Raw genomic sequence first — 72,089 nt, forward strand, 5'->3', positions numbered from 1 at the left:
GTGTATCGGTAGAACAAATCTTGTAAGTATATTAGTTTACATATAAATACAAATTATATTTTCACAATTTCACATTTATAATTTTCATTTTAATCATATTGATACGTTTTATATTTTGTCAATGTGAACTTACTAATTTGGATCTAAAATAAAGTAAATATGCAGCTACAAAATACAAAAACATATTCTCATGATTATCTGTATTATATTACAATTAACTAATATAACTTATTACTAATAGAATGTTCTACTCAATTAAAGTTCAAACCTAACAAAATTGACACAGTTTTATAATTACGAAGTATGATCAACCAAGACAAATTAACATTACATTTGTATTAATAACTAACAACAATTCAAGTTACTGTAAATAAGAAACAAACTTTCAGGATGCATACATATACATATTCATAATATTTATTCACCCAAAACATACATAGTACATATTTTGAAAACATAAGTCGTAGATTATTTAAACGTACATATCCCAAAACAACAACATCAAATATTTTTACAAGTTCATGAAAACCAACCAACATTACAAATTACGTAAATTCTCAAAACTTTCACATCTAACTCCTCATGTTAATGAGGTATGTAATTCAGTCTCTCTAAAAGATAATAGTGTACCTATCCACTAACACCTGTTGGAAAAGCCGTTGAGAATTTAGACTTAGTGAGAACACGCCCATCCTATCTTGAATTCTATAAGCAAAGAACTCCCTCATAATACAGTTTTGTTGTTTGGTTAATGTAGATGAACCAACACCTCTACGAGGTATATCAACTCTATAGCAATCTTCACCATAAGGAAATAACAATGGATACTGAAGAGCAAGGTAAGATGGATGCAGATCGCTAATATATATTAAAGATCTTTCTTTGGTTTTTACAAAAATATCTCTATATTCTATAAAGACATGGTACCTTTTTTTAAAAGTCATTATCTCGTCAATGGCATTGTTGATGTACAAGGTACTACCAGCTTGGAAGGAATAAGAAACATATGTGCGTCCTGGGAAAGTAAAATAAAGAGTAATCAAAACTATCAAAACGCAAGTATGATGAATGAATAATGTATAAATAATAAAAATTAATACCGTTCGAATAACTGAATCTTCCAAATTGCAAAGCAGTAACATGTCCGGATTTTGTGACATGAAATCACTCATCTTCTCAGCATAGCTTTCTCACAATGTAACAAAAATAGTACGTGACCTACATAATTAAATATAAAATAAAATTTCACAATACATTTTATATGCAATTTAAGTAACATAATTTAATATATTACAAATAAGGGAATTTAAAATAACGTACCTTAAGTCACAAACTTGAAGATTCATTTTCTTTTTCATACAATTTATTGTTTTATGATCAACCATGTCAAAATATGTATAAAAATACCCGATGATAACTACAAGGTAAAGAAAAAATAGTATGTTAGTGTAAAATAATGTAATAACATACATGACAATAATGAAAATTACATATAAGTTATAGTACTAATTACCAACTACATAATTATAAGTTAAAGAACTGTTTCGAAGCATGTCAAAGTCGATGAATGAGAAGCCATGTAAAGATTCAATAGGATCATTGCACCTCTTAACAACATAATCGTAATTCAAAAACAGTGTATGAATATGACTTGTCAATCGGTAGCTTGAAAGGTTGTCACCCATGACAATCTTCTAAATGGAAACACATTCTTTCTCAACAAAAAATCTTTCATTCTTGCATGAGTAATCATTAATAACAGTTGCTTGAATCTTGGTATCCTAAAAAGGAATGAAATTGTAAGTTGTAAAGGATAAAAATTCATTAAATAATTAAATACTTGAATGAACATTTAACAATTTAAAAATTACCTCCTCATCCATAAGGATCGATTATATTGCGTGAGTAGTAACAGGACGCTTGAATGAAGGTAGATTCCACAACTTGACAATTCGAACCTTAATAGTAGCATCAAGGGTTACATCAACTACACTCAGCTTCGCAATGTCAGAATTGTCAAGTAACCTGTATTTATTTTCCAAAGTTATGTATCAAAATTGAATGAATTTGTGTAAAGAAAGGAAATATGATATAATAAGTATAATATACCTGGAACTCATTTTTGGAGTAACATTGCCATCAATATTCGCCATATAGAAACCAGATGAGGATGAGTATGTTTGTGTGAGGGTTCATATTTATAGGTATTCTAGTCATCTGCAAAATTAGATCGTGCAAAACCAACTTAAGTCAGTTAAGCTAAAAATGTGCAAAGAAACTGCATAAAAGAAGTTTCAACCATTTATGTAATACTAAAATGCCATAAAGCAGTGTTAAACAGTTATATATATATATATATTAATTTGAATTACAACCTTAAGGATAACAAATTATTAACTTAAACACAATTAATGAATATGAAAAAAATTGTTTAGCTAAAATACCATCTATAATATCAATTAGAATAAAACATATTACAATATCTATTTAGGTATTGTTCTTGGATTAGTTGATTTATAAAATGATTAGATAAATATAGTAAAATAAGTATACACATTATGATTCGAAAAATGAAACACCATCAATAATATCAATTAGAATAAAAAATAGTATAACTGTAAATGTAAACTGAATTGTAAAACATGCATCTAAATTCTCCATGTGATTAATTTGAAGAAAACATAACTTACAAAAAAATAAATTAAATTAATAAGAAGTGCTGAATGTGTGTTCAAGGCTATAGATCCACTAATATGTAGATCTATAATCTATATTCTGTAACAATAATATAAGCAAAACATTAAAAGGATTTGATTAGAGATTTTTGACAAAACCCAAAATGCCTAAAACAAAGAGAACCGATTTTCAATTTAAACAAAATTAGAAAACGGTATCCGATGATTTATCTATAAACGCCTGAATTAGGGATTAGGGCTTACCAGAATTGTATCTCGAAAGCAATTGATTGGGAGAAAGGACGAGATGGGCCAGTCGGCTATTGGAGGAAACAAAGAAATTAGGGATTAGGGTTTGACGAAGGTGAATGGTTTTTGACATTTGCTATGTTTTATTTGAGAAAACTTTATTTTTTTTAATAAATGATATTTGTTTTCTTTAACTCTATAACCAATAATATTTGAAGAATATTGGAGAATATGCCACTTGTCAAAATTTAAGGGAGGGGCTTTCTATGTTTATAAATGGCTTTCTATTATTACTATCGAGATTTTCTATTCAGTTAAGCGTGCTCCACCTGTCCATGTGACTTACACGTGTGTGATTCAAAATCAATTAAGCTGTTCGGTTCCTTTCAAAGTGCAGAGCTACAAGAAATCCCAAGTTCAATTATGACCATCATAAGGATCATTTCCCTAACGCAGATTCCGCTATAATTTCCGTTCGAGCGCAACCTTTAATTCTACGTTTCCGGCTACCACCACTGTCTTCATATGGTGGTGGTTGTCTGTTTGGAGGTTTTTCCGGTCAATGGTTATTGCCCTGCTGTTGCCGGCGGTCATGGCGGCGGCGGATGGCGACGGTCATTGGTGTTGTGAGGGGTTTTCACTCTTTCTTTTTAGATACTTCTTTACAAGTAACTCCTGGCGATATCTTTTGTTTGCCTGCGATTGTTTGTTTAGACGGTGCAAGGTAACAGTTTGTTTATGAAATGTTTTGTTATCCGTCTAATTTGGGCTACGATTGAGACACCGATGATCTCCTGAGCTTCTTTGTTATGTCTCTACTTTGAATGACGATTATGGCCTCCGTTTGGCTGCAGTGGAAGCAATGCCGGTTTTTTAATTTTCAACCGACATGTAGTGTTATTGATTGAATCTCGGCTCTTTGTGGCTTTATTCACAGCGTTCACAGGGTTTGTGATCAGAGGCCAATTGGTGAAAAACCTAATTTGAAACGCGTTCTTTGTTGCTCTGTTCACCGGAACTTTTATAAGATGCTAATGGGCGAAAACCCTAATTTTTGTTATGGATCCGTTATCTGCTAAAAAGCCTACTTTGTAGATGATGCTAGCGGCGGCCACTTCTAGCGTTTTCGGATCTACAAAACATAGATTGGGGGCAATCTGGTATGATAAGTTGGTATATGGCTGCGATGATGATTTGGTTTTTTGGTTTGGCAAGTTTTGTTCCAGCCATGATACGGGTCTGAGCCTATTATGATTACACCTTTTAAGAAAAACTACTGTTTAAACAAAATAAAGTTCTGTGTAATCAATCATTCATTCATCTATGCTGATGCTGGAGATGGTAATTAGTGGTGTATGGTATCAGTATGTATTTCATTTTGAAATTATATAGAGAGAGTGAGACAAAGGGATGGGCGTTACCGTGCTTTGATGAATCTCTCATTTGTTTTGCTTCTTTATGTATTCAGTTAGTTTATTGTGTGATATTACAAACAGCTTTGATGAACTTTGTCTGTGTTAACTGTATAAGCCAGCGAATTTGAATTCCCAGTTATAATATTTTGATATTTGCAACATAGGAAGCTTGGGAAAGGATAATAGTACAAGAAATTAAGAATAGTCTCAAAAGTAGTTCTGAAGATAAACATTATAATAAGGCACTACTATTACCCTCTGAGTTAAGGCTTGGCAAGTACTTTCCTTAAACCACAAAATCAAACAACTCACTTTTGTAACAAAACACATTTGTGTGTGCTTTTTGATTTGTTGTGGATCTTGTTTGGAGTTGATATTTGAGTTAATTTCATTTCATATTCAATTTTATTTTTGGATGAGTGATCTTTGATTTGCGCCCTGCTTGCGGTGCGTACATATAATGTATATATGTGTGAACCATTGGGTGGGCAAAAGTAAAATTGCACTAATTTTGACGTTATTTTACTAATCACGTGAAAATAACGTTAAAAGTGGCGGAAGGTTAATCAGGCATCATGTGGTGGCGTTGATAGCCGAAAGACAAGGGCACATGCACCAATCAGCCGGTGTCCCGATGATTGAGTGTTAGGTGTCTTATGTCCAAGGCTTGATTCAAAACTACTATCGAGCCGGGGGTCTCACCGGAACCAGCCTCTCTATCCCTATGGGATAGAGGTAAGGCTGTCTACATCTTACCCTCCTCAGACCCTACTATAGCATTGCTATTGGTGGGATATATAAAGTACGATGATGATGATGATCTTTGATTCAGTTTTAAGTTTTGTTTATATTTCTTCTTTCATTTATGTTTTGAGTATCATTAGTATTTTTAAACTTTTATGAGATTTCTGTCTTTGTCGCATCTTTGTGCACTTCATGTGTTCAATGAAATACCATTTTTTTTTATTTTTCAATTTTGGTTTTACAACCCCGCAATGCAAAGGGTCGAAATACTAGTTATTATTTCTTTAAAGAAGTTGTGTGATATGATATGAAGAATTCCACAAGAAACTTTACAGAAATAACATGGAAAAAAATGTAGGAGATGACTAATCAATATCTTTAAAAAAAGTCGAAATCTAATACTTTATTAGCCTTTTTATTTTCATGTAGCTCTTGACTGGTTCCATTATTTTGGAAACATTCTTTATCAACCTTATTTAAATTGTCTTTTACTTGAAGATTTATAGGTAGGGGGGGGGGGGGGCACTTTAGGGTTGACTTCAGAAAGCAAGTCTACCTCTATAATATTTATCAACTTTATTTTGGTATTTCCTACGACCATCCCTCAAAGGTTACCTCTTTTCCTCAAACATTCCAAGAAACTTCAAGCCTCTCTTTTTCTATATCACCTTTTCTTAACCTTTAAATTCTCATTCTCTCCTAACACTAGTATGCGTAATTGTCCAAAACCTTTTGGCTTCCGATTAGTGTTTTAGATATCAAAATGACCGGTAAAAGGTTTTCAGACCAACGAGACTCCGAACAATGTTGGCAAAACCAAAGACACCAGCGAGCTAGACCGTCTTTGGCCTCGTAAGTCTTGCAATTCATTTATTCATTGCATATGATTTCAGTGACCTGATTAATTTTTTCTATCTATTGTAAATTTGTAATGATATTATACTCATCTTATCAACTAGTAAAAATGTAAAAATTATTAGTTAATTAAATAAAAAGTATTGTGACGATCAAATCTGTTATTATATTGCGACTTTTTAATTTGTGACAAAATTGTTTATGCTAATTCTTGGTAAGGAATTTGTGACGAATACAAATTGTGGTGATCTACAGAATACTAGCCAACAATATTAGCGACAGACTTGAAAACAAGAAAAACTAGAATATAAGAACTACTTTATTAAATATATAGTAGAACATATAATAAAGGCGAAAGTTCATTGCAAACAATTTTATACCAAATATATCCCAAATTTCGTCGATAACAAATGAGGTTGCAAACTAGCTTGCAACATATCAGTTGCAAATGTCCAGTTTTTCAGTACGTAGAAAATAACCATCAACCCAAATATGTTGCTAATTTCCTTCGCAATATTAGGTTACTAATATGATATGCCATCAACAATTTTAGTATTCTCAGTATGTGCATGCATTAAAATTCAAATATTAACTGAGTTTTTAATTTTGGACAGTGCAATAGGGGAAGTTGTTAAGTTGAATTTCGTACAAATTTTTTGCACAGTGTTAAAGCCGATGCTTCGAAGAGTGGTATGATCAGTATACTATGAACTCGTCGTTGATTATAGTTTCATATTGTTTCCCTTTTCATGTTTAATCTTATAATAGGTGCATGAGGAGGTTGAGAATGGTCTAAGAAGAACATTATCTTATGCTAACTCGAATGCCTTGCGCTACAAATCACTCGAACCCTCAACCATGCAGCTCAAGTTTAGAAAGCATCTTACACTCCCAATATTCACAGGAACCAAAATTCTAGATGAAGAAGGCAACCCTCTTGAAATATATCTTGCTGACATTAACAACGGTCAAGAATCGATTATTGTTGGTACTCTAAAGTTACAAATTGTCGTGTTAGATGGGGATTTCCCTTCTGCTGATGGTAACATATGGACAAGTGATGAGTTTGAAAAGAATATTGTGAAGGAAAGAAGAGGTAAAAGACCATTGCTTGCGGGTGATGTAAGTGTTACCATGAAGGATGGTGTTGTTACCCTTGGAGATATTGAGTTAACCGATAACTCAAGCTGGATTCGATGTAGAAAGTTCAGAATTGCAGCCCGAGTTGTTCAAGGTTCGAGTCATGAAGTTGTTATACGGGAAGCAATGACGGAAGCCTTTGTGGTTAAAGATCATCGTGGCGAATGTATGTCTTCAATCTCTAGATCTTATAGTACATGAAAAGTTGAAAACACACTATTTAATGTTTGGTCGTAATTATGGATATTATTTTACCAAATGTAGATTTGAAACAATTCATTGGTAAATAGTTTTCTATGATTCAACAAATAATGTTTTCTATGTACTAAATAACTAAAAACGGATCTCTTTACACATATAAATTATAAGGATAAAACAATGATAAATCTAACCAACTAATTATGAAGATAAGACATTAATAGTATTATAAATCAAGTAATATATTATCAAACAAATCATGATATTATGTTGTAACAATATATATATTTTTTATATATTTATTTATATGGCAATTATCATATATATAATAATAGGTCAAAAATAATTAATTATACCTTATTATATATTAGCTTAGTAATTGTTGATGGGCCATATAACTCTTAATAGCTAATAAAGGTTTCCCCTTGGGTGTATATATAGAGAGAATAAATTAACATCATAACCTAATTACACACATAACAATATTGTGTGCCTCCTCTCTCCTAAACTGGGTTCCTCTCAAGAACTCTAACATCATTCTTAACTATATATCTTAAAGGGGAACTCGACCAAGCTGACAATCATGTCGTCTACATCCTTCTCTGTTGCGATTACTACTCTCCATGCTGTAACAGGTCCATAGGTTTTATATTTATCATGTTTTCTATTGCTTACATGAAGAACTGATCAACATGTGGTATCAGAGCGATGTTGATTAATCAGTTCTTCATGTTTTCCCTAAATCTGGAATTAAACCGGAAGACATTGACCAAAATCTAATAAACCCGAATTATTATGTTTTTCTTTATTATTATTATTATTATTATTATTATTATTATTATTATTTTAAACTTTAATCAATTCGGATGAAGAGAATTGCAACCTCAATAAAAATAATGTTTTTTTTGGAACACTTTATTCTGATTAAAGTCCATATGAATTTTTGACAAACATAATGATTAATTTTTTTAATCAATATTCTTCGTACGACAAATTTATGCATAATACGTCTCAATTTTGTGTGCTGAAGTCAAAACATAAATTTATGCATGTTATTTTGGTTTAAAAATTGGATTAAGGATTGTTTTATTTTATTCTAATTTTGACTAAACTTTATCTCCATGTTATTTCAAAATCTGATTAATTAATAAAAGATATAATTTGAAAATAACTAAATTTTGGAGATAAAGTTAACTTCTTAGAATTTTGGACTAAAATCTTATCTATAATAGTTTTCAAATTTTATTTTTTTAATGTTCACCGAGAACTCATTATTTTTGAGATTTCATAAAATTGTGAACTAACAATACCGAAAACACAAAAATTACCGGGAACTAATATTTTCTGAAAACCAAGTTTTCCGAAAACTCTTAAATCTCGTAAACAATTTACTAATTATATGTTTTGTAAATACTTAAAATGTATATTTTTTTTTTACAAAACTAAAAAGGCTTAACTTGAATGAACTTTTTATGTATCACTTCTGCCCAAAGGTGATGAGTTACATTTACCATATCATTCAAGTCTAACTGAAAGCTTTTTTTGTCTAACATGATATAAATGTCTCAGTTCTGCCCAAAGGTGATGTATTACATTTTTATCAAGCAAAACTAGCATGTGCATAATTAAAATAATTGTCTCACTTCTGCCCAAAGGTGATGTGTCACAACTGTTTTCCACACATACTTAAATAAAATTTAATTCTGCCCAAAGGTGATTTACTTTTTGTTTAAGTATAACTTTTAATTATAGTCTATTAGTTTGATGTTAATAATAGACATATCACATCTTCAATAAAATATAATGATCCTCACATTAATGATCATTCATTAATCTAATGATCATAAATTTTAATCTGTATTATTTTAATATCCCATAATGTTACTCGCTATAACATTCTTCTTTAATTAACGATCTCATCCAAATCATCCACTCTAACGCAACTGAATTTGTCTCATAAAGAGTTTCAATAATATTTAGCCCTTCTCAGTTTTAATTATCCATTAAGACATGATATGAATATCCTACTGCTCTTTCTAATAACAATCATTCTATTGAAAACTGGAGCATAACAAATAAATGAGTCAATCATAATGTATTTTAAGATAATGATAATCAAGAACTTATATAAATAAATGCTATCACTAGAGTTATTCTAGATTTAGTTTTTCCTAAGACTAATCAAAATAACTCCTAAGATTCATGCACTTCTTAAAAGTTCTAACTATAAGGTTAAATGGCATTACTGAATACATCATAATGTACAATACCATGACCCATAAAGTTAAGGGCTCACACATAGAAATAAGTACACATTTCTAATGCATTACATACTAAAATTTTCTATTAGTACAATTTGTTGCCTTAAGTATCAACTATAACACTCATAAGTACAAAAGGAAAATGAGTATGTTGATTAGCAACACATGTAAAAGAAAAGAATATGGTAGTGAAACATAAGATGTTATTCAACTCACCACCATTAAAACCTTAAAGAGGATAATTCTAAGGTTCATAGACAAAATACAAGTATTACTTCCAGCTTTAAGTTCTCTAAGGAGAAGTCTCGTTGTAAAAATATGTCATTAAATTAGGAATAAGTAACAAGGCTATCCATAATTCAAAAGAATATCTGGCTAAAACAGTAGTCGTATATTAATGATATTTAAGTCTACTAATCCTAATATTTCAATTAACACATGATAGGTTGAGTCTAGTTCTATAAGTTTCTTTACTGATATCAACAAATAACTAACATAAGTGTTGGCGACAAAATTTAAATGTTAAGGCTATTATAACCATAAAAAACTGTCATCTAATTACGTTTTATGATACCTTAAATATTATGGAGATTAGTCAGAATTTTAGTATCAATACTTAAGCTACATTATGACAGTTGTGAGGTTTGCATAGCCAACATAAAGTCACTCTTACCTTAAGCTCTCATATTATTTGTTATCAATATCTTGATTGAAACATTTATAAAATAGAATTAGATGATACTACATACTTTCACAACTTTTGTTATCATGCAAATAAGAATTTAACAAAAGTCAAATGAGACTTATAAAATCCATCCAGTAAAACCAAATTTCATGAGAAATCATGACATGGTTTATGAGGGTGATTTTTCATCTAATCTCATTCTTAGTAATTTTAATCATGTGCTAGATGCCCTAAACATTACTTGGCTTAATGAATAAGTATGGGTCCACCATAAGTTATATTTTATTGACATTTGTGGAACTTATTCAAAACGGAATATTTAGACATAATTCTTTTATCATTTAAAAGGCTATTTACTTGTATCTAATCTTGTAACATCCGGCCCCTCGCACCACCAATATTGTCCGCTCTGCCCACGAAGAGCTCACGGATTTGTTTTTGGTTGCCCAAAACGCGTTGGTGATTGAAGAGGCAGGACATTTACTTATGAACCAAGGATCTCTCTTGTCCACGGCCGATGTGGGATAGCCTAAGAGTGGGATGATGTTGTGTTTGCCAAGGGTGTTACAAACAACCCCCCTTTGGACTCATCGTCCTCGATGAGGCATGTCCCATCATCCCGAACGGCACAAGAGTGACTTTGATACCACCTGTAACACCCCGGCCTCTCGCACCACCAATATTGTCCGCTCTGCCCACGAAGAGCTCACGGATTTGTTTTTGGTTGCCCAAAACGCGTTGGTGATTGAAGAGGCATGACATTTACTTATGAACCAAGGATCTCTCTTGTCCACGTTCGATGTGGGATAGCCTAAGAGTGGGACGATGTTGTGTTTGCCAAGGGTGTTACAAATCTGACTTCTATGGTCCATGGTTTTAAAGAGATCCATTCATATATACCTAATACGATTTCTTCTAAATATGTCCCTAAGTTTATTATGACATCTGGACGTTAATGAAATCAAATCAAGTCTAACATATATATGAGAAATTACCACATCACGTACATCATTGAAACTCCTTATGTAGTTTTTCTAGAGATATTAAAGATCAGTGGGAGCCTTAAGTGTCTCAATCATAACTTACAAGATTTGCAAGAGGTGGGGGAGTGAAAACTTGATATTATCTCAACTACACCTCTTGTACAAGACACTGCTCCATCACAACACTATTTCATCAAACTTATTCTTTAGAATTTACTACTACTACTACTACTACTACTACTACTACTACTACTACTACTACTACTACTACTACTACTACTACTACTACTACCACTACCACTACCACTACCACTACCACTACCACTACCACTACCACTACCACTACCACACCACCACCACCACCACCACCACCACCACCACCACCACCACCACCACTACTACTACTACTCTTACAAAAGTTTCATTGTTGCTTAAACGTGGGCAAATTCAGATTTCTTACTAAACTAATCCTCACCAAGAGAAACTGCAACAACTTATATTATTAACTTGTTTCTCTGTTAGAATCTATTGGTATTTAAATATTTATCCTAAGCACGCTAATTTCCTAAAGGTTTCTAAGGTCAGTTGGAGTAGTAAAAGTCCTTATAATGACTTGTTAAAAGTACAAGAGGCGGGGGAAAGAGAGTCATTAAATTTTACTCCAAATTTAACTCCAGTTACACCTCTGTACACCATACTGCACCAACTCTTACACACTTAGAATACTGAAAAAGATAGCAACCTAACCAAGAGCTAATCCATAAACCCAAGACTTTTATAATTACCCAATAATCACCTTAGGAGGCAATCTAGGTTTTAAAACCTACTGACATCGATAATTATGTAACCTCCCTAACTAAAGTTGTAATGGATGTTGGAAAGTTTAATGATCATACCCTTCTAATTAAATCATTAGCATCAATCATCTTCAGAATGGAATAAGCTATTATTAGCAAATTAAACTAAACTTCATAAGTCAGAATAGCGTTTGAGATTTTGTTGAAACACCTAAGGGTGTTCATAACTAATTTAAATCCTAACACAAACGTTAAGACACAAAGAAGTATGATTGATTGTTAAAGGTTATATGCAAAAGGGAATAAATCATCAAAGAATCTTATAACCTATATTACAAAAGTTTTCTTTGAGGATCATCATTGTTCAAGTAGCTTATAATAGTTAAAGAGCTATGTTAGAAGAACATTAAAACAGCTTTCCCTAACAACTGACTTATATATTTACATGTTCATAAAATAACCTGAAAGTTCTAAACTGAAGGTCAAAGAACACTTAATATGTAAGTCAATAAAATCCATGTATGGGTTAATGCAGACATCATAATGTGATGAAATATTTATACAATTATTTTTATCAAAAACCAAGTGGATTAATGTACCTACCTCAAGATGAGTGGGAGCAACTAAAAACAAACTTGTCATTATATAGATGACATTCTTCTGACAAGTATATGTTACATAAGTCAAAACATTGTTCGTACATACTTTGATATAATAGACCTCAGAGATATCTCTTACGTAATAGATATCATAACATTCTGAGATAGACCCAAAGGGACGTTAGTTTTGTTCTATAAGTTTTACCTTAAATGGGTCCTTACACATGTAACAAACAATATTGCTCTACTTAGAGGATAATATGATTATTGAGATTATTACCTTATGCTTCATTAAATAGAAGCCTTATGTAGGTTCAAGTTTATACTCGTTCAGATATTACTCAAAATTTCAACACATTAGATATGTCTAGATTAATGTGAAGCATCTAAAAGAGTATTAAAATATCTTTAAAAGAAACGAAAGACTATAATTTAGAAGATAAAGTGAGAATTCAAACCGCTAGATTACTCTAAACTTTTTTATATTCAAAGATAACATAATGTAATTTTCGGGATATATTCTCATGTCAGTTGATAAATCTATCTCATAGAGGAGTCATAAAGAACTGATAACAACAATATAAGCTATAATGACATAATATTTTGATTAATCACAATGCAATTAGTAATAAATGATGTTGAAAATTTATCAGTGGACTCATAAGTTTATTAACTCCATAATTATTATATATTGAAGACTTACTGTGATAAAGTCAGCTACCATGTTTTCTCAAACAGTAACAGTTCGAGAGGTGCTGCATTAAATTTCGATATGAAACTAATTATTCGTTTATGAGCGAATTGAGGAATCTAAATTTTCGTATCGAATACATTCACGTTATGCTTAAGGATCCTATAACTAAAGGTCTACCCGTAAGTATTATGAAAGCGCTTATAATCATGAGGGGTTTATTGATGACCATGTACAACTGCATATCGTACTATGAATGACTAACTATTAATATTTCCTCACTAGTTTTGATTTTGTATGTTTCTTAATATGTTCAGCATGCATAATGACATATAGACAAATTATTATACAAATCAAACGTTCTGAAGGGCTTAGTTGAAAATTTTGATCATAACTACTTAGGTTTTAAATAAGGACTGCAGTATGATTAATGGGGGTCTTGAGCTGATGTTCAATTCAATGACTGTATTTCTCTGCTCCAGTTTAAGTTTAAAACTAAAATGAGTGTTAACTCCTGATCAGGCTTATCTAATACTCATAATAAATGATTACTCGGCCAAGTGGGAGAATGTAAGAATATATATATTTTATATATTTATTTATATGGCCATCATTATCATTTATATAATAATAGGTCAAAAATAATTAATTATACCTTATTATATATTAGCTTAGTAATTGTTGATGGTAATAGCTAATAAAAGTTTCCCCTTGGGTGTATATATAGAGAGAATAAATTAACATCATAACCTAATCAAACACACATAACAATATTGTGTGCCTCCTCTCTCTTAAACCGGGTTCCTCTCAAGAACCCTAACACCATCCTTAACTATACATTCTAAAGGGGAACTCGACCAAGCTGACAACCATGTCGTCTACATCTTTCTCTGTTGCGATTACTACCCTCCATGCTGTAACAGGTCCATAGGTTTTATATTTATCATGTTTTCTATTGCTTACATGAAGAACTGATCAACATATGTATGCCCGATGTGCACTATTATGTACATGATCTTCGACAATTATATGTAGTGTACAAGAAGCATCACCCGCCAATGCTTGAGGATGATGTGTGGCGTTTGGAGAAGATCGGAAAAGATGGAGCATTCCATAAGAAGCTCGCAGCCAATGATATCAAAACCGTGCAAGATTTTTTAAGGCTTTCAGTTGTCAATGAGCCTAAGCTTAGAAGGGTATGTTCATTTCAACTTAAGGGTTATGTATACTGTATATTGGAAATGTTGGGAAATCAGTAAAATGATGAAAATTTACAATTCTAGAAATAATTCAATTATTAGATAACTATATATAAGACATATGATTAATAACTTATGATTTGTAATAATTTAATTAAGTTTTCTTTTGTTATCATAACTAGAAGATATAATTGTAGTGTTATATACTGTTTATCAAGAGCGTTTTGTCTTCGTACAGTGAAAGCCTACTGTAACGATTCCGGCAAATCCAGGTATACCCTAGCCGGTATATACTATTTACGTGTCATTTAAATATTGATTATATGAGTTATAGTACGTATATACGAGTATATATGATTCATAGTACGAATCATACTCGATTATATAGTGAATCGTATTGGAATTACAATTAACCAATGAACGATTATTGAAACCCGAACGAATCGGGAATTACATTATAGACGAAGTATATAATGTTTAGTGATATTTACGAAGTATTAATGCTTCGGGATAAGTAAATTATAGCACAGAAAAAGGATTTCGATTTAATGGTACGTCGGTACGCTAAACGAAACCTTTAACACCAAACCAAGCAAGAGACGATCAATCAAGCCGAAAAAGATGCGTAATTATTAATAATATGATGTTTTAATGTCATGGGTTAAGTTTTTAAAGTTTTTAAATCAGTTTTATGTAAATTTTATTTTAACCCGAAAAACGACCATTTTAGGCTCGTTTTAAGCCGAATTACGAGTTTAAACGAGAAACGAACTGAGCCAGATTATCCAAAACATTATCCGGATTACGGATATCCGAGTGTGTGGCTAATATTGAACTTGTGGGGCCCACCCCCACCTCCACTTGGACCAACCGGTCCTATATGCACACACACACATTTCATTTGTTATTTTTTTAGATCAAAAAACTCTCTCAATCTCTCAATCCTTTCAACATCCATTCAAAACCCTTGATTCTAACAAGATTTTGAAGGTAAAAACATGGTTTAGTTGGTTAAATCATAGTATTGATTTCTTTATTTTGAGTTGTTTTGCAAGAACAAGAGGTTCCAAGTGAAATATGGGTGAAAACCCGAGATGGAACCGGTTCTCGTATGATCAAGGGATGTATACAAGTTATACAAAGGATCTTGATCCAAGTAATGAGTTAAAAGTGTTTAGAATAAAATTTTACGGTTAAAATCTTGTTTGTTAAAATGAGTTTCCAAGTGAAAGATGGGTGAAAACCCGAGATGGAACCGACTCTTGCATGATCAAGAGATGTATACATGTTATACAAAGGATCTTGGTCCAAGAAATGAGTAAAAAGAGTCGAGAACGGATTTTTACGGTTAAAACCTTTGTTTTTACATAAAAACCGACACTTTGAAAGAAATGGTTTGATTGTTGGTATAGTTTGCTTGGTATAGTGTTATTGTGTTTGTAAGTGTTGTATCTAGCGGCTAGCAAAGGCTAGAAACCGAGATCCTTGCGATCTAAAGCTAGAAAACACAAGATAGTTCGGTTTTCGTGTGGTTATGAAATTTGGACAGATTGTAGCACGCTTAGAGTCGGGTCATGAAATTTCACAGAGATGATCTACACATGAAAATAAGAGATCTGTGAATTTTTGGTAATTTTTGGATAAAAGATGAATATTTGGTGAATTTAATGCTCGGTTTTGGCCAAAAATAGTGAAAAATAGCTAAACATGATGAAAAATTCTGGAAAATTTAAGATAAGCTTTCTGTAACATATAAAAGTCACCCACAAAATTTGAGCTCAGTTGGAAAAGTCTAAGTAGGCTTTTCGGTGAAACGAGTTCTAGGACTTTCTAGCTCGGTTTTGGGTGAAAATGGCTTGAAAAATGAGTTTTAAATTCTGGAAAAATTCCAGGGAGTTATGAGGATGGCAAGGATCATCCCAGAAAAATTTGGGATTTTTCTAAAGTGTTTTGGTATTTTTGACATATTTAGTGTATTAAAAAGGTTTAAAAAAAGATAAATAAATGTAAATATAGGAAAATAAATCTGGAAAATTTTGTAAAATTTTCTTTCTGTCAAAATAAGTTTTGTGCAAAATTTCAAGACCCGAGACTAAACGAGTAATTATTTGTGCTAAAATGAACATAAAAACAAATATTTAAAGCTTAAAACGTGTAAACCGGCAAAACTCGCATAAGCGAGCTGACTGGTATATAAAAACCTAAAAATGGACTATTTTCATAAATCTAAGTAAATTAAGTAAAAATAAATCATCCGAAAATAATTCGGATGATTTGGGTAATTTTACCCGATTTTACTGTTTCCGGCACCTAAATGACGGAAACGGGCCCCGCGGCCAAACGGGGTGTCAAACCGAGCTCTAATTTCATCACTTTAACTAAAATAACAGTCAAACATCATTTTTGGGTTAAGTGTGAATAAACTCATTTTTTAAACTAAAAACGGACGACCTTGCTAGGCACGCAAATCAAGGAAAACATAAAAATGATGATTTTGACCGTCCGACTCTAAGTAATGGCACAATCTGAGTCCTTAGGAGTGTCACGGGGTTAACATTGTCCCCGGATCGAGTACAGTACTGGGTTAACAATGTCCCCAGATGTACCGATTAATACAGATTTAGTTTATGGGAATTATATAGTAACGACTAGATATTATATTACAGATCCCGGCACGTAGCTGTTCATTGTAGTACCCACCGACTCACAAAAAGGTGAGTTTTCACGAGCCCCTTTTAATGAACTGTTTTAAATATTTTCCCGGGGCGGAAAGCATGATTGTGTTAAATTATCTAAGTACATACCGATCGTATGGAAACACTTGTATATTTTTATATATATATATGGTATGATGCATAGATTAGATAATTTGTTTATCGGGTGGAATTGTTCTGGGGTAACTTAGTTCCCAGAGGGTTATTGGATATATTTCTAGGTTAACAGTGTTCCCAGAGGGTATTGGATATGTTTCTGGGTTAACAGTGTCCCCAGAGGTTATTGGATATGTTTCTGGGTTAACAGTGTCCCCAGAGGTTACTGGATATGGTTCTGGGTTAACAGTGTCCCCAGAGGTTATTGGATATGGTTCTGGGTTAACAGTGTCCCCAGAGGGTATTTGATATGCGCTGGGTTAACAGTGTCCCCAGGGGTTATTTGATATGTACTGGGTTAACAGTGTCCCCAGGGGTTATTGGATATGTTCTGGGTTAACAGTGTCCCCAGGGGTCATTTAATGTGTTTTTGGGTTAATAGAGTTTTCATTAACGGGCTTAGCATAATTTCATCATTAACATATGATTTTTATACTGATCTATGGTTTATTTAAATTAGTGAAACTCACCAACTATTCGTAGTTGACCCGTTTTCTTTACATGCTTTCTAGGTATGCCCAGGTTGGAATGATTGATATGTGCTTAACTATCTGTGCTACCTGTTGGAAGCTTGCTGCTCTGTATTTTGTAATGAATATATATTAATGTCTTATTGGTAATATATGTGTGTAACACCTAGACAGTAACGCAACTCGCAACAATGTAATATGTTATAAATTAATGTAGTGGTATTTTCTTTATAAGCAATGCTGTTGATATCAGATGTGTCTGTTGCATCCCGTGTACGTTTCCGCTGCGGTTACGGGGTGTTACAGAACTTGGTATCAGAGCCATTGGTTATAAAGATTTAGGATGTCTTTAAAAGATACCTAAAATATAACCAGTAGCTCAAGTATTATAGGATCTGTATATCAACTAATAATATATTGTGACGAGATCGGGATGAACTTGGATGGACAAGTGGGTTATTATGGTCCGGAACATAATAACAGACTTGTCTGCACGAGGGAATTCAGGGGAAGTCACGGGGGACTTAAATAGGTAAAATTGGCAACATATGTGTAAATATATGATAATATATTATGTGGTAAAGTTGTATAAATAAGTATGTATTAATTTGATTATGAATTACACTATGAAAAGAACTATATGCTTGTTAACTTGTGTGCAGGTAAAAAAAAAAATGTCAAGCCCGCATAGCTTATCTGTAGAGGAGGATCCGGAGGAGGTTAGCCCCGGAAACTCCGGGAGCTTACACGTGTCATCCGACTCCGAGCCTAGCGAGGCGAGTCACAGGAGCTCGAGTCAGTCCTCCCCGGCCCGGATCGTCAGATCCCCTACTCCCCTCGCACCGCAGGCCACCTCTGTCCCTCCGGGATTTGGTCCCCGCCTTACGGCGCGGATCAGCATTCCGCGTGTCCCACCGACCTCTCCCCCACCACGACCTGCTACTCGTCGGGGAGAGTCCTCATCCCAGCCCGAGCCGATGGCTCTACCTGTCTGGGGCCTTCCCAGACAGGAGCGGGATTCGGTAGCCTGGCTACGAGTGCTCACAGAGCAAGTAAATGAGCACTCAGCCGCCCTGACCGTGGGGGTACAGAGACGAGTGTACCTTGGTGACCGCATACTGGATTGCCAGTATGCAATCGACCGGTTGACCAGGGAGAGCTCGTACTCCCTAATGATGGTTCAGCGGTTAGAGGCGTGGCTCCGGGGGGTGGTGGCAGTAGTGGTGGCGTTGGTGGCAGTGATGATGTGGTGGGCATACCACCGTGTTTAGTAGTTATGTTTGGATGGGGTTAGTCAGGGACCATTTTCTTTTTGATACTCTGTGTAAGTAGTTAGTGGTGATACTAACACGGAGTGAATCTTGGTTAGTTATGATACAACCACTGGCCCCTAGGGTGGGTCTCTTGTAGGGCATATCACTATAGATACTTTTGGGTATCATTCAAGCACTGACCCCTTTGCGGGTTATGTCGAGATGATACCGACATAGGGCCCTTGTAATAAAACTAGTTATGTAATGTTGACTGAAAGTATGTAAACTGATGTTGTGTAATATGAATCAATGTTTACTAAGGAATGAAATATGTATTGTGTTTTATGTTTTGAGATGGTATTGATTATATATATTTCTTTGATGATTGTGTAGAATGGCACCGAAACGATCCACGAAAATATCGGAAGTAGATGTGAGCCGTTTGATTGCTCAACAGTTGGAGGCGGCGATACCGGATATAGTATCGCGCATCGCCGCCAGTATTAATAACTCAACCAATCCAACCCCTCCGAGCAATCAAACGCCCATAAATAATGGCGGGGAACATAATGCTAATCCTCCACCTACTGATAACACGATTCCGAGTAATGACGCACCGCCTACGGTGGTCGCTACAGACAGTAATGGCCCTATACCTACCGTAGAGACCAACCGCACTGGACCATCCAGGGGTTGTTCAATCAAGGACTTTATGTTATGCAAGCCTTTAGAGTTTAACGGGTCGGAAGGACCGAATGGGTTAGTGAAATGGATAGAGAAAATAGAATCAGTGGTGAATATCAGCAACTGTCCCGAGGATTGTGTCGTTAAGTACGCCACCTGTACGTTCACAGACCATGCCTTGACATGGTGGAACACCATAGTACAGACTCGAGGTCAGGCGGCGACAAACCGCATGACCTGGGCAGAGATTAAGGATCTTGTTTTGAAACATTTCTGCCCAAAGAATGAATTGCAGAAACTGGAACATGAGTTGTGGAACCTAGAGATGCAGGGGGCGGACCACTTGGGATATACCAACCGGTTTAATGAACTGTCACGATTAGTGCCGTGGTTGGTCACCCCAGAGTCAAAGAGGGTGGAACGTTATATTTGGGGACTTACTCCAGTAGTGAGGAGTATAGTTAACGCGGGAGGACACCAGACGTATGAGGGTGCAGTGACACAGGCTGGTATTGTCACGTACGATTTCTTAAGGAGTGGATCGCTAAAAGAGACAGGAGAGTCGGCTGGAGGAAAGCGAGGTACGTATGACAATAGGATCCGGGAGAAACAGCAAGGTAAACGTGCTAGACCCACTGCCCAGAACTACGCCATGACTAGTTCGGGCGGAAGGCAAGAACCGCAGAGGGGAACGTTTCCTAAATGTGGGAAATGTGGTTACCACCATGGTGGCGTGTGCAAAGAGGTGGTGTGCCACCGGTGTGGCAGGTTTGGGCACTACGCACTCAGTTGTAGGACAAACTTGAACAACCTGAACCGTCAACCGCAACCTATCCGTGCGCAATCATTTAGGAACCAACCAACCCAACAGCAAAACCCCCAAGGAAACCAATTGGTGACCACCAGCCGTGCTTGCTACGAATGCGGTAGCACAGATCACTTCAAGAAAAACTGTCCGAAGCTGAATCAAGGAAGAAATGGGCGGCAACCCGCGGGTCAGGCATCGTCGTCCAACCCGGCGAGAAGCCGAGCTTTCGTGATAGGGGCGAGCGAAGCACGTCAGGACCCCAGCGTAGTGACAGGTACATTCCTTGTTTCTGACCATTACGCTTCTGTATTATTTGATACGGGTGCTGATAGAAGTTTCGTCTCCGTTAAATTCCTGTCATTAGCAAACATGCCGGTTAGTGAATCCATAGAACCCTATACCGTAGAAGTTGCTAACGGTAAGACCATGATAGTCAATCAAATTGTTCGGAATTGTCCTTTTATTCTAAACGAACAATCCTTCCTGATTGACTTGTTACCTGTAGAACTGGGTAGTTTTGATGTGATAGTGGGAATGGATTGGTTAGCACGCAACAAGGTAGAGATAAATTGTGAAAAGAAACTCGTCAAAATCCGGGTGTCGGATGACGAAGAAGTATTAGTGCAGGGTGATAAATCGGGCAATATGATGCCATTTATATCTCACCTCAAGGCGCTAAAATATATGCGTCAGGGATGTGTGGCGTATCTAGCGAGTCTGACGGCCACTGATTCTGAGGAAAAATGAGTGGACGATATTCCCGTGGTACGCGAATTTCCACAAGTTTTCCCAGAAGAACTTCCTGGATTACCGCCAACCCGACAAGTCGAATTCAGAATCGACTTATTACCTCAAGCCGGCCCTGTTGCTAAGGCCCCTTACAGACTTGCACCGTCCGAGATGCAAGAATTATCCAACCAGTTACAGGAATTGTTGGATAAGGGATTTATACGTCCCAGTTATTCCCCGTGGGGTGCACCCGTACTATTTGTGAAAAAGAAGGACGGAAGCCTTCGAATGTGCATTGACTACAGGGAATTGAACAAGTTAACCATCAAAAATAGGTATCCTCTTCCCCGGATCGATGATTTGTTCGACCAACTACAAGGTGCGAGCTATTTCTCAAAAATTGATCTTAGATCGGGATACCACCAAGTTAGAATTCAAGAGGAGGATATCCCGAAAACCGCATTTCGGACTCGCTACGGCCACTACGAATTTTTAGTTATGCCTTTTGGGCTAACAAATGCGCCAGCGGTGTTCATGGATCTCATGAACCGAGTCTGTAAACCCTACCTCGACAAATTCGTCATTGTATTTATTGACGATATTTTGATATATTCAAAAAGTAAAGAAGAACATGAGCAACATTTGAGGTTAATTTTGAAACTTTTGGATCAGGAGAAGTTGTATGCAAAATTCTCCAAGTGTAACTTCTGGTTACAAGAGGTGCAATTCCTCGGTCACGTTATAAACCACCAAGGAATACACGTTGATCCAAGTAAAGTTGAAGCAATTAAGGATTGGCAAGCGCCTAAATCTCCGAAGGAAATCCGCCAATTCCTAGGCTTAGCTGGATACTATCGTCGATTTATAGAGAACTTTTCCAGCATCGCCCAACCTTTAACCCTCCTGACTCAAAAGGATCGGAAATATGAATGGGGTGAAGAGCAGGAAACGGCGTTTCAAACGCTAAAGCAAAGGTTGTGTCAAGCGCCAATCTTAAGTCTCCCCGACGGAGACGATGGATTTGTTGTATATTGTGACGCATCCCGTAAAGGGTTAGGATGCGTGTTAATGCAAAATAAAAAGGTCATAGCCTATGCGTCTCGACAGTTAAAAGTTCATGAGAAAAACTACACTACTCATGACTTGGAACTGGGAGCAGTCATCTTTGCACTTAAAATCTGGAGACACTATCTCTACGGTACAAAGTGCACCATATTCACTGATCATAAAAGTTTGCAACACATATTCGATCAGAAAGAACTGAATATGAGGCAACGAAGATGGGTCGAGTTGCTGAGTGACTATGACTGTGACATTCGATATCACCCCGGCAAGGCTAACGTCGTAGCCGATGCCTTGAGTAGGAAGGATCGGGTTAAACCATTGCGAGTGCGGGCGTTGGGGATGATAGTCCAGTCAAACCTTTCGGATTTGATTCGAGTCGCTCAACGCGAGGCGTTGAAAGAGGACCAATTGGATAAAGAAGGACTTTACGGGAATGAGAAGAATTTCGAACAGCGTGTGGACGAAATTCTCTATTTCAAAAATCGGATTTGGATCCCGACCCTCCATGACCTTCGTGAATTAATCATGGACGAAGCGCATAAGTCGAAATATTCCATACATCCGGGATCTGATAAAATGTACCAGGATGTGAAAGAATTTTACTGGTGGCCAGGTTTGAAAAAGGATATAGCCACATACGTCGGCAAGTGTACGACGTGTGCGAGGGTTAAGGCGGAGCACCAGAAACCTTCGGGAATGTTACAACAACCGGAAATTCCGGAGTGGAAGTGGGAACAGATCACAATGGATTTTGTGACGCATCTCCCCAAGACGCCCCGAGGTCATGATGCGATTTGGGTAATCGTGGATCGATTAACCAAATCGGCACATTTTATTCCAATTAGAAATAATTATAACACCGAGAGACTTGCGCAAATTTATATAAATGAAATAGTGTCTCGTCATGGCATCCCCATCTCGATCATCTCCGATAGGGATAGCCATTTCACCTCCAAACTTTGGCAAGCTGTTCAAGAAGCATTGGGAACACGTATTGACCTAAGCACAGCTTACCACCCTCAGACCGATGGTCAGTCTGAGAGGACCATTCAAACTTTGGAGGATTTGCTTCGTGCCTGCGTACTGGACTTTAAGGGAAATTGGGATCAACATCTCCTACTCGTTGAATTTTCCTATAATAACAGTTACCATAGCAGTATAAAGGCAGCACCTTATGAAGCATTGTATGGGCGGAAGTGCCGATCACCACTTTGCTGGTCTGAAGTGGGAGACCCGCAGGTCATTAGATCGGATCTGGTCCAGGAGACGACCAGCAAGATTCTTAAAATTAAGAACAACCTAAAAGCCGCGCGGGACCGGCAGAAGAGTTATGCCGATACCCGTCGAAAACCGTTGTCATTTGAGAAGGGTGAAAAAGTATATCTGAAAGTATCACCCTGGAAAGGAGTGGTCAGATTTGGAAAGACGGGGAAGTTGGCCCCTAGATATATTGGACCATTCATTATTACTGCGAAAATCGGTCCGGTAGCTTACCGATTAGAACTGCCTGAGGAACTAAGTGCAGTTCATAACGTGTTTCATGTGTCAAATTTGAAAAGATGTCTGGCGGATGAGACATCGGTGTTACCCTTAGAGGGTGTTCAAATAAATGATAAGCTCAACTTCGTAGAGGAGCCCATTGAAATAGTGGACGGTAAGATCAAGCAACTTAGACACAATAAGATCTCGTTGGTCAAAGTTAGATGGAATTCGCAACGAGGCCCAGAATTTACTTGGGAACGAAAGGATGAATTTCGGAAGAAATACCCCCACCTATTTCCTCAAAAGGAAGTAGTTGACGCGTAAAATTTCGAGGACGAAATTTTTATAACGAGGGGAGAATGTAACGATTCCGGCAAATCCAGGTATACCCTAGCCGGTATATACTATTTACGTGTCATTTAAATATTGATTATATGAGTTATAGTACGTATATACGAGTATATATGATTCATAGTACGAATCATACTCGATTATATAGTGAATCGTATTGGAATTACAATTAACCAATGAACGATTATTGAAACCCGAACGAATCGGGAATTACATTATAGACGAAGTATATAATGTTTAGTGATATTTACGAAGTATTAATGCTTCGGGATAAGTAAATTATAGCACAGAAAAAGGATTTCGATTTAATGGTACGTCGGTACGCTAAACGAAACCTTTAACACCAAACCAAGCAAGAGACGATCAATCAAGCCGAAAAAGATGCGTAATTATTAATAATATGATGTTTTAATGTCATGGGTTAAGTTTTTAAAGTTTTTAAATCAGTTTTATGTAAATTTTATTTTAACCCGAAAAACGACCATTTTAGGCTCGTTTTAAGCCGAATTACGAGTTTAAACGAGAAACGAACTGAGCCAGATTATCCAAAACATTATCCGGATTACGGATATCCGAGTGTGTGGCTAATATTGAACTTGTGGGGCCCACCCCCACCTCCACTTGGACCAACCGGTCCTATATGCACACACACACATTTCATTTGTTATTTTTTTAGATCAAAAAACTCTCTCAATCTCTCAATCCTTTCAACATCCATTCAAAACCCTTGATTCTAACAAGATTTTGAAGGTAAAAACATGGTTTAGTTGGTTAAATCATAGTATTGATTTCTTTATTTTGAGTTGTTTTGCAAGAACAAGAGGTTCCAAGTGAAATATGGGTGAAAACCCGAGATGGAACCGGTTCTCGTATGATCAAGGGATGTATACAAGTTATACAAAGGATCTTGATCCAAGTAATGAGTTAAAAGTGTTTAGAATAAAATTTTATGGTTAAAATCTTGTTTGTTAAAATGAGTTTCCAAGTGAAAGATGGGTGAAAACCCGAGATGGAACCGACTCTTGCATGATCAAGAGATGTATACATGTTATACAAAGGATCTTGGTCCAAGAAATGAGTAAAAAGAGTCGAGAACGGATTTTTACGGTTAAAACCTTTGTTTTTACATAAAAACCGACACTTTGAAAGAAATGGTTTGATTGTTGGTATAGTTTGCTTGGTATAGTGTTATTGTGTTTGTAAGTGTTGTATCTAGCGGCTAGCAAAGGCTAGAAACCGAGATCCTTGCGATCTAAAGCTAGAAAACACAAGATAGTTCGGTTTTCGTGTGGTTATGAAATTTGGACAGATTGTAGCACGCTTAGAGTCGGGTCATGAAATTTCACAGAGATGATCTACACATGAAAATAAGAGATCTGTGAATTTTTGGTAATTTTTGGATAAAAGATGAATATTTGGTGAATTTAATGCTCGGTTTTGGCCAAAAATAGTGAAAAATAGCTAAACATGATGAAAAATTCTGGAAAATTTAAGATAAGCTTTCTGTAACATATAAAAGTCACCCACAAAATTTGAGCTCAGTTGGAAAAGTCTAAGTAGGCTTTTCGGTGAAACGAGTTCTAGGGCTTTCTAGCTCGGTTTTGGGTGAAAATGGCTTGAAAAATGAGTTTTAAATTCTGGAAAAATTCCAGGGAGTTATGAGGATGGCAAGGATCATCCCAGAAAAATTTGGGATTTTTCTAAAGTGTTTTGGTATTTTTGACATATTTAGTGTATTAAAAAGGTTTAAAAAAAGATAAATAAATGTAAATATAGGAAAATAAATCTGGAAAATTTTGTAAAATTTTCTTTCTGTCAAAATAAGTTTTGTGCAAAATTTCAAGACCCGAGACTAAACGAGTAATTATTTGTGCTAAAATGAACATAAAAACAAATATTTAAAGCTTAAAACGTGTAAACCGGCAAAACTCGCATAAGCGAGCTGACTGGTATATAAAAACCTAAAAATGGACTATTTTCATAAATCTAAGTAAATTAAGTAAAAATAAATCATCCGAAAATAATTCGGATGATTTGGGTAATTTTACCCGATTTTACTGTTTCCGGCACCTAAATGACGGAAACGGGCCCCGCGGCCAAACGGGGTGTCAAACCGAGCTCTAATTTCATCACTTTAACTAAAATAACAGTCAAACACCATTTTTGGGTTAAGTGTGAATAAACTCATTTTTGAAACTAAAAACGGACGACCGTGCTAGGCACGCAAATCAAGGAAAACATAAAAATGATGATTTTGACCGTCCGACTCTAAGTAATGGCACAATCTGAGTCCTTAGGAGTGTCACGGGGTTAACATTGTCCCTGGATCGAGTACAGTACTGGGTTAACAATGTCCCCAGATGTACCGATTAATACAGATTTAGTTTATGGGAATTATATAGTAACGACTAGATATTATATTACAGATCCCGGCACGTAGCTGTTCATTGTAGTACCCACCGACTCACAAAAAGGTGAGTTTTCACGAGCCCCTTTTAATGAACTGTTTTAAATATTTTCCCGGGGCGGAAAGCATGATTGTGTTAAATTATCTAAGTACATACCGATCGTATGGAAACACTTGTATATTTTTATATATATATATGGTATGATGCATAGATTAGATAATTTGTTTATCGGGTGGAATTGTTCTGGGGTAACTTAGTTCCCAGAGGGTTATTGGATATATTTCTAGGTTAACAGTGTTCCCAGAGGGTATTGGATATGTTTCTGGGTTAACAGTGTCCCCAGAGGTTAGTGGATATGTTTCTGGGTTAACAGTGTCCCCAGAGGTTACTGGATATGGTTCTGGGTTAACAGTGTCCCCAGAGGTTATTGGATATGGTTCTGGGTTAACAGTGTCCCCAGAGGGTATTTGATATGCGCTGGGTTAACAGTGTCCCCAGGGGTTATTTGATATGTACTGGGTTAACAGTGTCCCCAGGGGTTATTGGATATGTTCTGGGTTAACAGTGTCCCCAGGGGTCATTTAATGTGTTTTTGGGTTAATAGAGTTTTCATTAACGGGCTTAGCATAATTTCATCATTAACATATGATTTTTATACTGATCTATGGTTTATTTAAATTAGTGAAACTCACCAACTATTCGTAGTTGACCCGTTTTCTTTACATGCTTTCTAGGTATGCCCAGGTTGGAATGATTGATATGTGCTTAACTATCTGTGCTACCTGTTGGAAGCTTGCTGCTCTGTATTTTGTAATGAATATATATTAATGTCTTATTGGTAATATATGTGTGTAACACCTAGACAGTAACGCAACTCGCAACAATGTAATATGTTATAAATTAATGTAGTGGTATTTTCTTTATAAGCAATGCTGTTGATATCAGATGTGTCTGTTGCATCCCGTGTACGTTTCCGCTGCGGTTACGGGGTGTTACACCTACAATACCTTCGCTTACCATAGTTGTGATTGCGATATACATGCTTCTTGAATTAATGTTCTTTACAACAGATTTTGGGACTCGGGATGTCGGATAAAATGTGGGAAGTAACCATTAATCACGCGAGAAGATGTGTTCTTGATAACAAGCTATATGTATCACGTGGACCAAATCATATCATTTTCTTCAACCCTATATGCCAAGTATCCAAAGCAGTAATCAATGGAGAAACTTTCAATTGCAGAGATCTTTCAAGGCTAAATAGGGTTCGTATTATTTTTTTCATTTATAGTTTTGATTTGCCAAAATTCATAGGACAATTTGATTTGCCAAACTTCTGACACTTGTGCAACTCACTAACCATTTTCATTACAGGCATACATTCAAAAGTTTGTTGCAGATGCTTATCAAAGCTGGAATTTATTAGAAATAGTCGATGGCCTTCGGAATGACACGCCACTTATAACACAAGGTACAAAATACATTCACTTTATCAAATAATTAAGTTTAATACTTTAATTAAAGAAAAAAAATACACCGAATGCTAATAAGATTTGCATTATTCGGTGTATCTTGAAATTGTTTTCTAATAAATGTGGTGTATAATAGGTGATATGGTGGATCAACAGCCAAGTAACTGTGCCATAGCAATGGGGATGTATGACGGTCGAGTTTTTCTGGCAGGTCAGACCACTGAGTTGGCATTTGTCTAGAACCATGACAATGCTAGTTTGGTGAGTTCGGCTTATTATTACTCTCCCGAGGCTTACAACTTTTCGGAATCATCGTCACAGAGAGAACTTTCAGCAACATATAAGTTCATCGATTGATACTTTTGATTTGTTTATATGATAAACGTGGAAATTTGTATATAGCAAGAATAGCGATGTCTTGATGATAATGCAGGGGAAAATGGATCATGTCAATAAAATAAAATAATATAAATAAGCTTTCAGCTGGAAATTTATAGTACAATAGCCTAATCAAAACAAATTACACACAAATGTAGATTAAACACTACATAAATCTAACAGGATTCAAGTTAACGTATTCAACGGGTAGAGTCTTCATGACTACGACGACTGAATTACAAACTAATGAGGTTAGCTTTGGTTGAGCCTCTGTGTGCATTAAGGATCCATTAACACAAATTACATATGCTTAGATAAACATATATATTTCCTTGGTATATATAATGGAATAGTCTGAACCACCAAAGATAGACTAGACACCCGTGATAGCACCCAACCTTTTGGTGCTTCATGTTTGTGTATACAGAATAATAAGTCTGGAACAAGTCCACTTGTATGCTCATACAAACAAAAATACTAGACACAAATTAATCTACTGTTATAATAAATAAAAACCTATTGGTGTCACTTGACACATATTTGCACTATATTTATGCCATTTGAAAAATTTTTCCATCATTAAAAACTTATTTTCTTTATTTAAATAAAAAAGTAATCAAAATTGGCAAATGGTTTCGTAACTGACCCTTTCTTTAAATATGTCACTTTTATTAGAAATTAATTATTTAGTACTTCCTCCGTCCCATTATAAGTGTTCATGACTTCATGTTTGAAAAACACAAAGTTTAAGTTGGATTGAACGATTACTTTTTTTTTCTTACAAATGATAATAATGCCCTTGAAAAGTGGGTTCATCAATATTGTTTATTAATGTTAGTTGTGTGTGTTTAAGGGTAAACTTGAAAATTGACTAATAAATTTTGAAAGTGAACAGTTGTAGTGTGACAAATAAAAAAGGAAATGTAAACGGATGGAGTAATTAATAATAATAATAATTAATAATAATGGTGTAGCGTTGTAAGGTAATATTATTGTAATTTTTTATACCCCAAGAATGAAAGTATCTTCACCGGATGACTCACATGAGTGCATATTATTCTTTCATAAATCATCATTATTATTTATAAAAACAAAATTAAAAGATTTAGCTTAAAAAATCAGTGCACGATTTTTATCATTTTAATATTACTGTAATCTTTATAGTTAATCATATTATATACACAATACAAGTGTTGTTATTCTACGAAGGGCAACAAAAATGAGAAATGTGAGAGTCCATAATTAACTGACATGTGTCAAGTATGAGCCAAAGAAAAAATGGTATAAAAGTAATAGTAAATATTTTCTCTCTCTACATGCAAGTCACATGTTAATCCCCTAATCATTTATAAACGTATATAACTTTTTCATATGATAATTAAAAAAAAAAATAAAATTGACCACAATAACAAACATTTTTTTTATCTTTAATATGAATATGATTTTGTTATATATAAATAAAAAGAATTTACATCATTGTGTATTTTTTCGTCAATGTGTCTTTCTGTTCGTCAATGTGTTTTTTTCGTCATTGTGTTTTTTTAATACTAATAACAACGTTTTGTAATAATATGTAAATATAATGAAAAATACCAACAAATTATCTAATACAAACATAATGATGAATACATATTACACAATAACCTAAAACGTAAAACACAATAATGAATACATATAACACAATAGCCTGAAACGTAAGACACAATGGTAAATACATATAATACAATGACCTGAAACGCAAAACACAATGGAATCTACATATTACAAAATGACTTGAACGTAATACACAATGAACATGATATTATTTTTCTCAACTTAAGTGAATGTTGAGCATAATGACTAAAACACAATGATATGTAGAAAGATAAATGTTGAGCATAAAGACACAATAATATAATCTTGAGTTTCATTTTTCTCTTTAATATGAGTACGAATTGAAAAATACAATGACCAAAATCTATAGCATAATGCATAGAAAAACTCAATTAAAAAACACAATGGACAACCAAATAACACAATATAAAAAAACCCACTAACTTTTTTATTTTATATTTATATAATAATATGATTTTCATATTAAAGATAATAAAACGCTTGTTAATAAGGTAAAAAAATTTTCTAAGAAACTGTCGTATGGAAAAGTTATAGACGTTTTAAAATGATAAAGGAATTGACATGTGTCTTGCATGTGCAGAGAGAAAGTCATCATAAGTGAGATATTACATTCATGTCCTTCTCATCAATTTTTATTTTAAATTAATCTCCATTATCCAAATTTAAGATCAATGGATTAGATTTCCTTCTCACATTTCTCATTTTTGTTGTACTTTGTATTTTAACCTTACCCCTTTAAACTAATTGAAGTGAAAAATTATGAGAACTGCATACACACTTATATGTGATGCATCAAAAATATAATCACACATAGTAAAAGAGAGTTTATATATCTATATTTGTGTCATTTTACATGTTTTTATTTCCAATCATTAAAACTCTTTTTCTTTAAAAAAAAACCCAAAATGGTGAATGGGTATCCCATAACCAACCCTTTTTAAAAAAAATTATATTAATTTTCATATAATTGATAACATACAAGCTGACTTTTCCTGCCTCACTAAATCATATCTAACATTAATGTCTCTCTAAATGATACCACACAAAAAAAATTACAGTTTGAAACATTATCTGGAGAATTAAAAATCAATCACATAATCTCTAGCTATTCTATCTATCAAATCTCGGTTTTGTTCATTTATTTGTAAATACTTTCATGATTTATCCAAAACTTGATAAAACCTCTAAGGTTTACAATTTCTTTACCTCTTTGATTTTGGTTGAATTTATAAGAATCTAGGTTAACATCTTGAATTTTTTACAATACTATGAACTTTGTAAAAATATTACTCCCTCCGTCCCATTATAAGTGTCATAGTTTGACTTTTCAAGTATTTCTTTTGCAACATTGACCGTAAATATATTTGTTCGTGTCATATAATACTTGATGAAAATTATATCAATGTAAAATACATTTAAAACCCAATCCATTCATATATTTTACATCAAGTATTATATAACACAAACAAAAATATTGTCGGTCAAAGTTAAATAAGAAAGACTTGAAAAATAAAACTATGACACTTATAATGGGACGGAGGAAGTAGTTTCTAATTTCTATGACTATATATGCGTTTTTATTGATGATTATGTTACATATGCTCATATCAATGGATTTTATTCTCATAGGGTTCTCATGTAATTTTCAAAATGAGGAAAAAGTTGATTAAACTTTACAAATTAACTTAACAAATTTGATGTAAATGTTACACTTATGACTAATTTTGAGAACCGATAATGATGCATTTGTAGAACATATCTACTTTGTTGATATAACTGATGAACGTGTAATAATTTGTCAATTTTATATCATAAACGAAACAGTGTTACAAATCTATATATTATTTATTATTTGTTTAACTAACTTAAATGCGAAGTTAATGTACATTATATCTTGTAAAGAGTCAATCAATCAATCAATTAATCATACCCGGTGAAGTCCCACAAATAGCAAAGCTATAAGTAGGGTCTGGGAAGGGTGGGATGTAGGCACACCGTACCTCTATTCAATGGGATAAAGAGGTGGCTTTCAGATAGACCCTCAGCTCTAGAAAACATATGTATGAGGCAATATAAAAGGGAATCAAAGTTCAACAACAATATAACTGATAATAGCACGTAGTAAAAATGATAATATATATATATACATATATATATATATATATGATTAGGATCATGAGAGAACCTTTTTGAAATTGAGAACTATGAGAACTATTTTGGACCATAAAAAATCTAAAAATAAAAAAAATCATAAAATAAAAAAAACAAAAAAAATCAAAAAAGTATAAAAACCAAAATTCTTAATTTATCATCCCGGTTTCATAAAAAAAACACTCGGTTTAGCTAAATTATATACACATGTGTATAATATATACATATATGTATATTTACATGTTTTTTTTTGTACACATGTGTATAATTTAAGATAAATGATACTATACATATGTGTATATTACGTAACCAAAGATTATATAAATTATACATATGTGTATAATACGACGTTTTTTTTATTTTTTTGTATTTTTTTAATGAAACTGGAATGAAATATAAGAATTTTGGTTTTTTTACTTTTTTAAAATTTTTATTATTTTTTGTTTTATGATTTTTTAAGTATTTTTTTAAAGGTGTTTTTAGTGGTTCAAAATGGTTCTCAAAGTTCTCAATTTGCAAAGCGTTCTCTTAGGATCCTTACCATATATATATATATATAAGATGGATCTTGTGAGAAGTGATATTACAATGAGAAGTGCGAAAAGTGAATGTATAACTCCATTAATCCCTAATTTCACTCCCTTTCATATGATGTTACATACATATATGTACGTTGGTTGTATTTATGTCTTAATTACACATTCAAACCAACCTACAAACATATAAATGTACCGAGCCACATTCAAACCTATGTACCTACACACATATAAACATACATACACATATACAAACATACGTACACATATACAAACATACGTACCTACGCACATACATATGCACCTACACAACGCATCTATACATAAGAAAGGGAGTGGAATTAGGGATTAATGGAGTTACACCTTCACTTCTCGCTGTAAAAAAACTTCAATACCTATATATATATATATATATATATATATATATATATATATATATATATATATATATGAAAATACCATAATGGTGTGTGACAAAAAATAAGGTAAATAAAAGTCCCTAAGGTATTCCTTTCTCTTCCTACTCCCTAAAAATCTTGTAAAGAGTGTATAAGTAAAATAAATAGATGTATTCATTTATGGATAATCATATGTATTTCATAGGTTAGCATGATTAACTTTTTTGGTAAGATTATATTGGTTTGTCCATTTATTATAATCATCTAATTATCGTTTTTGTAGTTTCTCATAATATGTTTGTAAATCAAACATTATTTAATGTTACTAGCATAAGCAAATACACATCTACAAACTTTTTCTATATAAGTAAGTTTCTTTAGAGTTATGATGTTTCTCGAAAGACTTTATATGAAAAACATTTTAATAATTTGTTTTTGTATACTATTTATAAGGGTTGGGTTCAAATAAGAAGTTGTGACTTGTGTTTGTGTATGAATGCTAAGAAAGAGAGTATTTTTTCTCAATCAAAATTAATACCCACTTACAACCATGTAATCTCCTACACCTAAAAGAAACCCAACGACAACCGTCCAGTCAACCGTCACCGCTCCACCACCTATTGCCACCGACATCCTTGCCGGCTTCGGCTGTCCTCTCTATCACCATTGCGACTCCACATCTCCACCAACAGTCTAAATCAAACTCTGTCTATGTTCTTTCTGGTTTTTCGAAGGCGTTATTCAACTGAAATCGAAAATTAAGGACACCGTTTGACTCGCCACATTTGACCGAGCTTGGCGAACCTGTTTAGCACCTTCAATTTGGAAGTTTAAACCGCATTTTAACAGAAAGATATTTGTGGAAAATTGTTATTGATTGAAATCGGTGTGTAACCCCTATAAACACCGACACTTGTTTCGGACACACCTCGCTCACAAGACCTTTCCCAACTCGAAATATGTTCGCTATTGTGTCAATTTGCCCACCGCAATCGATGTTTTCAGCAAAATCTGACACCGTTTATGTTATTTGTTGAAGTGAAGACAAAGTCAAAATTATCATTCATGTGTGCACGTTTAATTTTTTTATTTCTCTAAGCGTGCAAGTAATTAGTCGTCAACCTTTCATTTTTCACCAAATTGAATTTATAAAACAATTGTGTTTTTCACCTAGTTGTGTTTTTATCCCTGTTCATTGTGTTTTTCATTACCGAAGAAACACTAATCTAAATCCGAGTAGGTTAGATTAATGATTCCATCGGGTATGGATTACGAAATAGGCATAAGGTTTGCAGAAGTTCGGATCTAGCAATTCCGACAGCGATGACATGCTAAACAGGACCATCGTGAGCTCGTTATGGAAAGGACAAGAGTGGGGTTCTTCCCGTAACCACCATCCGATGTGAGAAGAAGTACAATTTTTAGAGAGAGAAAGAACTTAAGTGATTGATGTAATACGTGGAGTGTAAATAAATACCTCATGATGATGATTTCGGTATTTATAGCCGGTGGTTAAGGTGAATATGATTGATGCAGCTGCCCTCTTCTAGAAGATGCTCTTTGTAACATCCCGAGATTATTATTTACGATTGGAGGAATTAATGTAAGTTATTAGAAAAATAATAATAATATAATAATGATAAAAGGATTGTGGGTTAAAATAGATAAAATTAAATCATGGACTTAGATGAAGATGTGCCTAAAGTCCATGAACTTAGGGAGTATAAATACCCCTTAAACCCTAAATCCTTTCCATCTCCATCATTCTACACCTTAGCCTACACCATCAAAAACACACACTTAAGCCAAACACTCTCTACTATATTCTATTCAACGATCCTAGACCAACCGAAGGTAAGAACTCATGTATCTCAGCTGACCCAACAATTTAGAACCCGATACCGCAGCCTCGGGATCCCGAATGAGCCGTTTGAATCTAGATCTAGCTTTATTCGGGTGTTTAATCAACCAAAAACGAGCTTAAGGGCCACCTTAGCTCAGATCTGGACACCCTGAAGCTACCTGAGTCATAAACGATCAAACTCCGACCAGCCATGATGGTTAACAACGGTTGACGGCGTCGAAATCGAAGAAAAACCCCAAAAACGCGAATAAAGAAGCTGAACTGAACATATACAGGTGTATAAGTATATACACCGTATATGTATGTGTAGCGTATACGTATATGCGCCGTGTATGTGTATGCCATATATGTATAGAATGTGTTGTAAAACACACTTGTTTTCTGCACCATTTATCATCATTTTAATCGCTTATGTATCTAATAATCAATGTTCTTAACTTATTTAGCATGATCTTACACAATTATATATTTTGTAGGTTGCGATTTTAAAGAAGAAAAGAACCGAGTTTTTATAAGACATAAAGACCTTTTACGCTCAAATCTTGAAGAACCAAGTTAAAGCCCTGCCCGAGCCCATTTGTGTGAAGCCTTGCATGAGTGAAATATATAATAACATCAAAATAATAAAAACCCTAATCATATTTCTTGGTCCGATCGGCAGCGAGAGATATTGAAACACATTTACGAGCCAAGATCTAGCCGCTAACATCGATACATCAATACGATAAACACGAGATCGATACGCTAGATAATACTTTATTGATACATTATAGGATGAATTACATTATGGTGTATACAACAAGTTATGGAGAGAAGCCGGCATGTTAACGACATGGATAAATTAAGGCTCAGATCTCTACATTTAATGAATAGGATCAGCCTATTTATAGGCATGGACCCCATTCGTTATACGACACTAACGAATGGGTGATCCTATTCACGAATGGCTTCCCATTCATTATCTACCGATAACGAATGGGGAATATATTAACAATTAAGCCTCTATTAGTTATATCACATAACGAATTGTGCTTATAACTTAACGAATAGTTTAGTCAACTAACGAATGGCCATTTTACATTAGATGTACAGACTATACTATCTATAACTTATTCGATCGGCTACGGACACCTAATCATGCAATAACAAGATAAAGAAAACAAAAGAAAAACAGTAAAAACCCTAAAGTTTTGTTCATATGGGGTGATTAGGAGCAGCAAGCAAAAGAAAAAATATATAATATTAGAGGGTTGGTCAAAAGTGGTGGCTAGGAAGTTCAACATAAGAAAAAAATTAAACTCCCCCCCACCTGTTCCGATCGGCATCTCCAAGGAGAAGAAGAAAAATTATTTTAGGGTTTTGACGGCAAAGGAAACCAAGGAGGACTCGGGACAGCAGCTCAGGATCATTTTTCATCATATATTTTAGCCCTAATTGAGAGTATAACATTCATATACTTTGTTTTCTTGTTCATTGTTTATAACTATCTTGTTCTTGATAATTTGGTTAAAACTTTTGCAATTGAGTTTGATTATCAATTGGTTGAGTATTATGATTGTCTTCTTAAGTATTAGCTTCTTTCAAAATAACATGAGTGGCTAATATTGTTAGTTCTACATAGGTTTGATGATAATTGTTCGGTTTTGATGAGTTTTATGGATTGTTTGATCAAAAGACTTAAATTATTATTGTAAAGTTTGGTTTAATATTGAATTAGGTTGTGTTTAGTGGCAGGTATTTTATTAATTATATCTCAATAACCTCATGGTTCGATTGGTTGAATTTGTTTTGATTGATTGTTGCTTGTTTGATTCTTTACTTAGTTTACCTTACGTGAATCCACGTAAGGTAATTCATGTGAACGAAACACATGGTCAAGTAAAACCAAAGTTTGTTCTAACCGAGCCAATATGCAAGAACGTGAACTCAAATGTCGTTCAAGTTTCTTATTTAAGACAAAAGTCCAAGAAGCCTGTAACTTATTCTCAAGTTGCTGAACAACAGTTGAATTCTGTTCAAGTTAATTTTCCAAGAGAAACTCAAAAGGTGCCCACGACTAAGTCCTGGGCTGCCTTTTTGAACTAATCACTTTTATTTTGTGTGTAGGGTATATCCAAGACCGTGTCGGGTGAAAACTGGATAATGGATAGTGGATGTTCTCGTCATATTACTGGAAAACTCAACCTCTTAACAAATGTGAGAAATATTCAAGGGGGTTATGTGGCTTTTGCTGGGAATTCTGGGGGTATGATCACACAAGAAGGTGAAGTTTCGAATAGTCACATTACGTTTGAAAAAGTCAATTACTGTGACAAGGTGGACCATAATTTATTGAGTGTGTCGTAAATCTGTGACAAGAAGTACACAACTATATTTACTAATAAAGAGTGTCTAATTTTAAAACCGGGATACGTGATTCCCGAGGACATGGTTGTCATGCGATCACCTCGATCAAACGATATTTATGTCTTCTAACGTATCAACATCTATCGAAACATGTTTTGTCTCAAAAGCAACCGAGAAGGACTCTATTCTATGGCATCGTAGAATGGGTCACATTCATGTTAGAAAGATGAATTATTTAATGGCGATTGATTTAGTTGAAGGTGTTTCTTTGAAGAACTTTAAATTATCTGATCATTGTGTTGCTTGCAAGAAAGGCAAACAGAAGAAAAAGTCACATCCGTCTAAATTATTGAATTCCATTGATACTCCTCTTGGACGACCTCATATGGATCTTTTTGGTTCTTTGAATCGTGCTAGTATCTCTGGATATTGGTATTGTCTTGTTGTTACCGATGATTATTCAAGATACTCATGGGTTTTATTTATGAGTTCAAAAGATCAAACACGTGTTCTGGTACAAAACCTAATCACTAAGATTGAATCACTATACAAGCAAAAAGTGAGGAGAATTCAAAGTGATAATGGTACTGAATTTAAGAACATTGTATTGGACGGTACCACAATAGAACGGTACCAAGAATATAGTGCACCTTATGTACCACAACAGAACGGTGTTGCTGAAAGGAAGAATAGAACTTTAATTGAAGCTGCAAGAACTATGTTTGCTAATTCTAAGCTTCCTGTCCAATTCTGGAATGAGGCGGTGAATACAACTTATTATACGCTTAATTAGGTTCGAACAGTTAAGAGACTCAAGAAGACAAGTTATGAGATTTTGAACAACCGAAAGCCTAACTTAAATTACTTGGAACCGTTTGGATGTCCTTGTATGATGTTGAAGAAGGATGTGGGTAAGTTTGAAGAAAAAGCCATAAAGGGGTATGCTTCTCCAAAGAAAAGAGTTTTTAATTTCACTTCTGGTTGTGTTGAGGAATGGTACCATGTGGACTGTTAAAAGTACACCACACCTCCTCAAGGGAAAGGTCCCGATTAGATGTTTGATTATGATGGCTTATTTAATTCATTCACTCCATCAACTGAGCAACCAGATGAAGACCTGGTTCGTGCATACTTTGAAGATCAATTGGTCATTCCAAGATTTTCAAGTTCTAATGATGTTGTAGCTCCAACTGAAGATCCATGTGATGATCCTCCAGCTTCTTCTGATAATGTGATGATCCATGTGATGATACTCCTGATATTGCTGATACAGTTGAAAGTGATTATTCATCTCATGAGCTTGGAGAACATTACACTAACTTATTTGACAATGTTGTTGTTCATGAGAATCCCATTCTTCGGATTCATAATTATCATCCACGGGAAAACATCATTGGATAACTTGATGTGGGCGTTCAAACACGTCATCAAGTTGCTTCGTCGAATGAGAATAATGTATTGTGTGCTTATGCGAATTTACATTCATCTGGAATCGTAAATCTTGCCAAATTCACTTTCTTTCTATCCCAAGTTGAGCTGACGACGACTCTAAGGCACTTGAAGATCCTTCTTGGGTAGAAGCCATGCAAGAAGAATTGCAGCAATTTTCACGTTTGGGTGTTTGGGAGCTTATTGATAAACCTGCTTGAGTCAAGAAGGCTATTCCGACTAAGTGGGTATTTAAATGTAAGAAAGACGATCATGGTGTGATAGTGAGAAACAAGGCACGATTAGTGGTGCAAGGTTTCCATCAGCAATAGGGTATTGACTACACTGAAGTATATGCTTCGGTTGTAAGATTGGAGTCTATACGAATCTTTCTGGCTTATGCAGCTTACAAGAATATCAAGGTCTGTCAAATGGATGTTAAAAGTGCTTTTCTCAATGGTAACTTGAATGAGGAAGTGTTTGTTTTACAGCCTCCTGGCTTTGAAGATCCTGATTATCCGGACCGAGTTTACCGCTTAAACAAGGCCCTGTATGGTCTACATCAAGCCCTGAGAGCTTGGTATGGCACACTTTTCGACCATCTGACTGATAACGCCTTCAAGCGAGGGACTGTCGTCTGCACTTTATTTTATAAGACAGTTGGTGATGATCTTCCCCTCATTCAGATTTATGTCGACGACATTATCTTTAGGTCTACAAACGACACGTTATGTAAGGAGTTCGAGAAGTCAATGCAAACAAAGTTCGAGACGAGCTCGATGGGAATTTCTTTCTAGGGTTGCAAGTTCACCAGTATACGAAAGGAATTTTTATTCACCAGACCAAGTATGTGAACGATGTCTTGAGCCGATTCAAGATATCTGCTGGAAAAATCCCTTTAACTCCTCTCCCTGTGGGTCACAATTTATCACCGGATGAATTGGAGAACACCGTTGATCCTACCCTCTATCGTGCTATGATCGGATCTTTAATGTATCTAACGGCTTCTCGCCCCGACATTATGCTTGCTGTTTGTCTCTGTGCTAGGTTTCAAGTAAGTCCATGAGTGACTCACCTAGCAGTGGTCAAGCGAATTCTTTAGTATCTGAGGGGAAATCCAGACATCAGGTTATGGTACCCCAAGGACGATAACTCTGAACTTACCGCCTTTTCATACTCGGACTACGGAGGTTGCAAGATTAACTTCAAATCAACTACGACAGGGTGTCAATTCTTAGGAAACCGGCTTGTTTCCTGGCAGTGTAAGAAGCAGACGACGGTCTCTACTTCAACCACTGAGGCAGAATATATTGCAGCCTTGAGTTGCTGTTCCCAGATTTTGTGGATTCAACAACATATGTGCGACTACGGTTTGAAGTTTCTTACTACTCCTATTTTTATTGATAACTCTGCTGCCATAAGTATCACCAAAAATCCCGTACAACATTCTAAAACGAAACATATAGAAATTCTATATCATTTCATAAGGGATTGTTTTGAAAAGAAATTAATCGACCTTGAGAAAGTACATACTGATTTTAAGAAAGCCGATCTATTTACCAAAGCCTTTGACAAAACTCGATTTCAGTTTTTGCTTGGTTTAAATGGATTGAAGACCCTTGCTGATATCCTGTAATAAGGATAACTATCTTTCTTTTCTGTTTAATTTTTCTTTTAAATTTTATTTTGGTTTTGGATTTTATGGGGTGAAAAATAGAAAATACAAAAATATTGTGCCTTTTGTTTTGTATAGATAAAACCCAAAAACATTGAAAAATTTATAATCCAAAAACATTTGAAAATTTTATAATTCCAAAAATATTGTGTTTTCTTGTTTTTAATGTCTTTAAAATATTTTGAAAATCCAAAAACAGTTTAAAATCTTGAAAAACCAAAAACATTGTATTTTCATTTTGTATAGAAAAATCTGAAAATCCAAAAATCCAAAAAGATTGTGAAGTTTTTATGTTTATAAGAAAATTGAAAAAGATAAAAAGATTGTGTTTTATGTATGTGAAGAGAAAAACCAAAAATATTTTTGCATACGTTCGCTGAAAAGTATGTCAATTACTCATATATGAAGGACATGTACTTGTATATGTTTGGTCATGATATTTACTTGTAAATATTCAGGATAACCATTTACCTGATAATGGAAAGTAGTTGGGGCGTTCATTATGCGCTTTAGTATTTTTTCTCGCTAAAAATTATGTCGGTTATTTAAGTTTGTGGAGCATGCTTGCATGTTTTGGTCCTATTATTCACTTGTGAATTGATAGGTTAGCCATTAATTTATAGACTTATGTAACTGGGGCGATTAAATTCATTTTGTTTTATGCTCCTCAAAATTTAGAGTTTTTGAAGCAAAAAGAGAAAATGATAGTACATTGATTGCTTTGACCCCATATCCAGCAAGAAATAAGCTTAAAAGACTGTGTGCTTAATTGCATTGGTGCATTGGTAGGTCTAAAACAAACTGTTAGAGTAAAGTATGTGATATAAACATAATGAAATGCCAAATTGAAAGAGGTATTAGTCTCTAGCAAAATCTCGGTGAGGATGGCAGAAATGTAATAACCTGTCATATTCAAGCCTTATATTTGTTTGATCACCCAAAAATAAAATAAATCAAATAACAAGCATTGAGGTTCGGGACACTGTGAGTCTTTATGCGGCTTAATCATCTGGGTATTCATATGCATGGATATTTCACTCGCTTTTAGAGCAAACCCAAAGTCATTAAACTTGATCAGTGCTGTACCTCTTACAATCTAAATTATTGACCTGATTAAAATCCGCTGTTAGTCATACATTTGTTCCTCCCTTGCGCTCGTCTCAATACCATTAAGAAACGGACCCCAGGGGATACAGTGTATGTAAGCCGACAGATGGACTCGTGCATACTCACTCATAATAAAGGAAACTCAATGCATTGCTCATAAATTTCTATAAAAAATTCAAATTTTGATCAATAATATAATGGTTTAAGTCAAGTTGGGGTGATATGGCAAAAATCAAATTAAGCTTGAACCGAGATTAGAGGCTGATAGTTTCTGAAATTATGTGCTTTAATTGAATCATTATTCATATCACAAAAACGTTGAAAGTTTGCTATAAGATTTAAGTGGACAACAATATCAATGACCGACTTAACGCCAGTCACAACATCGCTGAAATATAAAACTGTGATGGAAGGAGAATCTGGTCAATATGATTCTCTGCTCAACTCACCAAAAATCCAAAAATATGTGCTGCTTTTGAAAATTATACAAAAACCCAAAAACATTTTTTAGTCTAGGTTTTTACTTTTGGATATACTTTTTTTCTGTAAATATGTTACGTAAAAAATTCAAAATACCAAAAAGATTTTAATTTTTTATTTTACATATTATTTAGTTATCTTTAAGTTAAGTGTTCCAAAATGTAAAACACGTTAAGGTATTCGATCATCGAGATATGAGCTCTCGGTGATTCATTTAAGTTATTTGGTATTATTATTTAATTAATATTTAATTTGATTGATTTAATTAATTTAATTTAAAATTACATAAAGTATTTCGTTAAAAGTGATTCGTTAAATTTAACGAATTAAAGTCATTTATAACGAATTGAACTCCAATTCGTTAACTTTAATTCGCTCCTGCCACCCTGTAACGAATGACTTCTAATTCTTTAAGATTTTCACGAATTACTTGTAATTCGTTAAGCCACGTGTTAATGTGAGATAACGAATCACCTGATTCGTTATTTCAAAATTCAAACGAATCAGATGATTTGTTACATTGGGGAATGTGTTGTGTCAGACCATATAGGAATTGGGTAGGCGATTCGTTTCATACCATTCACTTTCTTCTTTCTGTCCTACTGTTACTCTGGCCAAAATTCTCCAAAATTTCCGATCTTCATTATACTGCGTTTAGATCATATATTCTGATTCCTAAGGTATATACGATCATAACGTGATGATTTACATCATCGTTGATGAATGTTTGCTGGGTTAATTGTTGATTTTGTTATCGGGTTTTTTAGAGTTTTGATGAACTTTAAGTTAACCACCTTTTACCATGTTTTGGAACAACAAATCGATACCATTATGATCGCAATATGATTCCGAGATCCATTGTTATCATTGATTTGGTTTCATGTTGCTGATCATAGGTGTATTGATCTTCGATTACTATTTTGACTTTTTAGTGTTCTTGGTGATTTTGACCTTGACCAAATTAGTCAAACATCAAGCTTAATTGGCCATTTGTTAACTTTTTAACGAATAGGAACTCATTCGTGTCCAATTAGTTATACATATCACACGAATCAAGATAACGAATCGTATATTATAACGAATCAGATTCTCCTTCGTTATTTATAACAAATTAGCCTTAATTCGTTAACATTTATTAGTGATTCGTTAAGCCTAATTCGTTAACTATTTACCTGATAGCGAAGTAGCTGATTCGCTTTAACGAAATACCATTTCGTCATAACGAATCAGAATATCTAACGAATGACATATTAATTATTTTAAAATTAAAAGTTTTATAAATTGATTTAATTTTGAAAACTTTTAATTATATATTACTTATATAAATATTATTATTCACTATCACTGATTCCCGAATTTGTTTACGCAGTTCAATGGCTGATAACATGGATTAAGATCCTCCCGTTGATTCCCCTCAACAACAACAACAAGCTCCAGATATTCCCATGCTTCCATATGACAAACGACACAATGTTTGTGCCTTTGTTGATCCAAATTCTGCTAATGAGAACATTTTTGGTGGGATGTTGGAGTTCTTACGCCGTTCACGTATACATTATGCTATCACTGCTAATCCTGATGTCCGATTCAACATCGAGCGTCAATTTTGGAATACGACAAGATATGTGGAGGCTGAGAATCACATTGTGGGTGAGGTGGATATGAGACCAGTTGTGGTATCAACTGAGTCTATTTGAAAGGTGCTGAGATTCGGTGATACGATTGATGACCCGAGTGAGTACCACAAAGAACTGATCAAAGATGAGTATTTTATTCTGGTGACCTTGATGAGTCCATGTATAACAAGGCATACTTGTGTCCACCATACAAGTATTTATTACACATTCTTATTCATTTCCTTGGTGGACGTAAAGGGGGTTTCGACGAATGCCGAATCGTGCTTCAATCGGTTTTCGTTTCTTTGGTTCTAAATAAAACCTTCAATTTCTCTCAAATGATCTTAGATCATCTCAAAGAAAATTGTACTGTTGTGAAGCGACGTGTAAAATTCTTGAAGTATCCTCGCTTCATTCAGTTGTTCGTTCAAGATGCTATACGTGATTTGGTGCTCGACCCAACACGTCTCGATGATAAGCTGAAGTTGGAGAACATGTCAGCTGATACTATACGTTGGATGAAATCGTACCGCCAGACTCCTCATCCACATACCAAAAGATTGATTGGTCATCTCGCGAATCCAGATTCTGAATGTCCTCCCAATGATCGCTGGATCCACGACGATTCGGATTCTGAGCTTGAGGAAGGAGAAGGTGGGAACGAGGGTGATGATAATGATGATAATGATGATGGTGGTAATGGTGGTAATGGAGATGCTGGTGACGCTCATGCTCAACAACAAGCTGCGGTTGAAGCTGCTTTAGCTGCTACTATAGCCGTTCAACGCAAAAGGAAAGGAAAAGAGTTGGTGGGTGAAGGGTTGTCTAAGTGAGGAGTGTCGGCTGGTGCTGGCATCTCATTTGGAGTTCAACCTCCAAGGTCGTCCACTCCTCAAAGACCAGTGGTGCTGGATACTACTAGCACCCCGGAATTAACTTTGATGACCACGCTTACGTCGGATCCGAGGCTTGGTATGATTCCTCAGTTAGTTTATCTACAATACTAAGGCCTACAACTGCTACTTTGGTGGTCTCTCCTACACCGATGATGATGCCTCCACCACCAATGTATTTTTCATATTTGAGGCATAACCGACCTCAAAGACCTGTTCAACCAATCCCTTCTTCGTTTCTTGCTATGTCTTATGATCAACAAATGAACATGGTCTTGAGTCTACTCCATTTGTATGAAAATCAAATGTTTGCTGACCGAATGAATTAAGAACGCATGATGGAAATCCAAAAGAAGCTGGTAAGTTATGTATCTTTCTACCAGAAGGAGACAAAGGCCCTCCGTGAGATTGTTGAGTCTCAGGGGGTGAAGAAAATAAAACAACAAGAAGATCTTATCTTGCAGCTAACATGCAAGGACGATGAACTAAAGAAGCTCAAAAATGATGAAGAAGATCCAGATGCTTCGGGTACTAGGGGAAGTGAGCCTATACAAACTCACGGCTTGGCTTTAGGTGATGGTATAAGTGCAGCTGGTGATTCGGGAAAACAGATCATCGCTTATCATGATACAACAGCTGCTACACCCATTGAGATGATCAAGGCTGATATTATCATCTTTGTTGATGGTGCGGGGGGTGGTTAGAAGCATTGTTAATGCAAATGAGATTGAGGAAGGACAGTTTGTTGACAGGTCACTAACACGAGAGCAGATTTCCATACTGCTTGGTCTAAACGATGATGAATTAACCGTGTTAGAGGCTGAGGACGATGTGGAGGTTGAAAATGATGAAGAGATCTTAAATGATCCGACTGTTGAGATGAGTACGGTGTGTATTTATAAGGATGAGGAAGTGGGGATCGAGGACATGACCGCTGAGGAATACCCTGATTTATTTCAACACACTAATGTTGATCAGGGTGCTCCTATATTTACTGAGGAAACTGTCAAAGCAGGTGAAGACCATCTGGAGAAGATTTCCAAGGGCAAGAATGTTGTTGACACAAGATTTGGCTCATAGCCCGATCCGTCCGTTGCTGACATTCAAGAATGGTTTGCTCATTGGTACAAGAATTCTCGTAAGATTATTAAGGCATTCCGGTATGTGGATCAAGAGCAGAAAGTTGAAGCTGTCGCTCGAGCTCAAGCAAATCAGATGACCTCCTTCAAGGCTGTATCTAAAGTTTAAGGTGATATTATTTCGTGGTTGTTTGATTCTGATTTAAATGTATGTATTATTAAATGGGAGAAGGGCATTCAGTATTATGCGAAGATTATTGACGTTCTTTCGTTACCAATATGGGACGTGCGGACTTTGGCGTACCGTCTTTATAAACCGTGGGGGAGTTCAACATGCATATTGGTTTCACAAACATTTGTTGTTTGAGGTCAATCATGGATTTAAGTTCCTTAGACCACAGGTTCCAAAGCGTAAGCGTATCGATGAAATTGATCCAAGGACAGGTTGGAGGAAGTTGGTTCTTAAGGTAAAGCCGCCAAGAACAGTGAAGCGTGTACCGGTGAAGACGCTGAACCAACATATGTATTTATCTTTCAACCACTGATACTACGACAATCGAACTGGCGAGTACGTTATTGTGTTGGGTAAAGGATTAAAGACCAAGCTGATAAGATCATTGATCCGATGTGGCTTGTGAATTTAACGGAGACCGAAAATGACGTGCTATTTAAGAATAAGATATTAATAGAACGTCGTGAAGACTATGACCGAGCAATGCAGTTTCAACGCCCTGTTCGTGTGTGTCATGAACATGGTATTCACAGTTGCAGAGATTGGCAGACAAGACGCTCCAAGTAAATTAAAGACAAAGAGCTCAAGACGAGGGGGTGTCTGTTAGTACACGGTTTTGTGTCTCGAGTCTTTGTATTTATCATTTTGTATTTATCGTTTATTTAATGTAAAAGTTATTTATATTTAAGCTAGTTCGTTAGTGGACATGTCTCGTTCGTTAAGGATGCTTAACGAATCAGGGGGTATTTCGTTAAGTTTATCTGTTTAATATATTGTAACGAAGCAGGAGTCTAGTTCGCTACAGAATGTGTAACGAACTAGCCCTGTTCTCTATATATATAGAGGTTCATCCTCTTCATAATTTAAGTTTTGAGTTAAGATTAACGAACCTCTGCCCAATTGTTCTCTCAAGCTTCATCTTAATTATTCAATCTATAATACACATATATACAAACTAATACTAATATATACAATATATAATCTATAAGAGCAACTATGAACTAGATCTGTAATTGTTATTAGACCTTAGATCTGAGATCGATTTAGGGTTTCACAAGAATCACCGCAGAACACTCTCCATTTAGCAGAATAGTCGAAAGCTCCTCCAACTTATCCTTTCTTTTAAGAAGATCTTTCAAAAACTTGGCATATTTAGGCATATGCTGGAGGACTTCAATGAACGGAAGATTGACATTCAATTGGCTAAATATATTGAGAAAATGCCCGTAATCTTTCGTATACTTTTGATGTTTTAAACGAGCGGGATACGAGACATAGGCTAGGTCAATGGTGTGTGGTGGTGGCCGGATTTCAACCGGCCTCGATTTGAGACTTTTCTCTACTTGTGGCCCAATAATTGGTGTGTTACCTCGTGTTTTCCCCAGAACCTCCATCTCTATTTCCTCATCTACCAACTCTTCGTCCCCATTTTTCTCAACTTCTCTTGTAACTTTTTCCGGACCAAAAACCCTACCACTACGAGTGGAGATGGCTTTCAATTGAGTAGCCGGATTAGTCTGAGGAATACCTGAAAAATGACCCGGAGGCCTCTCTTCTAAACGACGAGCAATATCACCAACAGTCCTTTGAATATCAAGAATAGCAGATTGTTGATTCTTGAAGAGCAAATCGTGTTCGGCAAACTTCTTCTGTGTAGCTTGGTCTCTCTCTCCAGGATTTGTTTCATCATGTCTTATAAACGTCCAATTCCACCATTCGAATCCTGCACATGATTTTGAACATTAGTACCATTGGTATTATTATTAGAATACCGACCTTGTCCTTGATTATAAGAGTTTTGAAATATGGGTGGTGCGCCCGACGGACGCTAGTTAGAATTATTCTGATTCGGGTTTTTATAGGTGTTCCAACTCGAATTGTTGCTACTATTAAAAGCATTTGGAACCCTGTTTTGACCAGCAATAAACTCAACCTCTTGATTCATCAACGGGCAATCCAAAGTGCCGTGTCCACCGCTACAAACCTCACACTTATCAACTTTGGCCTTCAGCTCCTTAACTTCTCTAGTTAGTGATTCCAAAGCAGCAACCACACTAGTATCCAGATTAACCTGGTGTACACCTCGAGCGGATGAGGATGTACTGCTAACGGGAGTGGAATTCCCGCGTTGTGTCCCTTTGGCAAAATCGGATTGAACAAAGCTTTCAAACATCTCGTTGCATCCGGTGACATTCTTCTTTGACATTAAATTTCCTCCCGCAGCCGTGTCGAACCGAACTTGGGTTTCGTGGTTCAGGCCATTGTAAAATTTCTCCAAGAGAGCCCATGGTGTGAGACCATTTTGTGAGCAACGAGCTAGCATGTTCTGGAAGTGCTCCCAAGCATGACAATACTGTTCATCCGGCTCCATGTGAAATGAGTGAATCTGATCACGAAGGATAGCCGCTTTAGCAGGTGGGAAGTATCTTTTGATAAAAGCTGAACGCAGTGCTTCCCAAGTAGTGAACGTGCCAGGTGGCTGAGTGTCAAACCAACGAGCCTCTTTCCCTGCAAGTGAAAAAGGAAAAAGATGTAAGAAGATGGGATCGTCAGTTGCACCTTGTAAATTAAACGTTTTCAAAACGTGGTAAAGCTGGTTAATGTGTGCCGGCGCATCCTCGTCATCACGTCCATGAAACTGATTAGTTTGAACGATATTGTTCATGACGTATGATGGAATCAGCCACGAGTTGGGATTGTCGATCTCGGGGACGATGCATGATTGGTTTCCGGTTAAGCCATTGAAGGCTTGAGCAGCAACTGTTCTATCGTCGGCCTTTGGTCGTCTGGTTGACTTCTCGGACTTTCTGGTGGTGAACTGTGCAGTGACGATTTTGGTGTAGAAGTAGCTTCTGATGGTGGTTTCTCTGCTGATGAGCTAGCTTCGGTTTTGAACGGAGAAAAATCCAGATTATTCAGTGGTGGTCCTTGCGAACGAAGATGTGGCATAAACCTGAAAAACGCAACGGACCAAGTGAGTAGACTAAAAAATAAAAACTAAAACAAAAAATAAACTAAAATTTAATTAGACTCCTATGACTCAAATGAAAATATAACAAATAGCACGTATGTATCAAATAAGTGCAATTAACGCTAAGAACGCAATTGCCAAGAGTCCCCGAAAACGGCGCCAAAAACTTGATGTGGTTAAAACAGTCAATTAAATATTAACTAAATTAAACAAGTAATAAAAACTAGACCTAAGACTCAACTACACAAAACACCGGCAAGTGAACCGATCAATTGTACTAAGCTAAGTAAGTCCGGAATATCGAACCCACAAGACTCTATAAATTACGTAACTTAACTAATTAGACTCGACTTATGACACGACTATTTATTATTAATGTTTTAAGGGGGTTTTTAAACTAATATTAAATTAAGAAAGTAAATGAACAAATAAACTAGATACAAGCAATAAATCACAAGATCGAAACCAATAAGAGAAGGAATCTACCTAGGTAAGAATCCCATGTATCAACAATCATCAAGCAATGGACAACCAACATGATATGGTAACTGATTTCTAAATATATTCATCTGAAAAATCTTAGAGGATCCTCGGTCGCATCAAGTAAAATCCAAAAGAATGAATATTAGATTATTAAGCAATCAGTTGGATTGATTTCCTCACAGTTATCAATTAGGGTTAATTAATAGTATCTAAAGCAAGCAATCTCACGAAACTCTACACCCTAGATAAATTGATAAACTAAACACGACATCATGAACAAGGATCAACACAATAACCAAGCAAGAATACTGTCACTAAATGCGATTGACCAAGATACATGGACAACTCCTCACCTCACAGCTATCAGCAGAACATTCAAAATCCTAAATCAACTATCAACAAGCTTCTATGATCTAATAGGCCTATTCAATCACAATAATCAAAACACCAAGTAATGATTAAACATAAACCCTAAATCTAAAGAACAAAATCAAGAGATAAAAGATCTATATGAAGAAATAGTTAACAATCAATCAAGATAATAAACACTCATATGCATCATGAAAGAAAAATCAAGTCTTTTACTATTAAATCAACAAAACCATATTCAAAACAATAGTCCAAAGAAAGAATCAAATCAAAACATGTTCATTAAACCTACGTAGACATGAAGTCTAGCCTAGAATCATTATTAAAACAATCCCAAAAAAGTATTAAAAAAAACAGGAAAGACATAGTAGAAACAATGAACAAGGAATGAAAGTAAGAGCGATAAAACCCTTGTTGCTTGATCCTTGAACACCTCCTTGAAAGACTTCTCGATCCTCTTTGATTCCTGGCTTCAAAACACCTTCAAAAACTTGGTTTATCTCTCAAAATCGGCTGCAAACACTTGTTTTTCCGTCTAGGTTTTAAAAATATATTTATATAACGCGATCTGGTCCTTAACTTGCTGAGAATTGCTGAACAGAAGAAGTAGGCGCCGCGTGACCGGTCTTGGCCTCCCTCGTCGCGCGGCGCGACGTGTACCAGGAGAACTCCACGAATTTTCTTTTTATTTTATTATTAAATCAATGCTAGATCTTGTGTAATCTTTCCCTTGAACTCCAAGAAACGATAGGAACCTTCTAGAACTTCTTTTCCTTGATCACCAAAACATAAATCTATAAAGAATATAACAAAACATTAGTGATGTAATCATGTAACCATTGACGAACAAAAACGAACATAGACTTCACATGAAATGATAGAAAGAATTAGATTTAACATGCAAGACACCAAAAGATTTAAAACATGATAAAAATATAATGAACTTGACTCAAAACTTAGATTAATAAAAGAAGAATAAAACAGGAACTAAACCGAACTCAAAACCTTAAATAAAAATAATTTTACAAGGGATTCGAGATGTATATAAAAAGCATATGTATATACGCCGTGTATGTGTACTTCGTATATGTATTAACGTGTATTTGTATACCACATATATGTACGTATGTAACGTGTATGTGTATACCGTATATGTATGTATGTAACGTATATGTGTATACCATATATGTATGTATTTAATGTGTATGTGTATGCCGCATATGTGTATATACATGCCGTGTATGTGTATTCCGCATATGTATGAATGTATGCTATATATGTACGTATGTCGTGAATGTGTATATAATGCATATGTATGCATATAAAGTGTATATATATATATGTATACCGTATAAGTACAACATTCCGTGTATGTATACGTATGTGAGCAAGGAATATGGACTTGTACGGTATATACGCTACGGACAAAGAACTAATTAATAAAAACGGTAATGCTTAAAATGAGAAAGACCTAGAAAGAAGGGCCAAGGACACAAACGAGCACTAGAATAGTTGTTAATTGATGTGCCTTATTACAGTCAGTCGTGCACAACTAAGGAGGGGGATTGCGATTAACTCCGAACGTAACAGAATCCATTTGAGTTTCTAGCCCCATATCCTTGTTATGTTTTTGGGGCTGTGTGCATACTCGTTGTGATTAGTTAATACACTTACCTTAAGTGGTAAGTGTATGATATGTGAATGTGTTATGAATGATATATGAATGACGTATGATGATATATGAATGTGGTATGAATGATCTATGAAATGTTAAGAGTTGTATGAAATTACATAAATGTAAAAGTAGTGTAATGAATGCATGATGGTATGGTTGTATGGAAAGAAGGGAACCAAACCCTTATAATATCTAAGGATGGATGGCACCGGACCCTAATAATATCTGAGGATGGAGGGTACCAGACCCTAATAATATCCAATAATGGAGGGCACCGGACCCTAAGAATATCCGAGGTATGAAGGGCGAAATGCTCTTTATAATATAAGAAAAGTTATGAATGTACTGTGTATGTTAAAGAAAGAAAGTATGAAAGAATGAAAGTATGTATGCAAGTAAGTAAGAAAGAAATGTGACAGGTTAAGTATGCTATATGTATCTTCGGATATGTATATATGTTAGTATGTGAATGTATTGTATGTTGTCTGATTAACTAGAACTCACTCAGTGTAGCTGACTTTTAGTATGAACGCAGGTAAATAGATTAAAGGAGTTGGTTTGAGGAAGACAATGGCATGATCTGAAGCGGCTGGCATATGAAGAAGAGTTGTCATGATGTTTTAATACAATGTTATCTTATGCTTAAAGACAAGATTTGAATATTTTGTACTGAATGGTTGAAGTTTTATATATTTTGCGAAAAGTTTTAATTAACTATAATATTTTGAACTATGTTTATGAGTAAATCCAATGGTAATGTAGGGCACTGGGACCAGGGCTTTACAAGTTGGTATCAGAGAATAAGTTCGAGAGAATTAAGCATCCTACATGCTTAGTCTCGAACAGAGAATGAGACTTAAGTAAGAAAAGAAAAAAAAGATGCCAGTTCAAGAAAGCCATGCGTCACTCAAGCAAGCTAAATAAAGGTAAAGTACATGATTAATTTCATGTATAATGTAAGAGTATGTAAGAAAGTTAACCTAATTTCTAGGGATAGGATTATTTTATTGTTTGTGGATTGTGATTGATTGATCAACCGTTTAAAAGTAGAACCCAACACAAGTGGACTCACAACAGGAAGTGTATAGGACACGGAGAGTAACGTGATCAGCTAACCACAGCTGGCCACTGTTTTGACGTGTTAGCCTTACTATCCTTGTACTAAATAGTTCCTTGAGTGATGACGTGTGTGTTTCCTTATAGAATACAAATGGCTGGAGCAAGAAAGATTGTTGGTCAGGGAGGTCGTACGGGACGTTGTGGTAGCTCCGTATTGTCCGAGAACCTTCTGAAGAACCAGTTACTAACACTATGGAGGAAGGAAGTGCAACTGTGCGAGATCAGGGAAACAATGAAGGGTATCAACTGGATCCTGCTGTTCAAGCCACCATTGCTCAAGCCGTAGCTGATGCAATGAAGAATCTACATCCAAATAAATTTTCTGAAAGCTATGCAAGGACCGCATAGAGGACAGGAGAGAATGGTAAGAAGGATGATGAGAACGAGAAAGGTGACTCGAGTGAGGTTAGGTCTGTGAAAGTTGGTTAATGTAGGAGAGGTCGAGGTGGGTGTAATGACAAGTCGTTCAAAGGTTGCGACCCGCTGAAGCTGATCGGTTTGGGGGATGCAATCTCTACTCTCTCCAGTGGATAACCGCTATGGACATGGTTATTCGAATTAGCGAGTGCCGTCTTGATCAAGCCGTGGGTTATGCTACCCAGTCATTTGGTGACGAGGCTATGTTTTGGTGGGAAACTATGGAACAGAGGAAGACCCGGGAAGATATTAAGGCTATGAGGTGGGATGACCTAAAGGAATTGGTGATGAACCGATTTGTGTTGACGCTGAGGTTGAGAGGGCTGAGATGAATTTTCTAAATCTGAAGGTGGGAAAAATCACACGCTGTGAGTATACTACTAAATTCAAATGCATGTCCAGGTTAGTTCCCGACATGGTGAACACTGAAGTGAAAAGGATCAAGTGCTACATCAGAGGACTTCCACCGTATGTCCACACCTTTGTCAGGGCTACTAAACCTGCTACTTTCGACTCTGCTGTTGAACTCACAGAGATGGTTTATGATGACTTGGCTGTGGTCGATGTGGTGGTCGAAGAAAAGAAAGAGAAGAAATGTGTTGCTCCTGCTAAACGACCCGGTACTTAGTTGTGGAACCTTAAGGATAAGAAGTAGAAAGTGTGGGAGAGGAAGACATTGGGACATGTAAGACTTGTGGGAAGGTGCACAGTGGCGAGTGCAAGTGGGGTACTAATTCTGATGTGTGTCATAAGTGTGGGAAAGCTTATGGTGGAAAATGCAGGCTTGGGGCGAATGCATGTTATAAGTGTGGAAAGGTGAGGCACTATTCTAATGAATGCAATGCATAGGCCGCGTGTTACAAGTGTGGTAAGACAAGCCATATGGCAAGGGAGTGCACTGATGGTGAAGCTGGAGGAAGCGGAAAGAAGGATGCCAACTATTCGAGGCCAAGGACCAGGACCTACATGTTAACTCAGGAGCAGGCTAAGCAGATCCCAGATGTTGTGACATGCAAGTTTCTAGTAAACAGTATTTCCGCTTCTGTATTGTTTGATTCAGGTGCAAATAGAAGTTTTGTAGCTACGTCATTTAGTGAGTTAGCTAAAATGAAATGTTGTCGTGTGCCTGAAACTTTCATAGTAGAAATCGTTGGTGAAACCTCGGTTAGGATAATGAGAACGGTTAAGGATTGTAAGATAGAGTTAGAGGGATGTGAGTTCTCTGTTACCCTATATGTTATGACCTTAGGAGGGTTCGACGTGGTTCTAGGAATGGCCTGGCTATTTGAGTTTGAGGCTTTGATAGTGTGTAAGAGTAGGTTAATAAGTTTAAAATCCATGGATGGTGGTATGGTGACGGTTTATGGTGATAAAGAAAGTTCATGGCTTAATTTCATTTCGATGATAAAAGCTGAAGGATTGTTAAGGAGAGGGTGCGGTGCCTACCTGGCGTCTGTTGTCAAAGCTACGGCCGAGATGAAAGAAGTGAAAGATGTTCTTGTTGTGCGCGACTACCCAGAAGTGTTCCCTGATGATCTTCCGGGGTTGCCACCAGAGCGTGAGATAGAATTTCAGATAGATTTAATACCAGGAGCACAGCCCGTAGCGAAAGCACCATACCGCTTGACGCCATCCGAGATGAAAGAATTGATGTCCCAACTACAAGAACTCCTCGACAAAGGTTTCATTAGGCCAAGTGATTCCCAGTGGGGCACACCGGTGTTGTTTATTGAGAAGAAGGATGGAAATATTAGAATGTGTATACTCTATCGTGAGTTGAATAAGCTTACACTGAAGAACTGATATCCGTTGCCACGGATTGATGATTTGTTTGACCAACTACAAAGTTCGAGTTGGTTCTCACGAATAGATATTAGATTAGGCTATTGATGTGCGAATATATATATATATATATATATATATATATATATATATATATATATATATATAAAACACAAGTCGCAACTAAGCTTTAAAAACCAAACAATCTATCCTAGTTCACACAAACGGCAAGTGTACCGGTCGCGTATAGCACAGATGAGGAAAGTCCGGATATCGAACTCGAAGACACGTGAAAACGTTTATAATCACTAAAATCTAACCAAGACTCACCAAAATATTTAATTGAAATTTTTTTTAGATTGATTTAACTACTTAACTTAACTAAATGAAAACTTTTGACAAAACTTCGGAAACTTTGACTGCAGTGATAACTAAATGAAAACTTTTGACAAAACTTCGGAAACTTTGACTGCAGTGATAAAAACGTCTACCTAGGTGAGAATCATATTGAAGGAGATGACAAGACAATGGATTGAAAACTCTCACGACACCGGTTCTAAAGGATGACACAACTAAGGTTCGCTCAAGAAGGTCAGATCACCTCTCGGTCTCACTAACAAACTCTAACTTATCTTAGTTGATTTTAAGAACAAACCGTGAAAACAAATTATTAACGTGTTCTAATGCCGACTCACCTCTCAGTCACACCGACACACTAGCCTAATGGAAACGAATACTACGCAACCAAAGATAGAGGAACAATTCAACTTAACTTAAACTAGACCAACTAATCGCTCAAACACCCAAACCCGACAAGAACAAAACCCGCTCTCGCGCGATCTTAATTCTAACAAGTAAAAGTAATGAGACGAGTTTACTCCTTATCACCTCTCGGTCTCTAAGAAGGTGTTTCACAACTGATTTTATCTAATTAATTTACCCACTTATCCCTACGGTTGTACTTCCCGCAAATATACCCTAAACACAAAGTAAAGAGCCTTAAACATGCAACAACTAATCAAAACCGATTCAATTAATTAAAACACGAGGTTATTAGGTATAATCAAACAAAACACAGCCACTAAACACAATCTAATTTACTGTTAAATCAAACTTTACATTAACAATTTAAGCCATGATCATTAACAATCCATATTACTAGTCAAAACCTAACAATATTCATCAAACCTAGGTAGAACAAACAAGATTAGCTACTCATTGATTTTGGACAACAGCATACATTAGAATTAAACATCATATAACTCATCATAAACATAAGAAAACTCATTCAATGATCAAGAACAATCAAACACGTATCAATCTCTAAGTAACTTTCAAAACAATCCAACAAAAAGATCAAACTAAACAAGTTAGGGTTCTTGAACAAGAAACAAAGTTTAAAGATGATTACTTAAGGTTTATGAGCTGAGTTTATGGATTTATAAGACCTTTAGCTGCTGTATAAAACCCTCCTTGGTGTTCTTCTTCTCCTCCAGCCGTCACAACCATCAAACCCTAGCCGCCACAAGCGTTTTCTTCCTTCTCCTTGCTGCTGCCGATCGCAATCTGCCTAGGGAGTTGGGGCTGCTGAATTTCGGGATTTAAGGCTGAAGTATGGCAGAAAATTAAGTTAATTAACCTAATATAATATCATGTAAGGCTTCTAACTTGTGGGCTTGGGTCGGGCCTTGAGTTGTAGCTTTAAAACTTGACCAAAATGGCCCCTAAAGTCTTCCAACTTAACTCTTTTTTCACCATCTTTCATAAACCTACAATTAACATTTAAACTTTGTAAATTATTGCACTTAACCCCCAATACTTTCATAAAATAAACAATTAAGCATGAAAACCATGATAAAATCATAAGGAAAGTAAGTGTGTTTTACAACACATCAAACATCCCCATACTTAAGACTTTTTCGTCCCTGAAAAAGATTTGACTGCAGTTGGATCAGAATTGGAAAATCATAGTCAAATCAAACATATAGGTTAGATTTTAAAGCTCAGAAAAATGCAAAAACCGCGATCATCGATATTGTTGTCCACCTAAACCAATGCCTTAATCTTTACCGAGACAAATATGATTCGACAATAATATTACTTAGTGGTTTACACAATTAAGACCCGCTTATTTTCAGCTTTTACCGAACCAGACCACCCAAACTTGACTTAAACCTCAAAATTAGCAGAATTAAAACTTTGTTGCTCAATACTTATGAATACTTAAGACGATCAAGGGTATTGTTTATCCACCTAAGCTTAAGCATCAAAGTCTACCAAGCAGCCATTAGATACGATTAAGGTTCAATTAATTTATAGCTAGTGTTCCCCACAACATTACATACCCCCGTTATCAAGCAATACCCCAAATCCATCACCATAGGTGAGTATGCAAAATTGTATTTGTAGGGCTTACATGTAGCGTGTCCCTTGTGGTCCGTTTCTTAATGGTAATGAGACGCGAGCAAAGGGACCCCACATGGCTAACAGCGTGGATGATCAAGTCTGTAATGTATTTATACTTTTGTACTTTTTGTGATCATGTTTATAGACTTATAAGGGTTTGCTCTTTGGCTTTATTTTAAATATCCACAACCCCACTTAGGAATTGTGAATACCCAAATGAATAGATTGCATACAGACCCATGGTCTCCGGACCCGAAGCATCCCATCAATACAGGATTTAAGGTTATAAAACCATACGCCAATGAGGTGTAAAACACTAAACTAGCAGTTTAAGATTTATATCACAGGCTACACGGCATACTCTAACGTTAAACCTACCCAAGCATCATATGATAACATTTTCAAATTTTTAAAACTCATGATATTTCCACTTTTTCATACCAAAATTTGAGGCTTGAGTATGGCCCGACCTTTCATTGCTTATTTTCCACGGACAAAAAGCTTTACCCACAAAAGATTTTCGTTTAACCGTTTTATCAAATTTGCCCTTTCATTTTCAAGGCTGAGCCTACCGACACATCCCAAGTTAAGTGCGTTTTCTTTTATTTATCTCATATTATTAGTAGTTTGAAAAACCGATTTCCGATAAATATCATCATCTCCCAATTTAATGCAAAAGAAACTAAAAACAAGGGACATATAATTTTTTTAACATAAACAACGTACGAAAACGAAAAACAAGTGAAAACTTTTTATTTTTTTTTAATTTTTTTCTACAACTAAGTAAAATAAATTCCCATCCCCACACTTAGAACGAAATCGTCCTCGATGAGAACAAGGAAAAGAAATAAAATAAAAAATAAAACGTAAAGAATAAAATTAAAACTTGAAAGAAAAGAAATTAAAATAGAGAATGGGTTATTCCCCTGGTTTAGATGCAGATTCTTCATCAGCTGTGTATGACTCGAACGAACGACCGTATAACATTTCATTCACGGCCGCAACCTCGGGTGAACCGGTTCCAAAACGCCATCAGAGCTACCATGCGCATAATAATACCTGTAAAAACTCAAACTCGCTCGCATGTATTGGCGTACAAAACAGAAAACAAAAACATAAAAAATAAACATATTTTTGTGTTTTTGATTTTTTTTTTATGTTTTTATAAATATAAATAAAAAATAAAACAAATAAAAACAGATAATAAAGAGAATCATAATACAAACTCTACAACTCGGGCTGTCTCCCGAGTGATGCATCCATCACGTCTATTCCTCGGTGAATGAGTCAAGGTAGAACACCTCGACTGTCAAATAAGTTATCGGCTCTTCTATATAGTGCTTCAATCTATGGCCATTCACCTTAAACTTCCCGCTTCGATCTTGTATCTCAATCGTGCCATACGGGAAAACCTCAGTGACCGTGAACGGTCCCGACCATCGGGATTTCAACTTTCCCGGGAGTAACCTCAACCGTGAGTTATACAGTAAAACCTTATCCCCACACTTAAACTGCTTATTACCCTTCAATTTCCTGTCATGCAGTTCCTTCGTATGCTCCTTATACCGAAATGATTGTGCGTATGCGTGATCCCGGAGCAACTCTAATTCTTGTAATTGATGGAAACGAATACCCTCTGCGGCGGGTAAATCAAGATTAACCCTTTGAAGGGCCCATGAAGCGCGGTGTTCCAATTCAACAGGAAGATGACAGGCCTTCCCATAAATCATCCGAAATGGTGTGGAACCAGTCGGAGTTTTGTATGCTGTACGGAAGGCCTACAAAGCGTCATCTAATTTGTCGGACCAATCCCGACGATTTGAACCAACCGTTTTCTCGAGAATACATTTGATTCCCCGATTACTCACTTCTACTTGCTCACTAGTCTATGGGTGGTAGGCGGTCGCAAGCCGATGGGTGACCCCATAACGCTTCAACGCCTTATCCATCTGCGAGTTGCAAAAGTGAGTACCTCGATCACTGATCAAGGCTTTCGGGACTCCAAAACGAGCAAATAGACTTTTTAGAAAACGGACTACCGCTCGGGCATCATTGGTGGGTAGAGCTTTGGCCTCAACCCACTTAGACACGTAATCGACGGCCACGAGTATGTATTTGTTTCCACGCGAAGATGGAAACGGTCCCTTGAAATCAATACCCCAAATATCAAAAACCTCATAAACTTGAATGGCATTCTGGGGTATTTCGTTTCGCGAAGAAATGTTGCCGACACGCTGGCAACGATCACAACTCTTAACGAACAGATGAGCATCCTTAAAGATAGACGGCCAGTAAAAACCAGAATCAAAGACTTTCTTTGCCGTAGAACTCACTCCGTGGTGACCTCCAGTCGGTCCCACATGACAATGGCTCAAAATTTACAATCCTTCCTTGACATCTACACACCTTCTAATAAGCTGATCAGCATCAATGCGGAAAAGATATGGATCGTCCCAAAGGTAAAATTTAATGTCAGCAAAGAATTTCTTCTTTTGCTGGTTAGACAACTTTGGGAGGTATCCGTCAGCGAGATAGTTCGCGAAATCAGCAAACCATGGAAAACCTTCCTCTTGTGCAGTAACAAACATCAGACTCTCCGTCGGAAAACGATCGTCGATCCTAACTCTCGAATCTCCTAAATCAACTCCCTCTATATGTTAAAGATGATCAGCCGCCTCATTCTCAGCCCCTTTTTTATCACGGATCTCTATATCGAACTCTTGAAGCAACAGGATCCATCGGATAAGACGAGGCTTAGCATCCTGCTTGCTGAAAAGATATCTAATAGCGGCATGATCCGTATAAACAATCGTTTTGGACAAAACAAGATAGGACCTAAATTTGTCGAAAGCGAACACTACAGCTAAAAGCTCTTTTTCGGTGGTGGTATAGCTTTCCTGTGCGCCATTTAAGGTCCGGATCGCATAGTAGATCGGATGGAAATGTTTATCCTTCCGTTGTCCAAGACCCGCTCCGACTGCGAAGTCGCTCGTGTCACACATCAACTCGAATGGTAACGACCAGTCGGGAGCAACCATGATTGGGGCGTTAATGAGTTTTTCTTTTAGAAGATCAAACGCCTCGATACACTGCTCAGAAAAAACAAATGGAGCATCCTTCTCCAAAAGTTTGGTCATGGGTCTCGCGTTTTTAGAAAAATCTTTGATGAACCGGCGGTAGAACCCGACATGACCTAGAAAGCTACAAATTGATCTCACAAAAGTAGGCGGGGGAAGATTAGAAATGGTCTCGACCTTTGCCTGGTCAACCTCTATCCCCGCACTTGAGATTCGATGACCTAGAACAATGCCCTCGCGAACCACGAAATGACACTTCTCCCAGTTAAGGACTAGGTTGGCATCAACGCAGCGGGACATCATCCTCTCGAGATTTGATAAACAATGATCGAAGGAACTCCCAAATACGGAAAAATCGTCCATGAACACCTCCATGGAGTCCTCGATCATATCATGGAAAATGGCCACCATACACCTCTGGAATGTGGCCGGAGCGTTACAAAGTCCGAACGGCATACGTTTGTAAGCAAACGTTCCGTAAGGGCAGGTAAAAGTGGTTTTCTCCTGGTCGTCGGGAGCTATCGGAACCTGGAAGTACCCGGAGAAACCATCTAGGAAGCAGTAGTACTGCTGACCTGTTAAACGCTCTAACATCTGATCAATGAATGGGAGAGGAAAGTGGTCTTTCCTGGTGGCATCATTCAATCGGCGATAGTCGATGCAGACTCGCCATCCCGTCACAATCCTCGTGGGAATAAGCTCGTTCCTCTCGTTGGTGACGACAGTCATGCCACCATTTTTAGGAACCACTTGGTCTTGACTCACCCAAGCACTATCAGAAATGGGGAAAATGATCCCCGCATCAAGGAGTTTAATGATCTCCTTCTTTACGACCTCTTGCATTTTCGGATTAAGCCGCCGTTGCGGCTGGATGACAGTTTTGAAATTTTCCTACATGAGGATTTTATGAGTGCAAAACGAAGGGTTGATACCCTTGATGTCGATAATCTTCCATGCAATAGCCTTCTTATGCTCTCGTCGCACCCTCAACAACTTCTCCTTCTCGACCTCGGTCAAAGCAGATGCAATGATAACCGGAAGCTTCCTCTCTTCATCTAAAAATGCATACTCAAGGTGGGAAGGTAAATCCTTAAGCTCTAAGGAAGAAGGAGGACTCTCGACTGAAGGTCGGTCCATCGGATCGTCTCGTACGATTTCAGCAGACACACCAGATTCAGGGGTACGCGACTCGGTGTCGTCATTTAAGGACTGATTGGTTACGGCAACCCTTTCAATCTCCGGAATCTCCCTATCGAGAATCTGGGTGTCGGAGGCAGATCCTCCACAAATTTCGCTTAGAAACTCCCCGACATGCTCTATGATGGTATCAATGAAGTATAAGGAGTCATCAGCAGACTTGGCGTGTTTCAGTGACTGTCGAACGTCAAAGGTGACGTTCTCACCCCCAACTCTTAAGATTAATTTACCCTCGCAGACATCGATCAATGCCTGTGCAGTGGAAAGGAATGGTCGGCCTAAGATGAGTGAGACACTATCGTCATCGTTTATGTCCAGGATGACAAAGTCCACCGGGAAGATGAACTTGTCGACACGAACAAGCATGTTCTCGACCACCCCTCGGGGGTATTTCACAGAACGATCAGCAAGCTGGATACTCATACCGGTAGGCCTCGGTTTGCCTAGACCCAACCTGCGATACACGGAATACGGCTTGAGATTAATACTGGCACCAAGATCTGCCAGCGCAAGGACGACCGTATTATCACTCAAGATGCAGGGAATTGTGAAACTCCCAGGATCGGACATCTTTTCTGGTAACTTTCTCTGCAAGACTGCAGAGCAACCAGCACTCAAAGGGATGGAAGAGACTTCGGCTAACTTCTCTTTGTTCGAAAGAATATCCGTAAGAAACTTTGCGTATTTGGGCATTTGCGTAAGTGCCTCAAGGAAAGGAATATTAAGATGAAGTTGCTTCAGAAGATCAAGAAATTTGGAGTTCTGCTCCTCGTCTCTATCGCTACGGACTCTCCCGGGATATGAGAGTCTAGGTTTGTAGACTCTCGGTGGTGTGCTGGGTAATGGTTGGTTCTCGGCCTGTGTTGAACTTCCGGGGCTGTGCCTCTGATGCACCTTGGCCGGTGGAGACTCCAACTGAATCTCCTCGTCTACCTGCTCCTCTACATCTACCGCAGGCTCGTTAACGACTCCTCTCGTCACCTCTTGAATCATGGGCTCGCTACGTGCCCCTGCACCGCTCCTTGTCGTCACAGCCTTCGCGAACGCCTTTGGATTTTGTTCAGTGTTACTTGGAAGTGTACCTGGCGACCTCTCATTTAGACAACTTGCTATCTCTCCCATCTGACGCTCAAGATTTTGAATTGACGCTCCTTGATTTCTCATGAATGACTCGTGCTCCCGGAATTTCTCTTGAGTTTCTTTGTGATGGGAGTCCTCTAGAGTCATGAGTTGCGACAGCATCTGTGTCTGCTGTGCCATGATCTCCTCTAATGTGGGCTTCTTCTCCCCACTACTCGTTCCCTCACCGGAATCCTGGAATAGGCTCTGACGTTGTTGGAAGCCGGACTGATTTCCGTTCCTCCAGTTGGAATTTTGGTTACCTCTCCACCCCGAATTATAAGAATTGAAAGAATGTTAATTTCGGTTTGGATTATTAACGAAGTCGACTGCCTCCTCCTGGAAACCTACAGGGCACTGAATAGTATCATGCCCCCCTCTACAGATCTCGCATAACTTACTTTTCACCTGCAAGTCCTTCACGATCTTTGCTAACGCTTCAACTTGTGCCGCAAGTGCGGTGCTCGTGTCGACCGAATGCATGCCGCGTGATAGGGAATCGATGGTTTTAGTACTCTTAACTGGTGGTCGCTGGTATCCACTCATGGCTAAACCGTTAAACAAGGCAATGCACTCATCCGTATCCTTCGTTGTCAATTGGTTACCTCCTGCAGCTGTGTCGAGCATACTCTGAGTTGCGTACGTCACTCCGTTGTAGAACTTCTCAACAACCGCCCAGTCTTGTAGGCCGTGGTTTGGACATAACGCAAGTAGATTTTTGAACCTTTCACACGTCTCGTAGAAGCTCTCGGTGTCCTCCATCTGGAAAGAATGAATTTGGTTACGCAAACGAGCGGCCTTAGTCGGAGGATCGTATTTTTCAACAAATTGGGTCTGCATGGCAGCCCAAGTAGCAATGGATCCCTGTGGGAGGGACTCATGCCACAGACTCGCATGATCAACGAGTGAGAATGGAAAGATTCGGAGTTTGATGGCGTCTTCGGATACGCCGGCAAGATGAAACGTGTCGCAAATTCATGTGATGCGAGTGATATGAGCATGTGGGTTCTCATGGAGTAACCCGTGAAATTGAGCAGAATGAGCAATCGTGTTCAGAACATTAGTTGGAATCTGCAAGTCGTTTGAACTCCTATAGATGGTGGAGCAATGCTGGATCTCGGGCCAGCATCGACCGGACGGGCCCGGTCTGCAACTGTCCTCCTCGGTGGTGGATTCGCGTCGCCCATAATCCTATCCCTAATGACGGGTTCCAAAAAAGTAGGAGAAGAGAACGTATTACCGACGGATGTAGATGAACTGGAAGACTGTTTTGTACGACGTCTCTCAAAAAGCTCTCTCTGGTTCGGGAAATCCTTCAATTTCTGGTGGTCCTAGAGATCGAGTACGTCGCATACAACTATTAAAATAAATAAAAGAAACTATAATTAGCTAAACTATTTTAAACTAACAAACCAAACAAAGATGAAAGACAAAGTAGTAAACAAGGCAAGTCCTAACTCGAGTCGTTCTTAATACGCCTCAAACCGTGTCCCCGGCAACGGCGCCAGAAACTTGATGTGCGAATATATATATATATATATATAAATATATATATATATATATATATATATATATATATATATATATATTTATATATATATATATATATATATATATATATATAAAACACAAGTCGCAACTAAGCTTTAAAAACCTAACAATCTATCCTAGTTCACACAAACGGCAAGTGTACCGGTCGCGTATAGCACAGATGAGGAAAGTCCGGATATCGAACTCGAAGACACGTGAAAAGGTTTATAATCACTAAACTCTAACCAAGACTCACCAAAATATTTAATTGATTTTTTTTTAGATTTGATTTAACTACTTAACTTAACTAAATGAAAACTTTTGACAAAACTTCGGAAACTTTGACTGCAATGATAAAAACGTCTACCTAGGTAAATATCATATTGATGGAGATGACAAGACAACGGATTGAAAACTCTCACGACACCGGTTCTAAAGGATGACACAACTAAGGTTCGCTCAAGAAGGTCAGATCACCTCTCGGTCTCACTAACAAACTCTAACTTATCTTAGTTGATTTTAATAACAAACCGGGAAAACAAATTATTAACGTGTTCTAATGCCGACTCACCTCTCGGTCTCACCGACACACTAGCCTATTGGAAACGAATACTACGCAACCAAGGATAGAGGAACAATTCAAATTAACTTAAACTAGACCAACTAATCGCTCAAACACCCAAACCTGACAAGAACAAAACCCGCTCTCGCGCGATCTTAATTCTAACAAGTAAAAGTAATGAGACGAGTTTACTCCTTATCACCTCTCGGTCTCTAAGAAGGTGTTTCACAACTGATTTTATCTAATTAATTTACCCACTTATCCCTACGGTTGTACTTCCCGCAATTAAACCCTAAACACAAAGTAAAGAGCCTTAAACATGCAACAACTAATCAAAACCGATTCAATTAATTAAAGCACGAGGTTATTAGGTATAATCAAACAAAACACAGCCACTAAACACAATCTAATTTACTGTTAAATCAAACTTTACATTAACAATTTAAGCCATGATCATAAACAATCCATATTACTAGTCAAAACCTAACAATATTCATCAAACCTAGGTAGAACAAACAAGATTAGCTACTCATTGATTTTGGACAGCAGCATACATTCGAATTAAACATCATATAACTCATCATATACATAAGAAAACTCATTCAATGATCAAGAACAATCAAACACAAATCAATCTCTAAGTAACTTTCAAAACAATCCAACAAAAAGATCAAACTAAACAAGTTAGGGTTCTTGAACAAGAAACAAAGTTTAAAGATGATTACTTATGGTTTATGAGCTGAGTTTATGGATTTATAAGACCTTTAGTTGCTGAATAAAACCCTCCTTGGTGTTCTTCTTCTCCTCCAGCCGTCACAGCCCCCAAACCCTAGCCGCCACAAGCTTTTTCTTCCTTCTCCTTGCGGTTGCCGATCGCAATCTGCCTAGGGAGTTGGGGCTGCTGAATTTCGGGATTTAGGGCTGGAGTATGGCAGAAAATTAAGTTAATTAACTTAATATAATATCATGTAAGGCTTCTAACTTGTGGGCTTGGACCGGGCCTTGAGTTGTTGCTTTAAAACTTGACCAAAAAGGCCCTTAAAGTCTTCCAACTTAACTCTTTTTTCACGATCTTTCATAAACCTACAATTAACATTTAAACTTGGTAAATTATTGCACTTAACCCCCAATACTTTCATAAAATAAACAATTAAGCATAAAAATCATGATAAAATCATAAGGAAAGTAAGTGTGTTTTACAACACATCATCTATCATCAGCTGAAGGTGAAAGAAGCAGACATCCCTAAGACAGTGTTTCAGACTCGGTATGGACACTACAAGTTCCTCGTGATGTCTTTCGGTCTGACGAATGCTACAGCTACATTAATGAACATGATGAAAGGGTATGTCGGCCGATGTTGGACAAGTCAGTCATCATTTTCGTCGAAGATATATTGATTGATTCAAAGAGCGAGTCTGATCATGCTGAACATCTCAGAGATGTATTGGAGATCTTGAAGGAAGAGAAGTTGCATGCTAAGTTTTGGAAGTGCGCATTCTGGTTACGCGAAGTGCAGTTATAGGTCACGTAATCAATCCTGAAGGAAATACTGTGGACCCAGCTAAGATTGAGGCGATAATGAATTGGAAAACTCCACAGAACCCGAATGATATACACAGCTTCTTAGGGTTGGCTGGCTATTATTGGAGATTCATCGAGGGCTTCTCCAAGGTAGCCGCACCGTTGACCGGTATGACCCGAAAGTCTATAGTATTCATCTGGGTTAAGTTTCAGGATGATTCTTTTGAAGAGCTAAAGAAAAGGCTCACGAATGCTCCAATCCTTGCTCTACCCCATGGTGACGAGGATTTGGTTGTTTGTACTGATGCCTTGCATCGTGGGTTAGGCTGCGTGTTAATGCAATGAGGAAATGTTATAGCTTATGTGTCCAAACAGTTAAAGGTTCACGAAAGCACCTATCCGACGCATGACTTAGATCTAGCAGCAGTAGTTCATGCTCTCAATATTTTGAGACACTACTTATATGGTACTAAGTGTACTATCTACACCGATCATAAGAGTTTGAAGTATTTATTCGAGCAGAAAGAGTTGAATATGAGATAGAGGAGATGGTTAGAGCTGATAAAGGACTACAACTGTGATATCAAATATTAACCTGGTAAGGCAAATATGGTCGATGACGCGCTAAGCCGTAAGAATGAGGAAGTCATTGCAACAGTGAAATCTTATAAGTTGATCATTAACTCAGATCGCTTTGAAGAGATCATCAAGGTGTAGTCGGAGATGCTTATAGATGAAGGGCTAATGAAAAAAAAAGAATATTCGGACAACAAGACGAGCTAATGGATAACACTCATTGTGTTAAGACTAGGTGTGACTGTATGTGGATTCCACGCCATGAGGATCTTAGAATTCGAATACTAGATGAAGCTCATAAGTCGAGATACTTGTTTCATCCGGGATCCACTAAGATGTATCAGGATCTGAAGAGATATGTATCTATGTAACCTGTATGTGTATATCGTATATGTATGTATGTAACGTGTATGTGTATACCGTATATGTATGTATGTAATGTGTATGTGTATGCCGTATATGTATGAATGTATGTTGTATATGTGCGTATGTTATGAATGCGTATATAATGCATATGTACGCATATAATGTATATATATGTATGTATGTATACCGTATATGTACAACATGCCGTGTATGTATGAATGCCGTGTTTGTACGTATGCCATATATATATATATGACATATATGTATGTATGACATATACGTATACGAGCAAGGAATACAGACTTGTACGGTATATACGCTAAGAACAAGGAACTAATTAATAAAGAAGGTAATGCTTAAAATGAGAAAGACCTAAAAAGAAGGGCCAAGGAAGAAAACGAGCACTAGAATAGTAGTTAATTAATGTGCCTTATTATAGTCAGTCGTGCACAGCTAAGGAGGGGGATTACGATTAACTCCGAACGTAACAGAATCCAGGTGACTTTCTAGCCCCATTTAATTGTTATGTTTTCGGGGTTGTGTGTGTACTCGATATGATTAGTTAATAAACTTACCTTAAGTGGTAAGTGTATGATATTTGAATGTGTTATGAATGATATATGAATGTGGCAGGAATGATCTATGAAATGTTAAGAGTTGTATGATATTACATAAATATGAAGGTAGTGAAATGAATGTATGATGGAATGGTTGTATTGAAAGAGTGTCACCGGACCCTTATAATATCTGAGGATGGAGGGCACCGGACCCTAATAATATCAGGGGATGGAGGACATCGGACCCTAATAATATCAGAGGATGGAGGGCACCAGACCCTAAGAATATCCGAGGTATGCAGGGCGATATGCTCTTTATAATATAAGAAAAGTTATGAATGTACTGTGTATGTTAAAGAAAGAAAGTATGAAAGAATGAAAGTATGTATGTAAGTAAGTAAGAAAGAAAGGTAACAGGTTAAGTATGCTATATGTATCTTCGGATATGTATATATGTATTGAATGTATTGTATGTTGTCTAATTAACTAGAACTCACTCAGCGTAGCTGACTTTTAGTATGCACGCAAGTAAATAGATTAAAGGAGTTGGCTTGAGGAAGTCACATGGCATGATTTGAAGCGGCTGGCATCTGAACAGGATTTGAATATTTTGTATTGAATGGTTGAAGTTTTATATATTCCGTGAAAAGTTTTAGTTAACTCTGATATTTTGATCTATGTTTACGAGTAAATCCAATGGTAATGTAGGGCAACGGGATCGGGGCCTTACACTCTAAATAACTGAATAGACACGTGGCAGCATTTGATAGGAAGTGGTAGCTGGCCATGTGTATGATTATAACAAACTACCCAGCTGTCCTTCTCTGATTGGCTACCTTGTCACGTGCTCTTCACGATGGAGGGAATGTCACTTTCAGGGAATATTTGAATCAATCTTCTAGAAGGAAGTTAGATATTACTACCTTGCTGACGTCGTCCTCTCTTTGTTCCGCCTTTGGGAGGCTTCCGCGTATGCGGGCAGTCCTTTACCTTTTAAGGAAATTATTTGAACTTGTGCTCCCTTGGTATTTTTTCTTCCATATATTCTGCGGGTGATGCTGATGATCTACGGATGTTTATGAGGGAATCCTAAACGATCTGTGGGCCTTGCGGATGACCCACAGATGTCCTCTAAGGAATCCTTGAATGATCTGCGGGTATTAACTGGTGGGTATCTGAGGCTTTTTGCTACCCTACCTCTATAAGCCCCCCAGTCCATTGTTAGTTCCGCGTATATTTGTTATGCGGGTAAAATTTTGGACTTTTTGGGTTTTTGAATTTTGTTTTTTTTTTTTGCCTCTTGGGAGATATTTTCACTATTTGAAGATAAGCATGGAGACGAACAGATGTGACAGGTTTATAGGCGTCAGAAAGTGATGCGACGTCTGTTCCATCTCTCGACTGTACCAAAGTGTATATCTTTTTGGTTATTCCCACCAGACGTGTCGCTCGATCATTGGACCTGTTATTTCCCTCTCCACTGTACCCCTCCTATCGCATTAATTGCGATGGGTATAAATAGGGCGCCTCTTTACTTTATTAAATTTTCTTACATCTTTCATCCTTAATTTCTCATCTTTCTATAGCACTCCAACGATTGTTCTTCCATTCAACCACTTTTGCTCACTGAAATACCTCTGTTGTAGATCTCATGGCCACTGAGAAGAAAAACTCGTCGTCTGTTGACCTGGTTGAGGTTAATTGGAGAGAAAAAGATTTACAAGATCTCATTGCCACCTACGCCATTGTACCAGAGTGGGAACCTGAGTTCCCTATACCCACATCCACTACCGATAAACCGCCGGTAGGCAAGATGGCCGTATATGCCGAATATTTTTCGACTGGGAATCTTCGGTTTTCAATAACCAAGTTTTAAGGTAAAGTTCTTCCAGGGCATGGTATCCATCTCTCCTAGGTACACCCGTTTGGCCTAATGAGTATTCGGCTCTTCATATTATGTTGTATGGAGAATAATATTGTACCAACCGTGGAGAAAATTTCGGTGATCTATAAGATGAACGGTTATGTTGGTTTGTATAACTGTGCCACCACTGGGTATAGGGTGTTAGGGAAAGAGCCCCCCGCAGTGCATACAAACGGCGTATGAAATTCTTCTGGGTTTGTGAGGACATGATTCCAATTACCATGGTCCTTCATCCACGGAACGAGAAACTTGCAGATCTGCGGTTTGCTCTCTACGAGGACCAAGTGTGGTTCAAAACATTGAGTCAAACGCCTACTCCAAGCGGGCTATTGTCGAGGAAGCCCTGGTGTGGGATGGAATGAGCCGCTTGTGGCCATATCCTGATCTCGAGCCATTTTTCAAAATGCGGATGAAAGTAAGTGTCCACATATCTAACTTCTATATTATTTGTCTATAACTTTCCTCATTTTTTACTTTGATGTTTTTTTGGGTGAGGGCTTGATTCTAAACACAATTTTTGATAAAGCGGTAGGTTGTATACAACACCGCCCACATGACCCAAAAGCCCATCCCGTTCTTGATAGGATAAGGATAATTTTTTATTACCCAATGACCTACGCCCTGAACCTATAATGTCAGAGGAAATCTTTGCTTTAGGTTTGTTCTCACTAAACCCTCATCCTTTGAGTGCCCTCACTTCTGATGGGGTGATTGTACTATTGTCCTCTAGCGATGAGTCGTCACCCAGCGAAGAGGAACATAATATCAATACTTCTGATTTGTCGGATGTTATGCGTGCTTTGGCAGATGTTAACCGTAAGAGAAAACACCGACCCTCATATTTGAGTGAAACAGGTGGTATTCGCGCCAACCCTGCTCATCCTGCAAGTGATGATCAAGTGAAGACTAATGACGCTCTTCCCAAGAAGAAGCAGTCGATGAGATCAAAGAAAACGAAAAAGATCTACCTCGAGGACCGGGTCAAGCGCGTGGCGACACAAGCTCTTCAAGGTATCCCTTTTTTAATAAGTGTCTTATAACATTTTTGTTTCTGTTTGTGATTACTTATGTTTGTTTTTTCTGGTGGCAGAAAGTCCTGCCAATCCGGCAAAGGGAGTGAACATTCAAGAACCTCCATATTCTCCTCCAAAGGTCATCATTCTTGATGAAGTTGTATCTTCAAAAGGGAAATCCCGGGAACAACTTTTTGGTAAAACGGAGGTTGAGGATGCGCCTCAGGACAACCCGCAATATCCACCACATTTTTCTCTTTCTTCTCTTGCCTGTCATGCGAGTAAAGGAAAATCTTCTCATGTTCAACAATGGCCATAAAAGGGTAGGTTTCATTGTCCCTCTAATGCCGATTACTTTGGGCGACCTAATCCGGAATAAGATGATTTTCTTCATATGCCAGACTGATCCTTATACCATGGTGCACGTTTTATGGACCCGAATACTTGTGCTGAATTTTTAAGCCATGGAATTCCACAAGTAGAACGTGCTTTCCAGCATGGATGTTCTTCATGACTTGGCTCACGGGTTATAATTTCAGCTTGGCGAATAGTATGGCCAGTGGGCAAGAACTTTCTCGAGAATGGATATCTATGGGAGAAAAGTGGGGGATGATGGAAAACAAGGTCCACGAAGCTCAAAATATTGCCGAAGAACAGCGCTTTGAGGCCAACACCGCCAAATTGAAATTAAAGGATGCTGAGGTAGCGTTGTTGGTGGAGAAAGATCATGAAGCGGCTGCGGCCAGGCGTGGAAGGCAGCTTGTAAGAATCAAAACGCTATTCTTGCGGCAGCCCGGGAAGAAACCCGCCAAAAAGAGGCTAAATTTGCTAATGCCTTGGAGGCCAATACTGCAGTAAAAGGACATGTTTCAGTTCAAGGTGAACTGTTTAAAAGTTTTGAGGAAGAGGCTGGGATGCAGAGGGTACAGGCGGAAGAGAGGACAGGCATGCCCAAGAGCTAAATGACGACAACAAGAAGCTTCTGGAGGCTTATGATGAGTTGAAGAAAAAAGCCAAACAAATTGAGGATGAGAAGCAGTAGCTCCTGGCGTAGGCTTGCCATTGGTAAATATTTTATCATTTCCGTTGACGTCTTCTAAACTGTTTCCCTGTTACTTACTCCTTTTTTCTTTTAGGTTATTGAGCCTATTAAAGATGATCCTGAACTGGGAGACTGTCTTTCGGAACTTCTGAATGCCTCTTCTCTAGCTGGCTTCAAGGATGGTTTTGAGGAGGGTGTTGAATTTATGAAAACTCAGCAGCCTCTAGAAGAGCATGCCTTGCACAACCATAATTTGGAAGAAGAATATAGCGAAAAGCTACAAACATTTGATGAGTTAACCTTCCCTCTTGAAAATGCATTGACTGAATTTTCATATAAACAAAATGGGGTGCAATTGCTTCAAGAGTTTCTTTGCGGCCCTTCAGAAGAGAACCTAGTAACTCATTCTGCTTCTCAAGATCTTGACTCTACTGAAAAACCGCTAGAATAGGTTTTGAATGTTTGTATTTCATGCTTCCTTTTTGTGATGTACTTGGCAT

General features: G+C 36.8%; 1 protein-coding gene and 1 long non-coding RNA gene across 3 annotated transcripts; one reads left to right on the plus strand and one right to left on the minus strand.

The window, feature by feature from the left end:
* Nucleotides 1-647: 647 nt before the first annotated feature.
* Nucleotides 648-1,455, minus strand: LOC143600161 (uncharacterized). Of its 2 annotated transcripts, XR_013147424.1 has the most exons (3): nt 1,321-1,455; nt 1,101-1,218; nt 648-1,015 (listed from the first exon to the last, which is right to left on the minus strand). It is a non-coding gene; the product is annotated as an uncharacterized LOC143600161 (long non-coding RNA). The 2 variants fall into 2 exon arrangements; XR_013147423.1 differs by having other exon boundaries at nt 648-1,218.
* A 3,949-nt stretch (nt 1,456-5,404) lies between these two features.
* Nucleotides 5,405-28,573, plus strand: LOC143600163 (protein SAR DEFICIENT 1-like). Its single transcript, XM_077077927.1, has 7 exons — nt 5,405-5,935; nt 6,553-6,628; nt 6,707-7,244; nt 14,328-14,488; nt 27,682-27,876; nt 27,986-28,082; nt 28,220-28,573. Exons 1-7 carry the CDS (start codon nt 5,847-5,849, stop codon nt 28,321-28,323), a joined length of 1,260 nt encoding a protein of 419 aa, XP_076934042.1. The 5' UTR covers nt 5,405-5,846; the 3' UTR covers nt 28,324-28,573.
* The last annotated feature ends 43,516 nt before the right edge of the window (nt 28,574-72,089 follow it).

Source organism: Bidens hawaiensis, unplaced genomic scaffold (assembly GCF_021521415.1).
Source record: "Bidens hawaiensis isolate Kalapana, Puna unplaced genomic scaffold, B.hawaiensis_p1.1 tig00053535_1, whole genome shotgun sequence".
In the NCBI taxonomy this organism is placed as follows: Eukaryota; Viridiplantae; Streptophyta; class Magnoliopsida; order Asterales; family Asteraceae; genus Bidens; species Bidens hawaiensis.

Excerpts from the sequence above, each read along its gene's own strand:
- LOC143600163 (XM_077077927.1), top strand. The coding sequence starts at position 5,847 with ATGACCGGTAAAAGGTTTTCAGACCAACGAGACTCCGAACAATGTTGG. Across the intron at positions 6,629-6,706 it reads AGCCGATGCTTCGAAGAGTG|GTGCATGAGGAGGTTGAGAA; the intron begins GTATGATCAGTA and ends ATCTTATAATAG. Across the intron at positions 28,083-28,219 it reads CACGCCACTTATAACACAAG|GTGATATGGTGGATCAACAG; the intron begins GTACAAAATACA and ends GGTGTATAATAG.